The 70,823-nt window shown below is 54.2% G+C and overlaps 3 protein-coding genes and 1 pseudogene across 8 annotated transcripts in view; 2 read left to right on the plus strand and 2 right to left on the minus strand.

Annotated features, from left to right (window-relative positions):
- LOC119108708 (troponin I) overlaps positions 1-6,167 on the plus strand; it is a 19,150-nt gene extending 12,983 nt beyond the window's left edge. For 2 of the 6 annotated variants that reach the window (XM_037232337.1, XM_037232338.1), the window contains 6 exons: positions 1-69; positions 460-583; positions 1,344-1,444; positions 3,307-3,350; positions 3,693-3,834; positions 5,691-6,162. The exon at positions 1-69 is cut by the window's left edge and continues 60 nt beyond it. In XM_037232337.1, the coding sequence (XP_037088232.1) occupies positions 1-69; positions 460-583; positions 1,344-1,444; positions 3,307-3,350; positions 3,693-3,834; positions 5,691-5,750 (540 nt within the window). In that variant the 3' untranslated portion in view covers positions 5,751-6,162. Of the gene's footprint in view, positions 70-459; positions 584-1,343; positions 1,445-1,724; positions 1,826-3,306; positions 3,351-3,692; positions 3,835-4,465; positions 4,960-5,690 lie in introns of those variants that run through there. The other 4 variants (XM_037232334.1, XM_037232332.1, XM_037232335.1 and 1 more) reach the window with 4 other exon arrangements.
- A 14,983-nt stretch (positions 6,168-21,150) lies between these two features.
- On the minus strand, positions 21,151-47,928 carry LOC119108275 (epidermal growth factor receptor substrate 15-like 1). The gene is made up of 20 exons (XM_037231854.1): positions 47,845-47,928; positions 46,280-46,324; positions 45,891-45,980; positions 44,603-44,746; positions 44,175-44,318; positions 43,937-44,047; positions 43,187-43,327; positions 42,525-42,700; positions 41,676-41,856; positions 33,901-34,050; positions 30,656-30,745; positions 29,385-29,447; positions 27,325-27,522; positions 26,343-26,579; positions 25,859-25,993; positions 25,745-25,768; positions 24,417-24,542; positions 21,948-22,084; positions 21,755-21,866; positions 21,151-21,171 (listed from the first exon to the last, which is right to left on the minus strand). The coding sequence occupies exons 1-20, from the start codon at positions 47,857-47,859 to the stop codon at positions 21,151-21,153; spliced, it is 2,340 nt and encodes a 779-aa protein (XP_037087749.1). The 5' UTR covers positions 47,860-47,928.
- Positions 47,929-49,945: 2,017 nt separating this feature from the next.
- Positions 49,946-51,641, minus strand: LOC119108504 (46 kDa FK506-binding nuclear protein-like). Its single transcript, XM_037232077.1, has one exon. It carries the CDS (start codon positions 51,566-51,568, stop codon positions 50,270-50,272), a length of 1,299 nt encoding a protein of 432 aa, XP_037087972.1. The 5' UTR covers positions 51,569-51,641; the 3' UTR covers positions 49,946-50,269.
- A 3,589-nt stretch (positions 51,642-55,230) lies between these two features.
- LOC119108276 (oxysterol-binding protein-related protein 8-like) overlaps positions 55,231-70,823 on the plus strand; it is a 39,339-nt pseudogene continuing 23,746 nt past the window's right edge.

A 70,823-nucleotide genomic window follows, 5' to 3' on the forward strand; every position in this document is an offset into this window, starting at 1 on the left:
GAGGAGAGCTCCGCCGCCAAGAAGGCCAAGAAGGGCTTCATGACACCGGAGAGGAAGAAGAAGCTCAGGGTGAGTACTGCCTAACCAGGGGAACGTTCTGAGGAATATTTGCATCTGCTCGCGCCCAGATGCTTATGTGGGCTGCAAAGTTCAGATTTACCTGCACCTTGTTTACCACAATGTGTCCAATTCACCAGTTTTTTGTGGTCAGCGTGTTTCAGGGTCAGTGCAGGTCATTGGTCGTGACGGTGTGATGCGGACAGTTTTCTGTGCTGGTGTGCAGCATCGGATGTTTGTTTCGCTCTGCAAACCTGGTCTGAATATCATGCAGTCCTTCACTTGGAGACATTCTTCACACTAAAGTCAACTGCTCGCTAGCGTTCTCCCGACTCTAAAAAGGAAGATAAACGACCGCCATTGAATCACGTCCATCGTATTTAAAACTGCTCCCGTCTCCAGCTACTGCTGAGAAAGAAGGCGGCTGAGGAACTGAAGAAGGAACAGGAGAGGAAGTCCGAGGAGAGGAGGCGAATCATCGCCCAGAGGTGCGGCCAGAAGAAGAACACAGAAGGCGCCAATGAAGGTAGATATTACCTCAGCCAGCGGCGGCCATCCTCACCCCTTCGAAATGTTTATTACCTGCTTTGCGAGTGCTGCACTTAAATCACTAGGCAATGTCGTGTTGGATGAAGTGCGCTTGATTGCCACTGAATCATATAGTAGTCTGTGTTTATGTACAATAAATGTAGCATTTCATTTGGATGTGTACCGCGGTCACTTGTAACGATAATTGCTTCAACCCGAGATGTCTGGTAACTCATGTCGATATGTGGGAATAGACCTACTGTGATGCTCTCCATGCGCAGATGGTAGTCCACACGCAGGTTGGTAAACCCTCAAACATTTCTCACTTTGGTCGTCGTAACGTGGCAGTTCCTTCGCCGTACATGTATTCGTACACACCATTTGTACGGAGCGTATATACTAACACGTGCATCAGACGCGGGCTTTTGTCGCAGGGACGTCGAGTGTCTTTGAAAATGGTCGTTAGTTGTCTCGTAGCATGGGCCAGTGCAAACCTGGCTGGCGATGGCAGCTGTCTTACATCCGTGCTGTAAAAACGTTGAACATTCCAAATGCTGCCTCATTGAAAACTAGAAAAAAAGCATCCGTTGTAGCAAAGTTTGCTGTTGACAGCTATGAATCCCAGCAAGGTTTGTTACCGGGTCTGCTAGACTAGGAAATGTGCGTGGTAAACATTTTTGCACCTGACCAGGACCTCCTGTGGGACTGCAGCACGACCTGTGTTCAGTTTGGTGGCAGCACTGTGTCCCTGTTTCTAGCCGAGACCACCCAGGTTTGCCAGTCGTACCAGCAGCGGATCGAAGAGCTCGAGGGTCAAAAGTGGGACTTGGAGCAGGAGGTTGAGGTTAAGGATGCCCAGGTGTGTAGGAAGAGCGTCATAACCAGGCCTGCCCCGGCACGGGGACAGATTTCCAACGTCGGCGGCATCCTCCGTGGTCCTCTCCCACTGACGTCACAAGATCTCTGTGCTTCGCATGTCATGCTGACCACTGACCATGCCAGACGTGTACCGACCTTCTCCCTCCGTGCCGACTACATGCCTTCCTGGACGGACATCCCAGACAGCTGATGCTGTCTGGTCCTGTGCATTGTCGCGTCTTGTGCATATCGCTAACGATGTTTTTCTTCTTCCATGATAGCCGAACTACAAACAATTTGTAGGGAGTACCATGAACACATTGCACAGCTGGAAAGTGACAAATATGACGCGGATTTGGGTGTAAAAATAAAAGACTACCAGGTAATCAATCACTCTTAACCACTTAGCTGAGTAGACATCCGTATCATCGTAGACAGTGTTCTGCTGTAGCAGAGCTGTTCTCTGCTTTTTAGTTAGAATGAGCTAGTGATTGGCCGCATTTCTGAGGCGGGCAGCGCAGCCAATCACTGCGCCGTAGCGAAGGCGAGCGCAGCTTCCCGCTACAGTACGCTCAGCGAACTGTAGTACGCTGTAGGTGTGTAGAAGAGCACGGTTCGTAGAGAACGATGCGGCTTAGGCGTATGCAGCACGGCATGAAATCCCGGGCTACGACTCGTTGTTTAGTGCAGAACGGTCACATCTGGCGTTGTGTGGCGGTGCGTGGCGAGGAGACAAGGCCCGCGTGCCGCACCACTCGGCATCACTCGTCACCAGGCAAAGCTGGTGGTGCGACTCGGCACCAGTCAGGGCGTCACTGGCGGTCAAGTTTGTTTTTCAATCAAACCTGGGCCCACCGCAGTGCGACTGGTCTGTACGGTACTCCGCTTCGAAGTCGCGCACATGAGCGGGCTGGCTTAGCGCATTCACTAATGGCACTACACCCATCGCCTTCCCATCTTGGATTGGTGCTGGCCTCGCGCGTCGCTCAGAGGCAGAGGCAGACGCAGCTCGGCGTCCCCCAGCGCTCAGGCGCCGCTGTGCCTGCAGTCCGTCGCAAATGCTGATTGGTCATTCGCGGGCGACAGGGAAGCAAGTGATTGGCTACTGAGCTCGGCCTTTGCCCCCGAACATGTGCACTGCCGCTGGTAGCCGAAGAGTTGAAGAGAAAGTCGCGCGGCGCAGCCAGCTCTGGTCTGCAGATCTGTGGCGCACTCTGTCGCCACCAGGGTGATGCGGTCCGGCCCGCTTGCTTTTCTTGCGTTTGTCTGCACGATGCGCTGACCCAGGCAACGTCACAGCACGCACAGCCCCGAGCGCCTCATCTTCGTCCCCTGGAAACATGCACACGTACATTATACAACAATTGTTGGCAGACATGCACAATATACGTACGCTGGAACGTGATCTCCGACCCACCTAATTGAATGTGTCACGACTGCACCGAGCGTGTCTGTGCGTTGAAAGCTTCATTCTGGAATAAGTGTATTTGCATCGAGGCCGTAGAGCAGTGCATGCCAAATAGGCGTTTCGGGTTGTGGCGATTGGTGTATGTTGATCCAGTTGAATCATGCGGCGTATGTCGGTCATAGTTCCGAGCACCGACAGCCAGAATCGAGTGGACATCTGAGCCGTGCGAGCCGATGCAATCGTCTTCGTTGATCTGTGAATATGTTTCTAGCAGTATCAACTGGTTTTGCTGTTACAGTGCGCTACCTTTCCGTTGGAGGCAGATTTCTGTTAAAAAAGAAAACATGGAGATGACATACATCCTTTCTGCATTTTGGTTCATATTTTCGACGTACTTTTAACCAAGCTAACCGCTTCCAAAATCAGTCTCATAACCCTTGCCACTATGTTTTCAGATCAACGAGCTCAACATTTCCGTGAACGACCTGCGCGGAAAGTTGTAAGTAGCAACGATGTGGTCTCATTCGAATATGGAAATATTATTCTATCCATGCTTACTTTGCAAAATACCATCTGAAACCAGTGCAATGTGTAAGATTATATTGGAACCCTCAACACACTTGGGTGTCCTAACTGTTTCAGAATAAAGTCGCCAAACGATCAATCTCAATTCTTTACCCACTATTGATCCGACAGTTTTGACCATGAGTCAGAGATTGTAATGTCAATCAGTGCACAATGGGCATGATAACATGTGCAGCCACATCTGAAGTCATCGTACCTCTGTTCAGATTGTGTCTCTGGTCAGACTGTCCGCTATTATTCCACTCCATTCCGACAGCATCAAGCCTACCCTGAAGAAGATCTCCAAATACGAAAACAAGTTTGCCAAGCTTCAAAAGAAGGCGGCAGAGTTCAACTTCAGGAACCAGCTCAAGCAGGTCAAGAAGAAGGAGTTCACGATGGACGACGACGACAAGGATGTGAGTCGATGCTGGCCTCTTCCAGAGCCCGTTCGCTTTCTGAGTGACTCGCTCCTCTGCGGTGTTGGAGTGACTTGCCTATCAATTTGTGGATTGACCCGGTTGCTAAATGTGTATGCTTCTGTGAAAGTAATCGCTGATGCCGGATACGGGATGTGATTGGTAAATGCACGCCTTGCGTATGACGGAGAGACACGTGATAAGTCTAGATCGTGTTTAGAAAGTTGTCTTGCCAAAAAAGAGATGTAGCGAGCTGCATGCTTTCGGAAAGCCTTGGTATTTCCATGTAAATACGTTGCACTCGGGCACATCTGCCACAGTCGTTGCATGGACCGGTAGCAGTACGGCTCAGCTAGATGCCAGTGTATCCGAAGCGACCGCGAGCGACCCAGTTCGCTCTGGCGGCGCCTCGCTAGCTGACGGCGTGCCGTCGAGAGGCCGCAGCTGGGGCCGGGGCGTGACGTGGCGTTTGTGTTTGGCCGTCGCGCCGCTTGCTTGGGCACTCGCCGCACAGCTGGCGGGCCGCAAATAGCTCTGGCGGGGCCCGCGGCTGGCGTGCGTCACGAGGCGCTGCCGCCGCCGCCGCCCGCCGCCGCGCGCCGCCTGACCCCCGACGCTCCTCTCCTTACAGGTCAAAGAGAAGGCGGAGTGGCAGCAGAAGAAGGCCGTCTAGTGTGTGTGCCCGCCTCTGTCTGTGTCCCAATCGCCTGCCTGTGCTTCTCTGGGCTGTCATGTGATCTGTCGGTACTGATCATAAATTGGGGGGCGACTCCGGGTGCTCACCGGTCGGCGGCGCGTCCGAGGTGGCCGGCCGCGACACACCGTGCCCGCCCGCCGCTCGGTGGGGTCGCTATGTTGGACCGCCGGTCGGCCAGCGGTCCGCCGTGCCGAACCCCCGGTCGGCCAGCGGTCCGCTGCGCCGAACCCTCGGTCGGCCAGCGGTCCGCTGCGCCGAACCCTCGGTCGACGGATGGCCAGGGCGTGCATCCCGTTACTGAGCTGGCGAGCGGACAGTCCTGTCAGCTTTGCTCCATCGCTCGTGTATATCACTGTTACTATTCTGGCACGTTTCTGCCCCGGAAGCGAAATGTCACCAAACAGTAATAAACCAAAAGTAACATCGCGGGTAGTAGTAGTCGCTCCATTCTACTTTATACCAAACTAGACGAGGTGTGGCTTTCGAGCCAGGCGAGGGGTTACTCAGCAAATGAGGTGAGATTGCTATGACTAACTTCCGTTTACCAAACATTCCAACACTCTGCGGGCATGCTTTCTACAACGAGATGTCTGATGAACGCACTTCCACCGTTCGACGCATAACTCGCATTGTGCACGGCAGGACGGCGTTGACCACTTCATCTTTTCTCAGTTGGAGCCCTGATGTCTTTTTTGCCATGATTTGAAATGTGTTTCATTTTCCCCCGGTCAATGTTACCACATAAAAATGGATTGGCAAAAAGGCCCCCTCTGCATTGTTCTGGTTTGGAGCTAGTTACGCCCTCTGCTAAAGCTTCCTCAAAAGTTCTTCGTTGAACTTATTAGGGATGAGCATGCAACAGTGTTACCTTCCGCACAGCTTCTCATATGATTCGGGATGAGCCCGCATTTTTCATGCCTTTTTTTGTTACTGTGATTATTCACTTACCAACGTAGAACTCGTTATCGTCCTCGTCACAGCTTTCAGTGCATTTTGCATCATGTTATTTTATTTTCGAAACAAATAGATGCGGAGGCTTACATGTCTGGACGAGAAAGAAAGCGCCTGTACCCCGGCACTGCTTGCACTTTTTGTAATAATTTGGTGTCGCGAGTATTTTTACAGTACCAGAGCACTGACACAAGGCTTTCGTTTCTAGGCCGGCAAACCCGAGTGGGCGCCAAAGCACGACGAGGAGAAGAAGGTAGCGGCAGCGTAGTGGAGATGTGTACCTGGAACCTCCGCTAAAATTGCCACTCCGTTCGGAATGTCCGCCTTTGTCTAAACCGCTCTGACTCTTAGTGGTCCAGAGCCCGAATCCGTCTCCTAAAGATACGTTTGGCCAGGCGAGGCCTCGTCCCGTACATGTATTGTTTGTTCGCAAGATTCGGCTCGACCACGGCCCAGTGTGGCCGCCTGCAGCTGTCGTAGCCTGCGCGTCTAGCGCGTCAGCTCCTGTCTTAGCAGCCATCGTAGTTCTTCACCTGGTCTCCTTGCCGCGCTCGCGTCCGCGGCAGCTAACGGAACACTAGATTCGCGGTAGCTCTGTAGGCGGCCGAGCCCGCGCGCGCGGCCGCGCCGGCGCTGTCCTGGTGCCGGCCGGGCGCCGCCTGCCCCCGGCGGCGTGCGGCGCCGACCCGCCCCGGCAGCTGCGACGTCGCGGCCGCTCGCGCCGCCGCAGAGTGTGACTAGCGTAGCCGCCGCCGGCCGAGCGAGAGCCGGCCGCGGACGGTGCGAGCAGCCAGAGCGCCGCCCGGACGGCGAGCATGCTCCGCGCCGCTGCCCGCCGACTGCTGCGCACGCACTGCATTCGGTCGAAATTACACGGAGAGCTGGCGGCCTGTAGTGTAGCGTGTGCCTGCTGGAGACTGACGCGACCCGGAAGCTGCCCGAGAGCCGGACAGCGGCCAGGTGTAGACGGTAGACCACTTCCAGGTATGTATGTGTGTAGCCCGCCGGGCTGACGGCTCCGGTTAGATATCTGTCCTGAGTTAGACTGATGTAGGTGCTGTGCATGCATGCCATCGCAACGCTTGCTAACCGTCATTGTAGGAATACTTAGCTATCTCGTATTACCGCAAGGTGACTCAAAATTCCACAAACGTGGGTGGTAAATGTCGGAGGCCGGCATTGCAAAAGGACATATCGTAGCTGATAACTCGTTTTGTTTGAATTGTATTAATTTTCTGTTTTTGACTTCTTAGAAATTTATGCCTGTGGGAAGCAGTCTTCAAATATTTTGTGTTGTGCCTGAGTTGTTCTGCTAGTTTATGACAAAAACGGAAGAGAAATACCGTTGAAGACGGAATTTCGCATTATACGAATCTACGCCCTGCTGTCGTTCACGTTTGCAGCTTAATCGTGGTAATCATGCGTTGCTTTTATGAGCTGAGTCTTTCAGTGTCGTTTCCTAAGCCGTTCTCGTCTTAGTAACGTACATTTGCAGCTCTGTCTGACTAGAGATAACGTCCACCTGTCTCATGCCAGTTGACATAACATTTCGTACGTGTTGGCGTGCGTGCGCACATGCGTCTGGCTTCGGCCCTGTCGGGAGCTCCTTGCGCATTGCCAGAAGCGAGGGGAATCCCGCTCCGCACTGGTGGAATGGACGGGAATGTTGACTATCATAGCGTAACCGAATAACGGAGCGAATACCACATAGCAAACCAGCTCCTCAACATCGTTGCCGTCACGAGAGGATTGATCGTTAGGCTTGGCGACTGGCAATAAGTGAGCAGCTGCGCCCTGTCACCCCCCCGTAAGCCGCTGCCGTGTTCTGCAGGAGATGAAGCGGAGGCGGCGCAGGAGGGTGCCGACCGCCGCGCCGGCCGAAGGTCAGTCCGCTGGTCCAGTGACGTCACAGAAGCTCAAACGTGCCGACTCGGAGCACGGTGCTGGATCGTTCCTGCCGCGCGCCGCCGTGCCGTGGCGTGCTGTCCATAGCTGAGTCTGCGGCCCATCTGTGTGTGTGTGCTCCGACCCCTTCCCCCCCCCCCGTGCCACTCTGGCGGGGGTCTTTTTGAATGCACTGGGTAGTGGGCGTGTATGACAGCAGTAGGGCACCAAGGATTTATTTATACTCAGACTTAATTTACCAGCCGCCATAGTTAGTATAATGGTTAGGTGCGTGAATGCATGGTTTTAGTAGAAGCGGTGTATCTACGTACAAGACAATGTGAACCGTTTTTAGCCCTTTCCTAAGCGAGGAAAGCAAAACTCAACAAGTTATTCCGGGCGTGCGAAGCTGCGACCCTCGTGTGAGCGTGCGCACGCTGAAAGTTGTGGGTCATTGCGAGCAAACTGCTTCACAAAACACGGCTCGTCAGAAACGGATGACTCACTTCTCTGTTCTCCTGTGTAAAAACAGTTAAGACTTCCTTATCGTATTAGTCGAGGACGCACATCATTGACTAACCACTGAAAATTACTGGATTTTGGTTTCCTTTTCTTTTTTAAGTCTCTATATCTGGCTTCCAGATTTGTCATGTCATTGTCCAAGCGCCGGCTTCGGCGCTTGAACTGTTAAAGGATTGCATTTACGTCGGAATCACTGTGCATTTATAATGCGCCAATAAAACCAAATCGTTTTCGCACATCGCCTTCGGCTGGAAGTGTTGCTCGGTGCGCCACCTTGTCAAGTGCGTCGAGTTCGCACCCAAAATGAGTAGATTTGAGCATGCACTTGGGTCCTCTTTTTCATCCAGTCGTGTCCAATGTGTCCCAGGTGGCGCCAGCCAAATGAAAGGTTTCTTAAACACTATTGACAGTTCCATAATCGGCGCTCTTTTCCACTGAAGTACTGGGGATAAGCGTAAGTTTTACGAGCCGATTATGCGGTACGTTGCGAGCAATTTGTCCTTTTCCGGACCTAAGCACCCTGCCAGCTGTCGCACATACGACGTTGGCTGTCAGGCAGGTGATGGCCAGAGACTGCTCGCGCATGCGCATGCTCCGGCGGGACTCTGACCGACTCCGTACCGCCCCAGCCGGCGACGAGGTCCCAGCCGACGGTGACGAGGCCCCAGCCGCCGAGGAGGCCCCAGCCGCCGAGGAGGCCCCGGCCGGCGCCGAGGAGGCGGCGCCGCCGGCCGGCGAGGCGGTCGAGGCGGCAGCCGAGTGACCCGGTGCCACCCTCTCTCCGAGTCCCGCGCCACAGCGAGCGGGCGCCCGGCCGGCGGCGGCCGCCACCCGGCGCCGCCGGCCGCCTCCAGCCATCGTTCACACTGCCCCCACTGCCGCGGGGCGTGGCGCGCGCCGGCCGCCGGCGCCTCCTGGCGCGGCCGCCGGCGCCGGCGGGGCTGCCGTCGGTCGCGACGGCCGACCGGCACCCGCTCATCGGGCCGGTGACGCCGCGGTGAGCACTGACACCCGCGCCGGTCCGGGCTCATTGGAACGGGATTATGCTCGCCTGTTGGTAAGTTTTCCATGCGGGGGTTACACGGCGTGCCACCAAGATGGGCACGTGTCTGCATACACTGTGAATAGGGGCGTTGTTTATTTTGCCGCGCAGGCAAACACGTAATAAAAGGAATCCTGTTTATAATTGCTGTTTTAATGGGAGGCTGACCAGCTGAGATTGATCACAAGATACTGAAAGAAGCCAAGGAGCGCTGAGCCAGCCATGATCGTGCGACCCAAACACAGCGAGGATATGCTCGATTGCGAATGGATGTGAAAGATCGTGAACTTGCATGACGAGATACCCTGCACCGCTACACGGCTCTGGCAGCACGCAGTCCTGTTGCTTGGTCTCCCTACCTTGTGGTTAACACCAACGAGGCTCATGGTATCACCTTCAGATTTCGAGTTGTTGAAGCTTAAAATGTGTTCAATCGTATTCCTTCCCAAGCGTCATAAAACTCAAAAGTAACCTGAATGATATATGTTGCGAGGATATGTTACAGATTTATGCAACCCGTCAAAATGTACGGTAATTCATCTCAGTTCATGCATTTCATCACCCGATTTATTATAGTAAAGGTAGCTCAGCACAGGATCGACCCGATGGTCTCGAAACGATGCTGTTAACGGGATGAAGCGTTGCGTGGCTTTATTCACATGAAGCAGCGCTGTGACGTAGTGCCATTGACCAAAACGTATGAATAATATATTATCTTTGTCACCAAATAAATCGGTCATCTTTCACCACTCAACCACCGGCAGTAGAGAAGGGTTGGTGTAGATGTAAAGCTGGGTTTTAATATTTTGGAATTGAGGCAGCACCGTGGGGTTAACTTTTTCAGAAGTTCTAGCGATGGCTGCCCTACTCATTAATTAGCCCCCTATGGTCTAGGCAGTAACTAGGCAATAAGCAATTGGAGCGCCACCGACGATTCTGCGAGCAGATATACCTGGCTCGCCCAATGCGTATAGTTGCACTTGACCATCAAACTGCTTTTGTTCTGGCCATGAGCTTGTAGTTTCCAGAATTGATGATACATACCCAAAAATATGAATTCCGGGGGTTGCTGTCTGGCCTCATGTCACAGCTCAACACACTGCCAAGCTCCCAAAATTCAACGAAATAGCTAGATGAAGACAATGACCATTACAATGGTCATATCACTGTTGAATCCACTGCTTTTGACAACATTGTAGGAGGTATATACAAGCCGATATTGCATAGGAAGTATATAAAAGTCAATATCGCATAGGAAGTATGTACAGGCCGATATTGCACTGCAAAACGCAGCCCGAAGTCTCGCGCACAGTACTCCATACACCTTCGAGTCTGAATATAAATACTTATTGATGTTCCCTATCGATGGATCTGAAATGTTCACAACATACACGGTATGACACCTTAGTGGAGCCTCTGAGACTTTTCTGTGGTATCTCCGTCCATTTGACCCCCAAGGGTCTAAAGGGTTCTAGGGATCATATCCAACCGACCAGATCGTGCTCAATACCTACCGTGAGTAAAAATTGGGTTTGAGGGGAACTGAAACGCCAACATGTTCTCAAAACACCAAGGAAGATGCGTGGCTGACAAATGACTCCTAAATGACACCCGTCGTCCTCGAATCAGCAAAAACGTCATGACTAGGTCCATACGGTATCCCCTGGTGGCCTGAATAACTTCGACGCAATGCGACGCAAAACAAAAGAAAAAACGCTACTTGATTCGCGGCAGACTAAGACAGCGCACAGTTAACGGAACGATGCAGGGCCAGCAACCCCTGACCTCAGGCCACAAAATATTACTACATATTTTACACTCGGGCCACAATGTGTTACTACGGGGCCGCAAGACCGCAATTGCTGTATTTGTTTCGCGCACCGAGCGATGTCTGATAAAAGGGATGCTTTCCACGCAAAAAGAGAATAAAAAAGTTCAGATACCATGCGGTGCAAAGGACGGAGGATAGCCATGTTGTCTTAAGCCATGTACCAACATGTCTTGCAATGTCCTTAAATCTGACGGTAGGAATATTTTTTAGAGACAGTCGGCCTTTGAATCGTCGTGCGATTTTTTAATTAACTACCGTAGTAGGCAAAGGAAAGCAATGTTTAGAAGCCCAAGAGCCAAATTGCAACACCACAAATACACCGTTCTGTGCGCACGCTACCTTAAAAGCATTCGGATCTCATTGGGACTTGTGAGCAGATTTCCGAGAGCCTTCCTGCGGCAAATTAATCCATTTCACAACCTGCAGCCAACTAGGTTGCAATGATCAAATGCAATGCCGTCGATAATTTTGGAAAATGCAGCTTTCAAGGAAATTCGAGGACCAGCACATCCAGCACAATACCAAATATCATCCATAACTAACAGAACGGTATAAATGTGTCGTTTATACCCACTGTACGTACGTGAGATCAGGAAAGGATTGCTAATGTATGTGCATGAGCATCTTATAGCCCATCCGTCAAACAAATTTGCTTTGCCGTCTGTACACAAATGTATTGAGATTTCGAATGAAGAGTCGAATGAGTTGGTGTTTTGCTTCTTTGTCCATGAGTTGGCTGCTCCATGTAGTATCTGACTTGCTTGTCGTGGTTATTTGTATACCATGACCGGGGCAATTCCTCGCGCACATTCCCCATACGTACCAGCGGAAGTTGCAAGCGTCGGGGTATTGAGGCCCTCGTGATATGCTGGACGTCTCACAATGGTCATGGTACCGGCTTCTCAAAGCCAGTGGTTGTTCCTTATGTCCATTAATTTAGATTGATGGTGACATAAACCCTGCTCAATACCTACGGCAAAGATTTCTTAATGTTTTGACCTACATCAGCTCGTTGCAATTAACCTCCAGCCTCGCAAAACTTTGTGGACTTGGCGGGTCACGTGTGCCGACGGGCCAAGAGGCTGTGTGTATTACAGATTTCAGAAATTATCCCTGAGGTCAGGTCCCTGAGACCTGGATAGTAGATCTGTCAGGATCCAGGGTTCATTTTGAAATTAATTTGAATGGTCTTTTGGATTCCTGGATGCATTTTCAAACTTCGACTAAGAATCTTTCAGTGCCTTGGATCTTTTCTGGAGTTTCGTCGAATAATATTTCGGGATGGGGCGTTTTCGCCTAATATTGTCAAACGATCCTTGCGGGTCACAAGGATGTTTGTATGCGGTCACGAGGCATGCTGTGATGCTATCAAACTGATCAAATAACGCACTGACGCCATTCAAGCTTTATAAACCATTTCAAATCAGAAACTGTATGACGTTATTCATGTTACCTCATGATACGTGATGTATTGTAATGTTTTACGTCTTCAAAAACGCGTTGAGAGGTCCACATCATACGACCTCTCCACAATGTCGGACGCCGTGACTTCTGAATTGTCGCTTTGACGGACCGAAGATTGAGTAAAACGCTTTTGCAGCCCCAGATAATCCCATTCATCTCTTTCGGTCTAGTACATGTGACACCGTCAAAGAGGCATTCTTCGGAATCCATCCAGGATTAGTGTGGAGTGCCGTCGTGCGGTGGTAATGCACGCACGGAAGGAGATCCAGTAGATAATTTTGTCTCGGAAAGCCGACAGACTGACACCGCGCGAAGATGGCTGAATACTAACGTATCCACTTTGGCTTTCCTCAAGTGAACTTAAATGGTATTTGTGGGTTTGACGCCATCCCGTCTTCCTGGAGTTGGGGCAAAGGAGGATATCGAAGTCTTCGTGACAGAACTTGCTGCTGATAAGCTCGCGAAGCTCCCGTACGGCTGCTCGATGGAAGACGACACCACAATAGCCGCTGTCACACGCACAAGAGTGTAAAATCTCTTCTTGTGCCGTGTCCAGTAGCTGAAGTGGAGCCGAACGTTGGTTGCTTGCGCTGTTCAGCCACGCCGCGGCACCAGACGTTGCATCGTGTTGTGCTCATAATGAGCTGTCCAAAGACGGCCGGTCTCTGGTCGGGTGACCGTAAAACGCTAACACGGGTGCACATATTTGCTATGTCGATATCCTTCTCTTCAACCTATCAATATGCTCTATTCTCAACAACTCTCCCGGCAGTGCTGAAGACCGGTTACATTCATCTGGAGAACACCGAAAGTAAAGAATAATCCAAGCTTGGGGTCGGTTTCATTTAACCTCGTCAGAGTCCTTGCATGTTTATGGAGGTAATAGAAGAGCTTCAAGCAGGTCTTGATCAGGATTGGAGATTATTGACGCTGCACAACTGCTTAAGGTTAACTAACTGTGTGTAAGGATTTTCTTGTGAGGCGTCGTAAATATACCGACCTATCTCATGCGTCAGGCATGGCCATGGGTCAGACATATAACATGCGCCATGTAATTCAATGAGATATATGTACAGGTGAGTGAAAGCTATCGGCACGCGTTAGGACCTATTTTAGAAGGTGATAATTCCGGTACAACGTCCATGCTCCTTACTGCATGGGTCCCATCCCCATTATACCTGTAATACCCGATTTTACGAATGCATCTGACTATACCTTTTGGAATACCCTAACATGTCTTAATGCGCTGAGATGATCTCGAACTACTCAGAACATATGAATGCAGGTTTTCATTTTTGACATTATTTGAACATTCCGCGCAGTAAGCGCACGTGAAAGCGGCGAATTTATTATGCTTCTTTAGGTCACATGGCTGTTGCCGTTGAATACCAAAAACGGAAGTGGCTTTTGATTTCAGAACGGCCTTTTACATTTTTTAATTGTTTATGCCTTTGTGACTAGGCACCGTGGCCTGTGATCCTTAAGTGGATGAAACAATAGCTTGCATAGGTCTGGTATCATGCATGCAAGGATATCTTACATGCATAAATCAAATGTATGTTGCAAGGTGGAACGCCACTCGTATATAATTATTTGAATAAATGCATCGAAAATTGGAAGGCCATTCGCGTTGCGACATTATTCGAACCACGAAAAAAGAACCAGCGTTTGCACTTAAGCACGTTGCACCCATGCAGTGCATAGCTACATGTGTGTGTGTATGTGTGTGTAGTATGCATAGTATGCACATCGCAATCAGCATCTGCACACTGCAATCGGTCAATCACTGAATGAAGCCATACCGGTAGAAGAGTTCCCAACAAGCCGTCACCCTTCCACAACGTCACCGTCTCCACCCCTGTGAAGCATCCCTTACCTGACCTCCGCCGCCAAGTGTGCACCAGTCGAGTCCAGGTGCCACTGTCCAGTCCAGTGCTACACAGGCCGGCTTCCACACGTCTGGACACGGCCGGGCCGTATTTATCAGCTTTGTAGCGGGAACTAACAGGATCGGGCTATCTAGTTTTGAAGACCGGCAAAAGGAAGCCGTAGCCATGTCCCCCGCCCGGGGCACGGGAAGCCGTATGTCGGGTCGGCCCGGCCCAGCCCGGCCCGGCCCGGCCGGCCCCGCCGCGTGCTGCGCCGGAAGCCCGGTGGGGAGGGGTTCGCCCGAGCGCCCGCGGGCCGGGGAAGTCCGACAGGCGACGGGCGACGGCGCGCCTCGGAGCGCGTCAGCTGCGGGCCGGCCGCTGAGCCGCCTCGCAGCTCTGGTCGGCTGGGCATGCTCGGCCAGTGTTGCCCGCGCGAGCATCACGCGCCCACATGCACGCCTTTGGGTCGATGGGACTAACTGACCCCATTGGTTATCATTTTTCTTCTTGCAGATGACGCAATCAGCAATCAGCTCGTTTGACGCTAACATCATCGGATGGTGTACTTCCCCAAGTGATATCTGACCGACGACCGTTTGATGCTTCGTAGTTTTGTTGTTATTACTTGGCGTGGGATGTTGAAAACGATCTGAAGAGCTTTGGCCAAGCAACAAATATCTTGTGGGCTAGGTGCTTAGGTAACTACGGCATCTTCTGCTAATTCGTATGACGCCTTCTTCGTGAGAAAGCTTCTCTTTGCGCTGGGATAGTTGTGCAAGGTTGTGATAACACGGGCCCAGTGGTAGGTCAGAGTCATCTGAGGTCACTTCATTAGGGTGACGTTTTAGCCCATGGCGCCGAACACCGACTGACGAACGCCGGAAAATAAACTTTCTTTAGGCATGTAAAAATCGTAAAAATGTTGTCAACAGTACACTGGAAAGACGTAGTGGGGTAAACATAATGTGTAAGGGCGCGAGCGTAGTGCATCATAACAGCGATTCGCATGAAAGAACGAATTCAGGCACCCGCATAGAGCGCCATGTGATGCGCATGCGCTGTTTTTGTGCGGGCGGCGAGTGCATCTGTGTGGTGTTAGGGAGAACATTTGTTGTCTGGCTCATGCTTTTCAAACTACCCTACTCATTATGTCTAAAGACCGTTGCAAATGCTGCATGCAGTCAGAAACAAAAGCTTTGTGAAATGTACGGCTATGAAGCGTTATAGATGGATCCAGGTGTGATCAACAGGGGTTGAACGAAGAAGCTTTTAGTTCAGATTACCTACGTGCTCATAAAGACGACTGATAATCTGGTTTAAAACGCCGGATTGGATGTTACTTGTTGGATGCCGGATGAAATGACACATTGGTCTTTTATTTTTCCCGGCGGTAGCTGTAGATGTTCCAAAAAGGGGATCAATCTGATTGCCAACCGAGATCTGACGCCACAACTTCTGCGCCGATGCGCACAAATTAGTTAAAAGAGCGGAATCCATGCACCTCCTTTATATGATACCTGTCCCCATCCCCGCCACGATTTGTTTTGCGCGTGCAAAGTAATGTTGTAAATACTGTTGTTGCGCAGATCACCACAACAAGCACTAGAACAGGTGTAAGAACTTGGCATCGAAGCAATAAGTACAAAGCCATTTTACAGACATCGCCCCTGATCAGATCTAGGCATAACTCTTAAATACCATAGCTGTCAATGTATATGACGCCAGCGGTCAGAAAAGCAGAAGATCGTAGTCATACTGTAAGAGACTTACCTCAAAATTGTCGTCTCATTGTAGCTCCCAATATAATTGTCTGTCTCGTCTTTGTCATTGGAAGCCTCATGCCCTGTCGTTATTACTACAGACATTTGTTAACGTCTACTAGCACGATTACATTGTTTGCAAAGATCAGTCAGCCTAGATCATGTTGACAGCTGATTACCCAACATTGACATTTCCAGCACTGCCAAAGCATGACTAATTACCCAACATAGACATTTCCAGCACTGCCAAAGCATGACTAATTACCCAACATAGACATTTCCAGCACTGCCAAAGTATGACTAATTACCCAACATGGATATTTCCACCATTGCCAAAGCATGACTAATTACCCAACATGGACATTTCCAGCACTGCCAAAGCATGACTAATTACCCAACATAGACATTTCCAGCACTGCCAAAGCATGACTAATTACCCAACATGGACATTTCCAGCACTGCCAAAGCATGACTAATTACCCAACATGGACATTTCCACCACTGCCAAAGCATGACTCAGAACAAAGCACCGGATGGCTGTCCATGCGCAACATACATCTAGCCATGATGGGACGATGGGCTAAAGGCGTTAACTTGAGAGCTGTGCCGCCCCGTCCTCTCGCGTCACCTCCCAGCAAGCACCACGGCCAGGACAGGCGCGGCCAGGCCGCCAAGGCTTACATTTTCGCTGTTGGAGCAAGGCCCGCCCGGTCCTCTGCCTCGCTTGTAATGGCAGGAGGCATGGGAACCTGCCTCTGTGAATGCGCGGGAGTGCGTGGAGAATGGCTATGCCAAAAAGGGTGTTCGTGAGATGCACACCTTGAACTGCTGGTGGTGTTGTTCTGTTAAGTGTTAACGCTTGATATGGGTATGATTTTTGACCATCGTGCCAACTTCACTCTCCTACCTGGTTGTATCAAGCAACAAATGTATGTTTACACCGACGACATGGAATATTAGCCCACTATCCTTCAAATGGTCGGGCTTCTAAACGACATCGATGATTTGAAGGCAGCCTTTCCATCAAAGGCACGGTCTAAAGACACGCCCAAGGCCTTCTCATGGAGTTACAACGCTCGGAACTTTTGCTTTGTTTCTGGTACATTTTCCACTAGTGAACGGATCACATTACGAGTCCACGTTTCCGATTCGGGATGTTCCCCTTAGGAAGGCGCAAATCTACCCGAGAGAGGACTGTCGGAGTTCTGCTTTACCGTTATGCAGACTCGGGGAACTCATGCTTTTTTAGCAGTTGAAAGCCATCTAGAAACGCTATTTACATGCATGCAAACACCTATCTGATCTAACACATGCCACCAGGCAACATGTTTGAGGCGTTTTCAGTCACCGGAAATCATCGCTATGCCTCGACCTGGACGCTGCGATCAGCAACATTAAACATAGTGCGGCAGCATCCGGTTCCGCCTGAGGCAGTCTAGCCTGCCTCAGATCTACTAGGTCCAACAAGATGGGAAACCCACACCTGACGCGATTCCCACGCCGCATTCTTCATTGCGCATCACGTTCTGCGAGATGCCTGCTTGCCTTGCCTGTGGATGTCATCAGCACGTCTTCCCTTTGTTCCTATTGCGCGAGGTCGGGTCATTCAAACGCCTCCGCTACCGTCCATCGCCTTTTCGTTTTCTATTGAAATTACGTTAGCTATCCTCCTTGTCGTCTTCCACGCATGCAGTCGCTGGACAGGAAGTTCAGTACTGTCTGCTTACAAAATATGGTGGTGCTTAGCTATAAAAGCAAAATGTTCTCACTGGTATTAACAGTTTACTCTCGATCTGAGCATAATTCAGATGCTGTGAATGCACCGTGATCCACAGCTTGGTGCATTTCCTCACCCGATCCCAGCTTTAAGTCTAAATATGAACGCAGGTGCCACAGGCCACATAACACGACCACAAAATTAAACAGCGCGCGTCGTGTGTAACCACAGAGCCGAAACCCAACTGGAATCTAGGCTCGAACACCTCAGATTATGTGTGAGCAGATCAATCCGCGCCAGCTCCTTCTATGCAGCCCACCGTGCATAGAGTATCAAACCTGCAGGGAATCGAATAGCTCATTTATTATCGCTCTTTTTCTGCATCCAAGGTGGAACGTGGAACCGCAAACGGTGACGCCAACGAAGAAATGTCTGGTTTGTCGCCATGACCCCGCCCTCCCCTACATGTAGCATTTTGACATGTAACACCTCGCCGGTGAAGGCTCTCGTAGTTCCTACAGTGTTCAGTTCCACCATGCTCACTTCCATACGCATGCACGTAGGTAAAGATTTCCCGTGCCATCAGCTTATGGGACTTCACGTGAACGATGACGCCATGAGACCAGCTGATTGAAGCCGTACATGAAGGGTGAAAAGTCAGCTTCCGCTGAACATTCCAGGCTCCTCACGCCGCCAGCACGCGCAGCGGGAAGATGGGTCGCATTCCCCACGCTTCGGAGCCGTTCTCCGGTGTACATGCCGGCTGGGGAACCCGCCGACGCAGGATTACGTCGCCGCCAACGGATGTGACTGGATCACGGCGCCAGCTGGTGTCGCCGCGACTGCCCGCGGTTTGTTAGCGCCGTATTGCAAGCATGGGGTTTTCTAGGTTGAAATTTCTTATGTTGAGTTATCAACCTTCAGTATGCCAGGAGGTATGGTTAGACTACGTTGTAACGCCAAATAACGATTTTATTTACAGTTCTCAATATTTCGACTGTGTTCATCATTGAGAGTGACGGGGACTCAGAAAAACTTGGCAAGATATTACAACGAAAAATAAAGACTCGCGAATCCAGAAGATCTACGAAATCCCAATTTGCGCACACTCACTAAAAGATGTTAACCGGATGAATAATCCAAGTTCCCAGCACGCCACATACCGTTCAACATAAGGCTGCAGAAAAAAAAACACAAGCAGCCGAGTCGTAAGTTTGCAATATCCGACACAGAGTATCACGCAAGAACATTTCTTGCCGTTTATCAGCCACCATAAACATGGCCCGAACCTCAGGCATTTGCATAACCTTGAAGTGTTGTTTAAATCAGGCCAGCGGTGAGCTTGTACATTCAGCCTTGGGCGCACAGCTTTCAATGGCCAACAAATTCCTGCTGAGCTGTGTTGTTTTTCCAGCATTTAACGTTGAACTGAATGCGGAGCGTTGAGAGCTTGGATGCTTTCTGAATTTGGGGGCATCTTTTACGGGTAGTGCTTGCGTACATTGGGAGCGTTTTCTGGACCCAAGTGTCTTATCCTTCAAGTGTAAAATTTTGGTGAACCTTTCTGAGCCCTTGCCACTCTTGAGGGTGTGCGCAGATCGAAATGCTGAGTACTGCCAGTATAATCGATATCTAGCATTACAGCGTCGTTTAACCAGTACCTCTTGTATTAAAGTGGTGTTCTGACGAACGTTAACTTAACACAACTTTCAGCTCATAATGCTGAAAATTGGTACCTGAAGGCCCTTTTTCGGGTATGAGGTTTTCATCAGTCGGGCATGCTCTGCAAGTTTTCGAGAGTAGGCTGCTCAGCCTACTCCGCTCCTGGCTGCTGTCGCGACGCTTCTCTTGGGATCTCAGATATCACTTCCAGAAACATGATTTGCCATCTCCAGTCTGCGGCTTCCTCTGCAAACCAATTATCGCGGGTGTTCGCCCAAGACCCTGCTAGTTCCCTCCCCAGTCAGCGCATTTCACAAGCGTCGCAAAAGACCCTTCTCCGAAACGGAAAGCCTCGTTTCCTTCTGGGTGAGGAAGCACGGCCCACGGAGCGGTGCAGCTGTTCATGCGCAGACGTTCAGGTGGTATGGATTCCCAGGGAAAATCGATCGATCATATGTACTGCGACATCGGGCGCAATTCATTGTGTGGGCAACCGAGGGCGGCTAATTCTCCCGGCTGCGAGAAGTCCCTCGCAACCCCCCGCCCCCTTCCCTCCCTCCCGGTTGTTGCCATCAGTCCAGGCTCTGAAAATTGTCTAAGTACCGCTTTTAACATTTATGTTAAAAAAACGGGTCTGAGTCTTCTTAGTCCGTTTGTTCCAGGCAGCTGGGCGAGCTCAGTGTCCGTCCGGACAGACTGGACCGCAGACCGTTGCCACTGAAACGCGGACGCATTCCCGACACGTCCGCCACGTGCCTGCCTCGAGACCCGGCACGTGCCCGTGCGGTGGCCCCGACAGCAGAGCACGCGAACGGCCCATCCCCTACCGGCGATGCTCGTATCACCCCCCGCCTCTCGCCGTCCCCTTCAAAACCTCCCCACGGCCTCCGGCAACCACCAGCGTGAATCCCCGTCGTCGAGGCACGCGCCGAAGCAGAAGCGAGAGACGATGACTGATATATTTACACAGTACGTATAACCACTGACACCGTACGAGACAGGATATCACATCACTCGACCCATCTACACCGTGACTCTACCAGACGTCCGCTGGACAGCGGAGCCATCCACGCGATTGGAATGAGGCGGAGGCAGATATAGAGTAAAACGCGCGTCAGCCAGTAGATCCTCACCGTTGGCGGGGACCTCACTGGAACCGGGCTCTTCGGCAGCCTACCTGACTCTAGAGCTGCGGCTCGGGGGAGGGCTACTTCGCAGGCGTATACAGTGTTCGCGACCACATTCAGGCAAACTTGTTAACAACTAGCCAACAATCAGGTATGTATGTAGACATGCACAGGGCATTAGCCAGATCGCGACTCCAAATAAGTAAGCAGCTGACTTCCAAAGCCCTTTATACCGAACGACCGAGTTGCCATGCAGAGTAATTGCCCGTTTACATACAGTTCAGTGGTAATTACGCGTACACACAATTTTGCGCGGAAAGCAGTTCAGCGTCAGCCAGAGGGCGGGCGAGCCTTGCCGGCCTCTCCGCTCGGCCTCGCCCCAGTCCTGTGAACCACACAGACAGCGCGACGGTACGCTGCGAGCGCAGGCCGGCGGCTGCCCTGTCCAGCTGTTGGTGCCTGGTGGGTGTCCATAGGTCACCTCGGCGTCCAGGTGGCCCGCGACCGGGCAGCAGCGACTCCCGGCCTCTCCATGCCGCGGAAACAGCGAGATGTCTAGAGAATATACGAGCTAGGGGCATGCCTACGGGTGCCACAGAGAGAAGGGAGCACGGACGCATCGGTTCACTGCATACAAGACGCACACGTGGGGCGCGCCGCCGCCGCCGCCGCAGGCTGCTGCCGGGGCGGCCTGCCGGCGCTGCCGACTCACCGCTCGCTATACCACACCGACTACACGGTCCGACGGACCTCTCTCTCTCTCTCTCACACACACACGGGTGCGCCGTCTAGCCGCTGATAAGGATACCCTGCGGCCCGCGGGCGGTTCATGCACCCCCCCGCGGGCGTACCACGCGCACCATCACAACCCGTCCTGCCTCCGGCCGCCCCACACTCGTCATGGTGGCCAGCCATCTGCATACGTGCACCGTCCAGCTAAAAACGAAGGCCCCGAACGGAGCGCTGTCCAACTAGGGAAGCATGCGGCATGGTGGTCAAGCTAGTGAATGGCGTCTGTCCCATTTGATTCGACTTCGCCGGGGGACAGACGGATCGACGTATCGCTGCATTCGTGGAAAGTCAATGCGAGGCTGAAAATGGATGTCGCTCTGTCCGTAAATTATGACGAATCAATACAAATGGCGCCTACGGTTAGCATAAACTCAGCGTTGCGCTTCGGTGGAGGCCGGGGGAAGCGGGAGCAACCAATCGTCGGCGGGGTGGCGCCTCCACCCTCCGCCAGAGGGCGCTGGCCGGCTATAGCACCGTGCTGGGACTGCCGCCGCTGCGCTCCAGCTCGCCGGCCGGCGTGGCGCGCGCCGAGGCGGAGCGAGCCGCCAGCGGCAGGCCGGCCCCCACCACCGGCGACGGCGTGTAGGAGCGCGAGCGCGCCGACACCGGCTCGAACGGGTCACGACGGCCGGCTGCCGGCCGCTCGAACTCCATCGTCGACGACTGCGTCAGACAGCCGGAGTCCCGGCCGCCGGACGCCGCGAACGGGTCGCTGGCGCCGAACGGGTCGGCGCCCCAGAACGGGTCGGCGCCGGCGAACGGGTCGGCGCCGGCGCCGTCGAACAGGTCGGCGCCCGGGTCGGCGGCGCCGAACGGGTCGGCGCCGGCGAACGGGTCGTGCGCGGAGAACGGGTCAGAGATGGCGAAGGTCGGCGGCGGCGGCGCGGGCGACGTTGGCGCCGACCAGGCGTCGCCGGAGCCGCTGGTGAACTGCAACACGAGGCGCGGCACTCAGCGTCGGCGGCGGACCAGGCGGTTGACACCCCAGACACCGAACGGGCCCCGGTGGCGCGGTACCACCGCAGGGGGCGTCGCTCAGGCGAGCCCTGCATCCGGGCCACGCTGACAGCGACGGCTCGTCGGCCACTGTGACTAAACGGCAGGTCATTGGACGGGAACGCACGTCACGAGCTGGTCACGGATGTCGAATTGACAGAGGCCACCGACAAGGTCACGCCCGACCACTGCTCATCGCTCCCGCATTGTTGCCGCCGGCACACAAGTGCTGGTCGAGGTGTCACACAAAAAGGTACACTTCTTTACAAAACACAGTGTGTTTTGCGTCACGACTCCCACACGAAAGTGATGTAGCCTCCGTCCTAGCGAAGTTCCCCATCATGCATTCACCAAGTGCAGGCGACACGTGTTTGTAGGTAAAGCACATGCATATTGGTGCTGCAAACAGCACCCAGTGCAAAACATAAAGGCTACGATCAGCACAAAACCATTCCAAAAACAGAACTAACGATCTATGACGCGTTAGGAACTGAGCGGGGGACATCGCAGCGTGGGAACGCGACGTGCGGCGCGCCGGTCCTGGCAGTGCGCCGCGCGGCGCGCCACACGCGGCGCCACGCGTACGGGCTCGATTAGCGGCGCCAGTACACGCTGTGGTGCACTGACTGAGGCCGGCCCTCTAACCTCTACAAGCGATGAGTCACTACTCTTTACGAACTACCACTCCGCACAACACACGCAGCGTGCGTTGCCGCATGCTGCACGCGGGCTCAGTGAGAACGGCGGTGACTGGCGTGGCGCGCTCGGCGGTGACGAGAGCGACTCGCTTGGGGCGGGGGCGAGGTCATAGCCAGGGCACACGTGACCGCGCCGCCGCGCCGCCAGCCCGTCTGCTCCGCTGGTCACAACCAAACGTGCCGCCGCTGCAACCATGCACCGTGTACGTCGGGAGACGGTGCGAGCAAGGAACGGGGCTCACACGGCGGGAGACCGGCATGGCTCAGACGGCGGAAGACCGGCATGGCTCAGACAGAGGAACACCGGCATGGCTCAGACAGCGGAAGACCGGCATGGCTCAGACAGCGGGAGACCGGCATGGCTCAGACAGAGGAACACCGGCATGGCTCAGACAGCGGAAGACCGGCATGGCTCAGACAGCGGAAAGACCGGCATGGCTCAGACAGAGGAACGCCGGCATGGCTCAGACAGCGGGAGACCGGCATGGCTCAGACAGCGGAACGCCGGCATGGCTCAGGCGGCGGGAGACCGGCATGGCTCAGACAGCGGAACGCCGGCATGGCTCAGGCGGCGGGAGACCGGCAATGGCTCAGACGGCAAAGAGGCCGACAGGATTAAAACAACGGGACCAGCAGGATTGATACGGTTGGAGACCGGCAGGGTTCAGGCGGCAAGAGATGGCCAGAATTTAGACGACGGGAGACCGGCAGGTGAGGAGAAATAATAGCGAATGGAAAGAGGGAGTGAGAGGAAGATCAAACAAAAGGAAGATGAAGTTAGCCAAGAGACCGTGACAAAGAGCGGAAAAGAAAGGAGGGCGAACGGAGGGGACTGTTGTGCACAGCGTGAGCAAAAACTAGCGCAGATCTTCACGACACTCAAACGGCGGGTTAAAGCGAAGTACAATACCTGGAGCGACAGCTAGTCGCGTCCAAGGTGTGAGTAGCATGTCACTGGAAGGCAACACGGCTGTTAATGGGATCAGGCAGACGCAACAAACGCACCAACCACCTCTTCCACCACCACTACCGTACGCAGGCACTCGGTTTGCGCCGAACGGGTTAGTCTAGACTGGCTGCAGGGACACGTCTGGGTTAGTCCAGACTGGCTGGAGAGGGACACGTCAAGTGGGCCGCCGTCATCTCCACGCCCTGCTACAGGCAGGGGCGCCACTCCAGGGGCGCCAGTCCACGGCCGCAGGCATGGCTGGTTCCGCGCCCTGTTCAGCGGGGGATGGGAGTGGGGGAGGGGGGGGGCGGCATAAGCACAGCACTCACGTGCAGGCGGCCCGGGCGCCAGCTCGTGACTATTTACTGGGCATACCCGACGCCAGACGGGTGATGGAGATTCCACAAACGGATCCGGCTAATCTCGTCAGAGATTCTTGCGACATCCAGAGTCCAGCACTTTCCCTGAGCGGACGTCAGATTCGGGAAGATGTCTTCTCGGGGCTGTGTCGGCGCCCCGGGTGGCGGGGAATCCAGTCCAGCCCAGCTCGGACCCACCGCGCTCAGCGCCCCCCCCCCCCCACCACCACCACCTCTTCCTCACACCAAACCCCGCGCACCTGGTCGAAGTTGGCGAAGTCGGCGAACCCTCCGGCGGCCACGGCCGGTTCCGGTTTGGCCGCGAACGTGGGCGGCGGCGGCCGGGCCGGCACACTCTTGGGCGGCGCCGGGCGCGGCGGAGGCACCTGGTGGGCAACATACAAATCTGAGTCACGAATTGGCGCCGCCAGCTGGCGCGCGCAACGCCAATGTCGTTGGCAGGGTGCGGAGGAGCGCGAACCCACCGCATGGCCGTCCAACAAACGAGTGTAAATCGCGTGGCGCATCACGAAGCGGCCCCAATGCGTAATGAGGATGAATGAGCAGGCAGTGCATCTGGCGACTAGATCAAAACATGGTCAACGAATGATATCAGCAGGCAGCCGCCCCTAAACCATTAAATGCGATTAAATCAGGAAGACACCTTGTGTGGCCAAGAAAGCTGAACGCGATAACATACGTAACAGTCGTAAAGCAGATGATGAAAAAACTACGCTAGAGCCAGAAGGCAGACACTTTCGGGCACCAGCGACTTTCATCAATGCTCTAAAAAACCTTTCTCGAGAATTTCACGATTCAGAGTCCGCTGACTTGAACTTCACGCGCCAATTCACGGCTTAGTTGCTTGAGAAGTGGTTGGCTATGAATTCAGCCAGGCTGGGCGATTTTCGTTGCCATACTCAATGAATCGCATTGACCTACGGGTTTTACATTCGAGACCTCCGTACTACTGCCCGGGTACTGCGAAAAGCGTTATGCTTTGGCAGACGTTGATTAGATCAACCCAAAAAAATCAATGCACGACCATACCGGCTGCATGGTCCGTTCAATCTCGGTTCAGACAACATCTGGCACCGGAGATTGGTTTCGGAGAAGATAGCGCTGCCTGGTTTCCGGTCCACATTTGGCGATAAGTTGCAGCTATACAGATTCGCCCGCACCGTGCTGCTGGTTCCACGCGAGCATGTGCTCTGGTGCCCTCGATTTGACACCAGCCCTAAACTAACCGGTTTCGCACTAACCGGCAAATAGTCTAGTGCTGCTAATTATTTTCAGGTCTAAGCACGCTGTAATTACGTTTCGTCTACAAAGGATGAACTGCCTGCTAGGTCACGCAATCATCATTATGCTGGTTGCTAAGTAGCTTTCGCTGTTTGTTTAGAAGGCATGTGGTTTTCGCTCTCTGGCCGGAACGCCTGGCGATAACGTCACAGGAGCAATATTTCACAGCATTTCCACATGAACGCCAGACACACGCCTGGTCGGCACATTCCTCTCCTATCCGCAGGGCGCCCCGCCCCCGTCCCCGGCACACGTCAGCGTCTCGCCGGACGCGGCGTCGACCTACCTTGGCGGCCGTCTTCGGGGGCAGCTCGGGCGTGACGGAGGCGGGTCGTGGCGGCGCCGCAGCGGCGAACGGCTGCGCGCCGAACGGGTCGGCGCCGGCCGGCGTCGGCTCGGCCGCCGCCGGCGCCGCGTCCCACGCGCCGAACGGGTCGGCGCCCCAGGCCGAGCGGCCGCCCCCGCCCGACGACGGCCGAAACGGGTCGTTGAAGCCGTTGGCATGGAAGGTGGGCGCGGCCGGGCGCGGCGGCGGCTGTCGCACACGGAGCGAAACCACACTCAGGACGGTGCTGCCCGGGATGGCGCGGTGCGGTTCGCCTCTGAGACTTCCCACCGCGAGTCATCACCTCAGCTGCATCGTTCTGGGTACGCCCATGTCACTTAATAAACTGCCAACGACGTCACTTGTAGGCTGTGACATGAGTTGTGACTTAACATATATGTATATGACGCTGTGGTAATAGCAAAGCAAACAAAAACATACCCGGCCAGCGCACGTCGCAGATATTTTGACAATCTCCGTCAGAACTTCAGCCTAAACCTACCGGCACAACAAACAACAGGTGCAGGGTCGCCGCCTGGCCGCCGGCGGTGACGCTCACCTGGGAGCGCTGCTCCGGCTCCGGCTCCGGCTCCGGCGCGGGCGCCGGCTCCGGCTCCGGGCTGAGCATGCTGCGGATCTCAGTGAACTGCGGGTCGGCGAACGACGTGTCGGCCGGTTGCAGCGCCGAGTCGGGCACGGCCGCGGCGTCGCCGCCCTCCAGCGCCGCGTCCAGTTGGCCCAGCGCCTCCGACATCTGGCGCTGGCTTTCCTCAAGCTGCGTCACCTTCGACTTGGCCTGGGCACGGGCACAGCGGCACGGCAGGGCCGTTACCAAAGCGTAGCCACTTGTGACATCGTCACATCACTAACCGATACTAGCGCTCTGCTTGTCCCGGATGTAGGCAACAGTGGCACGAAGCCGCAAGTCAGCTACGACACCAGGCTGTTTGGGATACAGGAGCAGAGCCTAGCACAGGTGAGGTCTCATCCCCGACACTCTCCGACAGGTCTGGTCCTGCCCACGAGCGCACAGTCTCTCCACCACCGGGCGCTGGCAGCCCCGGCGGCGCCCCCGGCTGCGCGTTCAGTGGCCAGACCGCCCCTCGCTCCGATCCGGCGGCCCGACGCCGGCACGCCGTCAGCTGACCCGACGGCCCGACGCCGGCACGCCGTCAGCTGACCCGACGGCCCGACGCCGGCACGCAGTCAGCCGACTCGGCGGCCCGACGCCAGCACGCAGTCAGCCGACGCCGGCACGCAGTCAGCCGACCCGGCGGCCCGACGCCGGCACGCAGTCAGCCGACGCCGACGGCCCGACGCCGGCACGCAGTCAGCTGACCCGGCGGCCCGACGCCAACACGCGCTCAGCCGACGCCGGCGTTGGCTTCCTATCACAAGAGTACCTGCGTGAGGCCGGCCAACACGGCCACGCCCGTCCCGTGCCGTGACCCTCTGAACTGCGCTACGGCTAGCTCGCGGCCGCCGGGACCGCGCGCCGCGCTGATCCCCGCCGATTCTCCAGCCGTGCCTGGGGCCGGTACCTGGCTGATCTGGAGGGCCGCGTCCTCGAGCGTGCGGGCGATGCGCTCCTGGCGGCTGCTGTTCTCCTGCACCTGCCGCTCCAGCGACAGCTCCTCGTCGCGCAGCTCGCTCAGCTCGCGCCGCTTGTCGCCCAGCTCCTGCTCCTGCGCCACCAGCGACTCCTCCTGCTCCTTCACCTGCGCCTGCAGTCGGTCCACCTGCAGCCGGCGGAGACACGGCACGGCGCGCGTTACATGCTGCGTCCGCGTCCCCGCTGTGAGCTCAGCTCGACTCGCCGTGGCCGCAGCAGCTGTCGGCCACGGCGCTCCTCGCCACTTGGATGCCTGGCTGACGTAGAAGGATGACAAAGCGTGTTTGGGAGCATTGTTTCGTCACGTATTCTGCTCCTGCCGACCTTCTCATTTTCCCTTGACGAACCAATCACACCTCGAAGGAGAGGCGGCCGTAAGGAATTTCATGGTTGTTTTTGTCACAAAGTACATAACCTGATAAATGCTACGAAACTGCGGACGGCAAAAATGCAGGAAGTTTGGATGGTGACCGGCTGTCTTCGTGAACGCAACTAATCAAGAAAGCCCCATTATGAAGCCAATTATGAAGCCAGGTAAAACGCTCAGTTCCGTAACAAGTAAGGTGCCAACGTTGGCAGCTTGCGCAGACTAGCGGCCCAGTGTGCATGCATACCTTTGCAACGGGTTATGAGAGTGGACCCGGGCTGCCACGGGTTACGAGAGTGAACCCCGGCTGCTACGGGTTATGAGAGCGGACCCCGGCTGCTACGGGTTATGAGAGTGGACCCGGGCTGCTACGGGTTATGAGAGTGGACCCGGGCTGCCACGGGTTATGGGGGTGGACCCGGGCTGCTTCGGCCGGGCGTGAGTGCGGGGCGCTAACCTCAGCACCGCACCCGGTGACCCGTGGCAACTGCGCGCGCACCGCATGACTAGGCCCCATTCAACGTCCGCCAAATCAAGCAGATGCGCCAGAAGAAGCCAATGCTGAAGGAATGTACCCACCGGAAACGTCTGATCAACGTGTGAATTGAAGGGGTCCGGCCAGTCAGTTCCCAGCATATCAGCACACAGCCTGCAGCGCTCTACTCACGGAGTCGTGCAATGAAAATGCCAGACATTGCATAATGTTGCATGCATGCATGGCATATGGGGAAGTCGGTGCAGCACCATCACATTCGATGGGAAAAAGGCAGTTACATCACAGGATGAAGCGATGACCTCTGCCTGGCTCAGCACTCTTCTCTTGCCACGCGCACAAGAAGACCGCGGCATTCCCGTGCCGTCTAAACTGAGATGCCTTCATTACACTGCGCACGAAACTTGGCCAACTTTCAAGTCGTGGCACTTTGTTAAGCTGAACTTACCGCTGAATATTTAAGGCCTTCGCGATAATTTGATTACAACGTCCTTGCAATATTACCCGTTGCAGCGCATCTGACAGCTAACGAAAACCATGCGCCAAGATCCACTTTAACTTAATGCATCATCAGCATTTTCGCACGCATCACATGATGAACAGCAGGTACGAGCACCGCTTTCACCAGACTTTTCGTGTGTAACTACACATTTTACCGCGCACTCGGAAGTAAAAAGCCGACGTTCAGCATGTCGTGATTCGGCAAAGCAGCCGAGCTGCGTCGTCTCACACCACTCTTGTGCCGCGGATTAACGAGCAGAACAGCCAGAGCAGCATACGACACGGTACAGAGCTCGAGTGCGGACGCGACTCGGATCCGGCCCCACGGGCGGTCAACGCTCTGGTCAAGCGCCTGACTGCGCTAACTCACTCGGCACATTTTCAAACAGTGCGAACCGGCCGTACACCTTGCGTACGCCCGCCGCCCTCTGGACGCAGCCCGTTTGAGTCAGCGACGGAAGCAGGAGCGAATGAGCAGCAAAACACTGGAAGCGGCCCATTCCTGCGCCCGTGAGCAGCGAGCGCCGACCACCGAAGCCGCACGGGAGGCGCCCGCCTGGCGCCGATCGCCGGCGGCGCGCGCGCGCGCCCCGCATGTCAGCCCGGCCCGCCACCGCAGGGCACTCACCTTCTGCTGCTCGCGCGCCACCTCGTCTTTGGCGGCCAGCAGGTCGCGTTCCAGACCCTTGGTCTGTGCGGCACAACACGGGTCAGGTCCACGAGAGGCGGCCAGCCGGCCGGCGGCCCCCAGGGCGGGGCGGGGCGCGGCACCCCACACGCCAGCATGTGCGCGCCCGGCCGGCCGACCAACAGGCCAAGCAACAGCGCAGCCGGCCGCTACCGGGTTCGGCCAGCACACCAACCAAGCGAGCAGGTGTCCTCGCCCAGCCGGCCTCTCCACAACGGCTCGGTCTGACGTCACTCACAAGCGGGCCATCCGTCTGGAGGAACGGCCGGTGGAGCCTGACGACGAGATAGCTTCCATGCCACATTGGACTGCGTTCTCCGTTTACGGATGGGTGAATACTAAATGTCTGCCCTTATTATCCATGGCAAAATCCAACCGTTGTGAAGAGGCCGTCTGGTGAAACATAACCTTACAATACATACCAAACTGAAGGCAATCATTAAACGAAAGCAAATCCTGCTCTATAAAAAATAGTCCGTCAATGCACTACACATCCTTAAATGAAAGTGGCGACGTAAAATAACGGTGTCGTGTCCAAACGAGTTTCATATGCGGCACCTATAGCTCTAGTCAACAGCTCTAGTACAGGTTATTACATTTCCAGCCCACGTGGGTGTGAACACTGCACCGCACTAACACAGACCATCCACAGAGCATGCGCCTGCCACCCCGGAGGGCCCGCCTAGATCTCGCCGGTTGCCACCTGGTGTTGAAGCCAGCAGCCAAATGGTCAACGAGGGGAAAGCCATAAAGATTCTGACGATGACACTACGGGACAGCAGCCAAATGGTCAACGAGGGGAAAGCCATAAAGATCCTAACGATGACACTACGGGACATCTGTTTACCAAACATATTCGTGCAAGGAGATTGCAAAGCACGCAAGTTGGAATTGATAATGAAACCAGTCTATTTCCCAGAGACGAATTTCGAAAGGTTAGCGCGTTAACGAATGGGCTATGACATAAGTTACAGAAAGGCGAAGAAGACAACTCATTGCAGCAGAGCACCGCAAAAATTAAAGCTCGATCGAGTGCTGTCAACAGTGGCCCTGCCGTTATTCATGTCAGGCACACAGCACAGCAGATTTCACCCAAACTACCCCTGAGCAGGCCTGTTTGGCACCCGCCAGTCCTGTGCAGCTGTCCGCTATTTACACCATGCATGGTAGATACACTGCATGCTGGGGGGAGGGAGGGAGAGGGACAGCACCTGGCTGGCGAGGTCGTCCAGCTTGCCGGCGGCGGCGCCCTTCTGGCCCTCCAGCTGCTTCAGTGTGGCCGCCAGCGTCTCCAGCTCCCTCTGCAACGTCCCGGGACGGTGACCACGACTGGTCCAAGCAGCGACTCGCCCTCGGTGCCGCCACGATCGGCGCTCCGGCATCTGCGCTCCACTGGCATCGATAGTAATCGACCAGCCGACTCCCCGTGATGATGATAACGCTGCTTTGGGCTTAACGGCACGCCCACTAACCCTGGTCATATGGCGCCCATGTCGGCTCCTGTGTATCTGTGTACACACCACAGGAAGAATTGCAACTGGTGGAAATCTAGCCACTGTCCGGGCGCCTCAGCCCACAACATTCGTCCGGACTTCTGTCGCACGGCCGGATTAAATCTGCTCACAACAATGTCAGGAGGTAAACGGCCATCACATTTACCGGAGATAAAAAATGGTTTGCAAGGTCAACAAACCGCCTGACGTTATGCTGTAAGCCAGGAAAACCACATGCTTTAACACGCGCCCCGGTGGCCGGTTGTATACCCTTCGGTCGGGTGGGGCGGGAAAGTCAAGTTGACCCCGCACTGAGATCTCAAAAAAGCTAAAGGAGCTAGAGGCACCAAATTCACAAGGTGCGTTGGCCTCTATGTGAAAACACTTGTGTCGAAATTTGAGGCTCCTATGCCATGACCCTCGGGTCAAGTGTCAGACGGGATCAAACGTCAGATTGGCGTCCAAAACGCCAAGCCTCATGAAACCACCTTGTACCTGTCTGTCTGTCTGTCTGTCTGTCTGTCTGTCTGTCTGTCTGTCTGTCTGTCTGTCTGTCTGTCTGTCTGTCTGTCTGTCTGTCTGTCTGTCTGTCTGTCTGTCTGTCTGTCTGTCTGTCTGTCTGTCTGTCTGTCTGTCTGTCTGTCTGTCTGTCTGTCGTCTGTCTGTCTGTCTGCCTGCCTGCCTGCCTGCCTGCCTGCCTGCCTGCCTGCCTGCCTGCCTGCCTGCCTGCCTGCCTGCCTGCCTGCCTGCCTGCCTGCCTGCCTGCCTGCCTGCCTGCCTGCCTGCCTGCCTGCCTGCCTGCCTGCCTGCCTGCCTGCCTGCCTGCCTGCCTGCCTGCCTGCCTGCCTGCCTGCCTGCCTGCCTGCCTGCCTGCCTGCCTGCCTGCCTGCCTGCCTGCCTGCCCTGCCTGCCTGCCTGCCTGCCTGCCTGCCTGCCTGCCTGCCTGCCTGCCTGCCTGCCTGCCTGCCTGCCTGCCTGCCTGCCTGCCTGCCTGCCTGCCTGCCTGCCTGCCTGCCTGCCTGCCTGCCTGCCTGCCTGCCTGCCTGCCTGTGCCTGCCTGCCTGCCTGCCTGCCTGCCTGCCTGCCTGCCTGCCTGCCTGCCTGCCCTGCCTGCCTGCCTGCCTGCCTGCCTGCTGCCTGCCTGCCTGCCTGCCTGCCTGCCTGCCTGCCTGCCTGCCTGCCTGCCTGCCTGCCTGCCCTGCCTGCCTGCCTGCCTGCCTGCCTGCCTGCCTGCCTGCCTGCCTGCCTGCCTGCCTGCCTGCCTGCCTGCCTGTCTGTCTGTCTGTCTGTCTGTCCTGTCTGTCTGCTTCTGTCTGTCTGTCTGTCTGTCTGTCTGTCTGTCTGCTGTCTGTTATATACATATATATATATATATATATATATATATATATATATATATATATATATACCCGTTCTAAGCAAAATCCCTTTGCTTTTCTTTTCAAGTCGGTGACCCTTTTCAATTTTAAAACGTCATGGTAACCACAATCCTATCAATTGGTTTCAATTTGATATTTGAATAAGCACCAAGGATTACGATAGTTTGTACGGTTACGGTTGTGCTGATAAGGCGTGGCTACGCCGCTGCGTTCAAAAACCATTTTGGAAAAACCGTCGGGGAGGGTTATAATCCCCATCTGAGGGCGTATTAAACATTCGTTTCTTGAAATGCCCTCACAAATCACTTAAACAATATATAGAGTCATAGTGTGAGCAACTTTAGAATTAAACAAAGATGTCCGAAACGTTCAAATGAAAGGATGACAGAATTATGAGTAAAATGATGAAATGATGACAGCTGCAAATGAAAGATGTTCGAAGCCGTGTTCGCATCGCAGATGTCTGTATGTCAAAATCCGTGATTGTTGATGCGCATCACGCTGACGCTCCAAAATGCCGCTGATGGGACGTCCAAATGTCCATACACGGCAATGCTCCAATAAGCAAAAATTCGCGCCGCAGAAATTCGTCAACGTGTAGGTTTGTAGCCCAGACGGCCGTACACGCAATAGTCATATCCGTTAATGTTCGCGGCGCAGACGTCCATGGCCGATCATGTTCGAACTGCAGATGCTCATGTAGCATGTTCGTAGTCGCAATTGTCCGTAAGGTAAGCGCCCCAAAACGACACTTGAACGTGACGTGGATAGCGGTGAGACACAGTCGTGGGATCTGTCTCCTCGGAGCATGGGACAGTTTTTGCATCAAACGTCTGGTGTTTCGTCTGCGCAGGCCACCATAGCATCCGTGCGTCCTCAGGGTCCTGACCCCTCCCCTCCCCGTCACCCCGCGATTTCTGGTCGTGGCTCGGTGTGCAAAAGCTCGGTGTATAACCGGCACACACTGCGGGTACCGAAGCAGCCGAACGTCATGTGTGATCTGGTCCAGTTTAGGTAACGGTAACGGCGGCATCGGCACCACATAACCTCTACCCGTCCCAAACATCTGAAAATTGCATCGCGGAGCTGCAGTGAAAGCTTTTCATAAAGTAGAACGCGACAAGACATTGTGGCATTGTCTTTTGCGTTCATAGCCGCTTCCGCTGACGTGTTTTGTGTGATCCCCAGGACCCTGCTATTATCTGTCGGTCTCACGAGCATCTGTCATAACAACAATACCCCACGAACATCTGTTATGAGAACATCTCCATTAAGAAGCCGAGCGCTGACGATCAAGTGCAAGGACGAACATCTACGGTTACGAACATTTGCGACACGGACATCAGTGTATGCGAACATTAGAGCTCAACAGGACTTGTGTTCGAATGTTCGCTTACAAACCTCTGCGATGAGAGCATCTGATGATGATTGGGTCTTAAGGGCGCGCTGACTTCCGTGCAATCTATGGTCATTTTGCGCCAAGTGAGAACATCTGCCTGAGGAACACTCCTCCGGTCAGCCATGTCGGAGGGATGAGCAGGATATCATACAGCAAGCGACAGCGGGTCAACACCGGGCTGGCACCTGCAGTGTGGAAGCCTCCGAGTTTTTGCTCTTGATCTGGTCTTCCTTCTGCGATATGTCCACCTCCAGCTGGCCCTGCTCCGACATCAAGCCCTGGATCTCCTTATGCATCGCCTCCAGCTCCGGATTATCGTACGTTGGTCCGGTCTCCTGCAACGGCGGGGCATGTCAGAGCACCGAAAGATCGCGCAGCAACACTGCGGAACAGACGCAGTTCCACCCAACCACCCAGAGCTAGGCGCCGCGTGCCGTGGCTGTCGCCTCTCCCGACAGCCGGCCATCCCAGGCGACCCCGCTCACTGACCTCGCACAAGATGCCCGGGTCAAAGCTCTTGTAGCGCTTCCTCCTGAACTTGAACATGTCGGCGCGGCGCGGTCTGTGCGACTGCCGACCCCACTTCGGCCCGTCCTGTCCGGCCGGTGGGCGCTATCGCCGGACGCAGACGGGCGTTCGGCGCCGGAGCGTCCGGTCCGGCCAGATGTGGCCCCCCCCCCCCCCCCCCGCCCCTCCCCCGTGTGCCGATCTTAGGCACCCCTCTGCGACGCCGGCCGCACGGGCCGCGAGACGCGCCACAGGGCTGGGCAGCAAGCGGTGATACACGCGTGAAACGGACCAACCAGTCCACAACAGCAGCGATGCATTATTCCTTTCGCGCTTTCCGTTAAAGCATTAAAAATGTGCGCGTAATGACGACAGTGCACCTGAAGCATGGAACCCCAATAAAAAATAAGCTAAAACAAAACAAGCTCCCAATAACTGATCCACCATAGCTCCGTGGTAGACAAGATCCATAAGTGCGTGATTACTTTCATGAATCAGATTCTGCAAATCATAAAGATTACCGGTCATCTGTTTTGAAAGCACGAGCCCGTCTAAAAATTAACTGTTCTGGTAACGCGAAACCAACGAATAATAAAACGATCAATTCCAGCACGAATTCAGTAGCTTACACGGAAGCTTAGGTTGTCAAGCTTTCTGTCTCCCTGGAGTTACGGAGAACCCGCGCCCAGCGCGGCCTGATATTATTCTGAACACGGACACGGTGTTGACACACTGTGCCGACTGTAAGCGACGAGCTAGTCTCACGCCGCTCAGAGGATCGCGCGAGAGCTTGCCATCCTAATACCGTGCAGAGCTGCTTCGGTGAAGCCGCAGCGGCGCACCCGGGCATGGGCGTTTCAGCCGAGCTGACTGCGCCGCCCACGACGCCCCAGAAGCTGTCAGCGTTGGTAATGGGACTGCTCGTGCTCGTCACATCGGCAGGAGCCCATCCAATGCTCGACGCCATCACCAACTGGGTTGCCAAGGCTGGACAGACCAAACTCGGTACGAGCACCGTAGTCCACGCTGTGAATGTAGCTGAGGGTTCCGAATGTGCGAATATGATTGTGTCTGCAGCGATGGCTCGTCAAACGCTCGCCAGTCGCTCGCGTTGACGGCTACGGCCAGTCTCTGGCGGCAGGGCAAGGTGTGCTGGAGTCGTTCTTTTCCGGCGGACAGCTGAAGAGCGACGAGACTACCGAAGACCCCATGGAGTTCGACAAACAAATCTGGCTGCAAGAGACAGGTTAGCGAGATGGCACAAGTGTTTACGTACGTGAGCGCTTGCCTGCTCAAAGCGACTCGGAATCAACCCAGCAAACATTAGCGAATCTGTCCCAGATAATCCGAGATCAATTCGAACCGGGGAGGGGGACGCGACGGTATCGTTCCGCATACGCAGACGAAGTTTGCCAATCCAGTCCCGCGCGGCCGCCTCTGCGCTCTCCCCACCCGTCGCCCTGCACCCGCTCTGACCGGCGTGCGCGGCGCGCGCCAGGCCAGGTGAAGGCGCGTCGGTTCGTGTTGAACCAGCGCGAGCGGGGCGACTACATCCTCAAGTTCCGGCGGTACTACCGCTGCCTGTCCGAGAAGCGGAGCAGCCAGCAGGGGGTCCGGCCTGCCGCCCTCGTACTCAAGGCCGGCGCCTCAGCCAGGTCAGCGGGGGGAGGGGACGGGGGTGGGGGGTGGGGGTGGGGGCAGCACCCAGCAGGGGGTCCAGCATGCCGCCCTCGTACTCAAGGCCGGCGCCTCAGCCAGGTCAGCGGGGGGGGGGGGGAGGGGAAGGGGAGTAGTACCCAACAGGGGGTCCGACCTGCCGCCCTCGTTCTCGAGGCCGGCGCCTCGGTCCCGTCAGCGGGGGGGTGAGGGCTGGGACGGGGAGCGGAGTGCATCTCTCGGGCCCATGCCAGAGTCGCCTCCCACCACAGGTGTGCATGGGATCAAGGGGTGTGCCTATGAGCGACGCAGCGGCGACTCGGGGGAAAACGCACGCCCATGCAACGGATTAAATGAGGAAACGTCCCAGGTGAAATATTTTCCGGGGTCACCTGTTGCAAGTTATGCTTATTGCGAAGTGTGCGAACACAACGAGAGGAATAATGGCAGCTTAAATACGTACGGACCGAAGTCTGGTACCGGCGAAAAAAACGGAATTTTAAACAATGGTCTGAAAACGACGATGACTGCCTTCCCTTCTGTGATCAACACAGTGATCAGAGATCAACTTACGCCCGCCACCGAAGGCCCTCCCCCTGCCCCGTCCCCTCCCCAGCGGACCGCCACACCGGCGACAGTGCGTCACTAACCCGCCACACCGGCGACAGTGCGCCACTGACCACCACACCGGCGACAGTGCGTCACTAACCGCCACACCGACGGCAGTGCGTCACTGACCGCCACACCGGCGACAGTGCGTCACTGACCGTCACACCGGCGACAGTGTGTCACTGACCACCACACCGGCGACAGTGTGTCACTGGCCGTCACACCGGCGGCAGTGCGTCACTGACCGCCACACCGGCGACAGTGCGTCACTGACCGCCACACCGGCGACAGTGCGTCACTGACCGTCACTGACCACCAAACCGGCGACAGTGCGTCAATGACCGCCACACCGGCGACAGTGCGTCACTGACCGTCGCTGACCACCAAACCGGCGACAGTGCGTCAATGACCGCCACACCGGCGACAGTGCGTCACTGACCGTCACTGACCACCAAACCGGCGACAGTGCGTCACTGACCGTTCGCCCGCAGTGCCGAGTGCAAGGTGTGCCAGTACCCGAGCCGCGGCGACAGCAGCATCTGGCGGCGGGTCCGCTTCACCGAGACCGCCACCGAGGACGTACCCATCGACATGGACCACTTCATCGTGTCGCCCAGTATGAAGCTGACCATCCAGAGCGCCATCCCCTCGGACGCCGGCATCTACATCTGCCAGAACTTCTACACCATTCACGCCATTTACAACGTCGACGTCGTCAGCTTCTTCGGCGCCAAGACGGTGGGTCGAAGCCTCACTCGTTTACATGAGCCATTGGGTGTCATCCACTACGCTTGGATGGCATCCAATGGCTCACGCCTAGACCAACAACCGAAACGAATGATAAGAATCAGTGTTGTGGGCGAATTACCATACTTTCTCAGTTGGGTAGCGGAGCTGGTCTACCCTAGATAGCAAAAACTGTATTTAGTCATCTTTTAATACTGAATCATTTACGAGATGATTAAAATATTCAGTAAGTTTACGAGGTTAACGGAACTACAAGCAAATGTGTTTGATTTCTTTTCCATAATTATTGTTTCGCTCACTTCTCCAAAAACTTTGACTTTCCCTTATTAATGGTGGAATTTTAAATCAATATATGCATAAAAGCTCGATCCTTCTTCATTAAATCTCCAACCGCATCCACCCCGGGAACGTGGCCAGGGGGGGGGGGGGGAGTGAAAGGATCATGCACCGCCCTCTCCCGAACCAAAAGGTTGTCACTAGCACTGGCCGATAACGTAGGATTTGGTCCAAACTCCTACGACTCCAGAGCAAGTTTTACATTCCCCTCCCCTTATGGAAAGTTTGGCTACGTGTCTCCATCCAACCGCTGACTTTATCCACCGGATCACAACTAACTGACAAACGGGTGCCAGCTCCAAACGTTCCTTGGGTCGGTTTCCAAGTGGGCCGCGACAACAGCCCCAGACGGCCGGCGTTTTCTCCGGCCCAGCCACCAGCACACCCTCCCACGGTGGGCCAACCGCGTCGCCCGCTATTGGCGGCGCGAGCGCGCGTCTGCGTGCGTCGGGCGCTGAAGCGGCACGCCACGCCGCCAGGTGCACGCGCGCAACGCGCCGGCCGAGCCCAAGGCGACGCCTCCGGTCAATCTGGTCGGCCACAACCTGCGCGTCTACACGGAGTGGAGCCAGTGGTCGTCCTGCAGCCGCTGCGACCGGGTCAGCGCACCAGCTGGCGCCGGACCGCCGGGCCGCCGGCTGCTGCGCCCGGCCGCGCGCCCCACCAGCCCCCGACCTCGGGACGGAAGGCAGCTCCCCCACTGCGGTGTGGAGGGCTGTTTGTGGTGCTCGCACCCCTCCACCTCACATCCGTCTCATGCGGCCGCGTGACGTTCAGCCACCACGCCACTTTGCTTGGCAGCTGAAGAACACGCGTGACCCGTTTGGAAAACTGCCATGGGAGGCATCTGATGACGTCATAACAGGCCCATGTCATCGCCACAGTGCTCGATAGTCAGCACGTCAACAAGCGCACGACCAAAGTTGCGACCAACAGCTGATCAGTGACTGCCTGTAACCGTCGCCGCCGCGCCAGTCAGTCACCCTCACAGCATCCCGTCCGTCTGTCGGCAGGTGGGCAAACGCTTTCGATCGGGCATGTGCTTCGTGCGGCCTTTTGACCCCGCGCAGCCCATCCGACTGCACCCCGGCCAGGAGAGCAAGGTCACCAGTGAGTGGATCCTCCCGCCCCTGGCGGGCACGCCGAACTGGCACACGCCGGTCCGGTCCCTTCCGGCCATTCAAAAACGCTCGGTTGGCTACACCCAGTGCGTAATGCGCCACAAGGGGGCTAGATGTGGCTTGCAGTGCTAGCTTAACCACCAATTCCACAACATGTCACTCCCAGCCCTGCCAGCAGGTCCCCTCTGTTGTGGCGCGCACCGATCGGCGCGGAGATGAGCAGCTCTGAGGGATCACGCCACCGGGGGGACCACATCCCCCCCCCCTCCCCCTCTGGCGTGGCGCACACCGATCGGAGCGGAGATGAGCTGCTCTGAGGGATCACGCCACTGGGAGGACCACACTAATCTCCGTCGCGCGCGTGTGACGTCACCGGCCGGCGCCGTTGCAGTGTCGGCGTTCGAGCGGTTCCCGGACGGCCTGCCGTGTCGGACTCGGCTGCTGCCGGACGACCTCCGCGACCTGCACGACGTCGGCGGCCGCGCGCCCGAGCGCGAGGTCCGCTACTGCAAGGTGCTCACGCGGCCGGCGCCTGGCTCGGCGCGCGGCGGCGCTCTAATGCGCGATCTGCCGCACGTCCTTCAGCAAGGGTTACGCTCTCCCATTAGGGTCAGGATGCGTGTTAGCAATGCCGCAACCCGTGCGCAGTCTGTCAGGACCCACAAGACCCAAGCGCAATACGCAAGAGCCGTTATCATGTGGAGCAACACGCTGACATCCAAACTCTCACTCGCAGGTGCCGTGCCCAAATACCCGCATTTGGATTGTACGGGATTCATTCGGAAATGTTCGCGAATTATGGAAGAAGAACAATAAGACAGCGGTGGAAGCCCTAGAGGCGCCGCTCACCAGCTACGTCCGCCGCAGTACCGTTTACACGAAGACTGGCAAGAAGATTCGTATCGTGTGCAAGGGGTGAGTGCGGTATGAGTGTGCAATGCATGCTGCCATCACCACTCCACGCAAACCAGGACAGCGACAGGGCGCTTTCGCCGCCGACGTGAGCATCATACACGATAATAAGCTTAACGTTCTGCGCGAACTGTTGGTAACGCTGCGCCGCCTTTTGCCTCGGAACTGCTTCGACACGGGACACGTGGCAGGCGACGCTGGTTCAGACAAAGCCCTGTACTCCCATAGTATTAAGACGGCGGCCGCAGCTTGGTTGACACTTTCCAAAACATGGGAAATCCTTATGGTAATTTGTGCTTTCTGGGGTTTTTCTTCCTAAGCATCGCCATGAGAGGGGGCGATAGAATACGCCCAAAAGCATGAAGGGTGACATGCCTGCTCCAACGCTCTGTGTAATCCTCACGAGTCGGCCTTTCGCCGCATATAAAGCCATTAGATTCCAACGGAGCCAGAGCCCTCCCTGCCATCACGCGGCGACAAGTCAACCCGCACACTTCGTCAGAAAGACTGACGGAAGACACAACTTCTCCCACCGAGATGCAGCCGTCACCGTCTATGCGACCCAACGTCAACGGGTCAGTCAGCGATAGTCCGTCGCCTCCTTCCCCGAATGTGTAGACTGCCGTGCCCCCTCCCCCACCGTCACGTGTCGGGGCAGCCCCGTGTGCCACCTGTACGTCTGTGTGCGCGCCAGAGCCGACCTGAGCAAGGTGGTGCAGTGGCAGCGTGCCGGCCGCCTCCTCGACCCGGTCGCCCTATCGGCGCGAGACCAAGGGGCGCGTCTTTATCGATATCAACAAGGTGGTGCACATCCGACGTGCCGCGCTCCAGGACTCGGCTCTGTACACGTGAGTGAGCCGGCGACGCGGCCAGAGTCGAGCAGCGCCGGGGCGCGGTCCGTACGCGTCAGGCCGCGCCTCTGACGCGGCCCGACAAAAGGGGCTTCTCGTCTGACCAATGCCAGGCGCTGCTCTACGCCAGAACTGTACGAATGTGGTGAGCTATGTAGACACGGAGCTTTGCGTTTCGTTCACATGCAGCCAAAACGTTGAACACGGACAAATAAATCCCCATCGTCCATTTCACGCACCAAAAGTGAAGGAGCCACTGGAAGTCTCCCAACCCCTTCCCGCCCGCGGTCCTTCCATGCGAGTCTTTTCTTATGTGCCCCAAATGCGCAGTTTTAACGGCCATCTTCCACCACATACTCGCACACCCAATGAGACCTCTATCGTCATCAGATTGCGCAATGCTCATACGCGTTCTCCACAAGTCCGCCGCATTTCGATGGGACTTGAGCAAACAGCGGTAGAGGATAACACATTTCGGCCAGGCCCGTGCACATCCGAGCCACGGGTTCAGCAATCTGGATGTGCCGTTCCCAAACCCCGGCTTCCAGGTCTCGTGTGATAACCCCCCGGCTCTATCCCCCCAGGTGCTGGCAAAAGGACAACATGGTGGCGTCCGTCAACTTAGTGGTGGAGTACAACGTGTTCTTCAAGTACAAGGAGTACATCGTTGTTGTTGGCATCAGTTGTCTGGCGCTCGGGATTGGTGGTGCACTTTTGTACATGTGTGTGAAGGGCTGCGTTAAAAAGTGTGGAGGTGGAAAGAAGAAGCCAAAAATGATTATAGGAAAAACGTAGCGTCAAGTGGAACCGAATTTTGGGCGTTGTAACCAATAAATGAATACCAAAAGCTCTTGCCATAGCGATGGATGATAAAAATCGGTCGCCGAGGCTGTGGAGCTATTGAGTCCATTCAGTCGTGAGCAAATGGCCAATCGGCTACGTCCAAACGACGTGCCGCTGAAAACATGCCACTTTAGGGCACAGGAGCATTGATCCGGTACAATAGCTTCAGCAGTTTTTAAATAACGAGAATCGGTCTGCACAGACCAGCGATAATGCTCTATCGACAGCTCATACCCCGCCCGTGCTCGTGCGATTCTAACACATCCGCATTAAACCCCAGCTCGGGGTCACCCGCCTCGCCCTACTACCACCAGTTCCCTCCCGTCCAGCGGCCTCCAGCCCCTCCCAGCCCAGCCAGCGGCGGTGGCGGTCACTGACCAGCGGCGGCGGCGGCGCCGGCGGCTCCTGGCCGGGCTTGGGTCGCAGCGTGGGCGGCACCATGGCCGGAGTGAGCGCCGCTGGCGGCTCCACGCCCTGCAGCTTCTGCTGGATCAGGTGCAGCGCCAGCGCGAACTGCTCCCGGTTCAGCTTGCCCGTCTGCTTCATGTCGCAGAGGTTCCTGGCAGGGCGACGCACCCAGTCAGTCACTCAGCGAGGACAGAGGACGGAGGTCTCATGAGACTGCTGACACACACGGATGGCTGGGCAGGGGTGGCTCTGGCGGCTCAGACGGCTCTGGCGGCTCAGGCGGGCGACGCCCGACGCTGGGTTTGACAGGGGTGGTCTGGCGGCCCTGGCTACTCAGGCGGGCGACACCCGGTGCTGGGTTTGACAGGAGTGGTCTGGCGGCCCTGGCTACTCAGGCGGGCGACACCCCGGTGCTGGGTTCAACAGGAGTGGTCTGGCGACTCTGGCGGCTCAGGCGGGCGACGCCCGGTGCTGGGTTCAACAGGAGTGGTCTGGCGGCTCTGGGCGGCTTGGGCGGACGGCGCCCGGTGCTGGGTTTAACACGAGTGGTCTGGCGGCTCTGGCGGCTCGGGTGGGCGACGCCCGACGCTGGCGCTCGGCCACAGCCATAACAAGGGGGACCGCAAAGCAATGATGGACGCCCCCTGCCTGCAGAACGCGACACAGAAACAGGGTACGTGACAGAATACATCAATTAACGGCAGAGTAGTTACACAGCCGGTCGGGAACAACTAGCGCGGAGCCGCCCCAGCTGGCTGACGGACACCGTCTGGCTGGCGGCTCGCGCCCGCTCACACAGTCTGCGGCGGCCAGACTAACCAGATGTGCGCCAGGCAGAGCTGGGGCACGCCCGACTTGAGGAAGATGTCGCGGATCTCGGCGCCGGAGACGAAGCCGTCCTGGTCGAGGTCGGCAGCGCGGAACATGACGTCCGAGCGCGCCTTGTCGCTGGCCGAGACCACCCACTGCTGCTGCGCCACCGGCCGCGCCAGCGGCTGCCCGCACACCAGCCACCCGTCAGCACGTGCAGCAGACGTAACTCGAGGGACGCGCGCTGGGCCGGCGACAGGCCGCGCGCGCGTTTACGTCCACCTGCCTCTTCGAAAACGGCGTAACAACACCCCCAAGAGCCCATCGATAGGCTTCGCCGAAACCGGCCCCAAGTTACAATTATATGTCTATTGTTGATAAATGGGGAGCGCCTTTCCGCACGATAACCTGAAGCACCCAAAGCATATACGTGCACAACATTCCTCGGCGGATTTCGAGGGTTTTGAGAGCTCCAACCACCAGGCATGCAGCCTGGCATCAGAAATACAGCACGCTACCCGTCCACACATTCACACACAGTGCCCTGCACCTGGCCGGCGGACAGGGCCGTCCGCGGCCAGACGCCGAGCCCGTAGCCAGACGCCTGGCGGGTGCCGGCTCACGGCTACACCTCGGGCTGCGGAGCGCGTGCAGCACTGCCAGATCGTCACCTTGATGAGTCCGTCCGAGGTGGGCAACAGGTCCGGCATAGTGCCCAGCGAGGAGCCCCGCTTGGCGGCCGGCAGCAGCTCGGCGGGCAGCGCGGCCGGCACAGCACACTTGGCCAGAGCCTTGTACACCAGGTGCATCGCCTGCCGGGGCACAGCACAGCGCACCGTCAGCCCTGCATGAGCCTGGCATCTCTCGCACTTTATCAACGGTGAAGGTATGTACCATGGGTGGAGGCACGGATACATCAGCAGGGAATATGGTTCGTGAACATTTCGGGGTTTATGCGCGGCACTGCCAGAGGAAACGTTGTGCGTTGTCCTGCTGAGAAGACGTTACGCGTGGTATGGCTGAGAAGGCGTTATATGTGGTATGGCTGAGTGGAGACACTGTGTGTGGTATGGCTGAGAGTAGAAGTTATGCATGGTATGGCTGAGAGAAGACAGTATGTGTGGTATGGCTGACAGGAGGCGTTATGCATAGCATGGCTGAGAGAAGACGGTATGCATGGTATGGCTGGGAGGCATCATCATTTGTGGCATTACTCAGAGACATTCCTCACAAAAAATCCTCACGACATGACCGACATCAAGGTATGCGATTTTTACACACTAAAACATCGATTACTAACCCAAATTCGAATACACAGCCAGCGGGCATCACTCATGAATCTGGATTGTCATGTAAGCCATCACACAGTGCGTGATATACGTCGATGACACCGCAGTTATACCTGCCCGACGGCTACTCACGATTGTGAACTCGTCTCGGTCGAGGAAGCCGTCCTTGTCAATGTCTGACAGGTCCCATATCCGTCCCAGAGTGTCCATCGGCAGCTTCGAATTCAGCAGCACCTCCCGCACCTGAACATTGTACCGAGTTATGGAAGTGAGCATCCAGTCATGATAGCATGTGATCAAACGTGACAATACCCGTCACCCCATGACGTCTATCAACACCAGCTGGTTGAGATCAGATCTCTGGAGTCACCTTATTGCCAGGTAGTCGTTCGTTGATTGGTCCGAGGGAGTTGAAGATCTGGTCGTAGCGCTGCTTATCCTCCGGCTTCACGGTCCAAACAGTGCTCCCGTTGCTGATGGCCGGCGAAAACGAGCCGGCAGGTGGTGGCTCACCCTGAAACCACATATAAGCATCTCATGTTTATACTTCTCTTAACAACTGCTGTCACTGCCGGATGATTGCTTACACTTGAAGTCAGGAACTCCCACTGTTGGTGTTGGTTTTAGCTCAATCAAAATATCACTGCCTTCATTGTTTTCAATGAAATATGGCTGGAAGATGGCCACAAAACACTGCATGAAAAAACATGGCTGCTCGCTATATAAACTCGGCTGACATCTGAGGCTTTTAGGCTCCTGATGAGCCATACACATTGTTTATTCCCACAACACACTCACCATATTTGGAGGAGGGACATTGCTGCGAACATTAGACAAATCCACGTGTTTGGCATTCTGGGCCAGCGCTATCATCTTTAAGGCCACAAAGAACCCAGTTTTATCCAACTGGCCCATACATCTTGAATCTGCTATGTCCCAAATCTGAAACAAAACAAGCTTTTAAGAGCACCCACTGACCAAGCAATGACAAGGACCTGCTGATAGATGCCTTCATATATATATATATATAATATATATATATATATATATATATATATTACATGCTGGGTTTTCTTGGCATTAGCTCAGAAGAGCTGTTTTCTGAAGGCCTACACTGTCCAGCCTACATAATTTTTGCACTGAGTTTGTGCTCAGGAGGCCTATTTCCTAATCTCTTATGTTCACAAGATCTGCCTGCACAAATGCTATCAGGTCAGAATCTGGGAGCACCAAGGCTTCTCAATGCATCCTTCTCATGCAATGCCACAAGCATTACATTAAAAGATCTGGAAACTTGGAGGAGACATTCTCATTCCAACTGACATCCTCATGCCAACTGTGGTGGAGCCAGAACAACTAAGCCTTCAGAACACAGGGTTGTGTCAGTGACGACTATGAAAATGAGCCTTGTGCACCCAGATTTGCTGTAAATATGGTTTTGGAGGCAGCCATTTTAACAGAGCATTATGCAAATGGACCCTCTGAACACTGCCATTCAGAACATAAGCCCTCTGAATGTGGCCTCCAAAACAGAGGCCTTTTGAAAACACATGTTCTGCAAATGAGCCATGTGAATGCAAATGTATTCAACTGGAAAAGCATCATGGAAGAAAATACACTTTCTGAATACAGGCCTTTTGCAATCATCTGTTCAAGTGCAGGCTTTCTGTCAACTGACCCTTAAAAGGTCATTCTGAAATTGTCATTCTAAATTTGGCCATCTCTGCATGGGTGTTTTGAACAGGCTTTCTGAATGCAGGTTGCCTGAGCACAGGCCTTCTGGTAATAAACTGCTGTAACATACACCTTCTCCAATCTGGCTACATGAGGCACGACAGCTTTCTTCACAGCTGGTCCACAGTGATATGATGCCGTTGGCTTCCACTGGCCTCAACACACCACACATGTCAGCAATCTTGCCCTTGCCAGTAAATGAGACCAGTGCTATAATATTGCAAAAGTGAATTTCACTATAAAATAATAACACATAGCACTCTCCACAGTGTTCAAGGTCAACCTGCCATTAGATTTTCAGTTTTTAATTTCAAATAACTTGGAGGCATAACACTAGCCATGTGACTTTTACCTGTCCCAGCACATTATCTTGAAGTCCTGACTTCTTCAGAAACTTGGCTGCATCCAAGGCACCAATAACATTTGTGTGATTTTTATCAATCTGGAAGACGGATTGTGACACATAATGAACAGATCTATGATAGTCACGTAATACAAAACATCACACAATATGGCATATCACAAATGCCATCTCATATGTATTCCACCAAGTCAAGGGCTGAGCCAACTTTGTAAAAGTGGACTGTTGTATTGCACCCTACAGAATAGGCAAGTTCTATCCTCAACACACCAACAGCCATACTCCAATACCATCCTGGTGCATGATGGGCACCTGAAAGAAAGCATGCACTTCTCGCATTTCACACAAAAACAGATGCATCAGCAGGACTGTAGACATACCTGGTTGTACCAGGCTTCATATATGCTAGCATGAGATCCTGCTATCTGAAAAAGAAATGGAAAATTGGTTAAGCAGGATACAAACACTTTTACAAGCCTGTTCTCACGCAGTTTTTGAACAGCAAATGCTATTGGAATATAAATATTCTTACAGGGATCCAATGCCTTAACAAAACATGAATAGGCTAAATTCTTCTGGATTTCACCAAGCTTAAGACTTGGCAGCAAAGCTGCAGGAGTGACATACATTGATATTGGGAGCCCAAAGACAGGGGAAATGCCTTATCACATATTTAGCACACAAATTATCTCAGATTTCAATCACTTTAATACTCTGATCAGTTGGGTAAATTCAAGGGCAGTGGCACGCAATCTGGATGGGTCACAAATATTTGTTTGTGAAGACAGCTTTACAGGAATAGAGACCAAGTGTAGCTGGGGACCACATACCCTACTATTTTAACTGATTTGGGCACAACACCACAAAATGCTTCAACATGAGAAATGGGGTGGCAACCAGATCACCTTCATTTAGCATCAACTCCATTGCTGGTAAAAGTATCTGCCTGACATATTATAATAGTATTTATAACCTTATGGATAAGAAATTCAACCATTTTAAACTTGGTATCATGAAATGATAAGGCCAAAGAACTTGTAATTTATGTTTTACACATATATGTCTATCATTTATATATATATATATATATATATGTATATATATACATATATATATATATATATATATGTGTGTGTGTTTTATAAGTTTTCCCATCTAACATTATAATTTCTTGTTCCAGGTACCTAACACAGCACAGATTAAGATTTCATCCAGAGAAGAAATCCCCTAGCTCTATGTTGCTGCATCTATCTGCAATCAACGTCTCAAGTGGAAGCACCGAAAGCACTCAAGGTTTATGCTTGGTTCCATATTACATGTGATGCACTTAGTCCCACTGAATGAGTGACACAACAAAATTTGCTCTACTGCTTTGCACTCCTCAGTGTGAAACTGCCCTTTTGAACTCCTACTTACTCCATGCAACATAGTTAATGTTCTGGTAGTCAGCTTGAGCACTAGAAAAACAAAATTGATCCAGTAAACTCCATGATCTATCATGGAGCTCTAAATTGACCCCCATAGAATTGAAGCAAATTTCACCTTGATAGCTGGGTGATTTGGGCCTGTATTCTCCAGGCCCTACCATGTCTGTGCCAGTGCTCAGTGGACATCATTAGTATTAAGCATTGAGATCATGGCCATTGATAACAAAATGTAATTATTAGTACCAATTCCAACATACATAGAGGTTGACAGGAAAGGCCAATTAGGGGGAAACACACACCTATCTTCTGCAAGCTCCTACGTCAATTCCATGTGGTGAATGAAACATGCCAAAATTATACTTAGCCCATTCACTATATAAGCATCCCAAAAAACGGTGGCAATTTCAACCGCTTATTAATCCACGCTTCCAGCTTGCACAGCACGCCCCCGCTACACAAAGTTAGGAACACTTCCAAGTTCATTTCGCACAATACAACCGCCTTTGGATTCGAAATACCTCATCCGGTGTCATGCCTGCGCTCCCAGCTCGAACATCCCACACCACACGCAACTATCTCAACGAACGAGGCCTGTGTGATGCATAGGAGGCGTGGCTTAGGAATCGATCATGGGTCGAGTGAACGAGGCAGGCAAATTCTCCAGACCAAAACATAAAAGCGACGCGAGTGGTAATTCGAATTGCTCACGAAATTTGGGTAAGAGACCCGTATTCCTTAGGGTCTTAGTTATTTTCAAACAGGGTTGTAGCCTTTAGAAATGAGGGTCGTGTGCTGAACAATGAAAAGTGGCAAAACCTTCTTCCAAGTTAGTGGCTAGTGGCTAGTGAACTGATTTTGCCCTGGATTTGATCCATTTTTCTCAAAATGAGTGTGGGGGGGGGGGGACTCAAGCAAGTGACGGAGTCCCCTCTTGAAATGAATAGGAGACTACACTTCGAATTCGAAACTGCAATTTGAATGCATTGTAATTCGGCAGCACCACGAATAGTGGTTGCTGAGAAAGTTGATGAAGCTTCAGGCTAGGCGCAGAGGAAATATCCTTGCGTGTGCATGGACGTAACCAAAACTTAAATGTTGCTGTGGCCTGGTTCTGTTCTGGTACCATTTTATGTCATCAAAGCACGAAACTAGTTAAATCTGCCGCTCGCTTACTATGGTTCGAACCCCAGTAAACGCAGTGTTGGTTAACCGACTTTGCTGGTCAACCCACTGTTGGTTACAACCAGCACTTGGCGTAATTATGCCCACGGGTGAATGTGACCTTTTCAATACCGTTGCGCATGCTGGGCAGTCAAGGATATATGTCCCCATTATTTTTCGAAAATGAGACCTTGCCCCGCCATCCGATACACATTGCCCGTACAACGCCTTTTGCACCTTTGAGATTAAGGGACACCAATTTAAGGTAAACCTTTCTGCAGGATTTTGTTCACCTGGAATTCCTGCTTTCTCCGCTCACCACCCCCAATCCACATCACTGCATCCATGTCCTGTACCACTCACCAGTCAATATCTGTCCTGATCCAGTTCATCGGATAATTCTACCCGTCTTTCTGGTCAGAAAACTGCATATCGTATAATGCAGAGAATAGACCACCTCGGGCCAGGCCAGCCACACTTAGGCCAGTTGCTACCTGATATATAGGGGTGCGCAAGACGGGAGGCCAAACGATGCGCGTTTCTCCCCAGTCCTTACACCCATCGCCGCCGGACTGTAAGTCAACGTTTTTATCTAGACTGCGAAGGCGGTCCTTGATGCTTTGTAGGACATGATAAAACATCTGTAGGATGCAGGATGACATCTGTACTTTGAAGGCAGTTGATGCACGCGCCGCCATACCGCATGCTGTACTAACGGCCAGCACTAACCCGCCGGAGCAATAAAGCTCTTTTATTCAATCATCGAGATCAATTACGCAAACTAACCAGTACGTGAACTGATGCCTTCGCCACCCAACAAGGGAAATGTGCGAAACTATTTAGCGACACGGGAGGAATATTACTAAACGTATGTACAAAGCTGGCGTCAATTTCCACGGGATGTAAAATGAATGGCTCTGCCGCGAGAGGTCCCAAGAACAGCGCGTGCGACAGGGTGGGCTATTTAAATCACGCCTCCAAACCTCCAGCAAGACTATCGCGAAGCATCCACATACGCGCGGCTATCCTCCGATGTATGCAGAGATGACGAGGGGACGTCGGAAATGAGCACGGCAAACGGGGTTGGCGCGCTTCTACCAACGTTCCTACGCTTGCCATCAACACTACGACAGGCTCAGCATCACCAGCCTGTCTTATGAAAACGACTCTCCCACAGCAACGGGGAGCTTCCAGTGAGCAGGAGCATCAAGACTGTCAGCGAACTTCGGAGAGGGTCGTCGGCACCTTGGCGCGTGGCGGCTACCGTGTAGTGTGTGCACGATCAAGGTCAGCGTGTAGTTGAATTGGGAGCTCTCGGAAACGATCACAGTCTACTTTTAAGATCCCATGAGCTCCAACACTAAGCTTCCCTCTAACGAACGCCTATCAAGGCAGTGCCTCCCTGTCTTCGTAGTTTACATGCGTATTTACCAGCGGTGGCACGAACGGACGAAGCACTTGATCACTCATTGTATTGTTTGAAACTTAAAACCCAAAACGCAATAGGTACTCGACACAACTGCGCGGCCAACGCCGTCGGGTCACTTCAGCGACAACGCCCAATGGTACACTTGCACCCAACATCATACAGCACTTGACATTGCCACTCGCGACCCAACCTTTGCCAACACCGCACAAGGCGCCCTCCCAGTGAAAAACGTGACATCAAATGAGACGCACTCGCATCGCATGATCATGAAACGTTCGTGGCTCACTCCCCACTCTCGCGCCTCATCACGTGGAATAGCTTTGCACAGCTTCAAGAATGAGTGCTCAAAAAGTTCAGTGGACATTCTTCAGCGTAACTTCAAACACGAGGGCACTGTTAGGTGGGATGACTGGGGGGCTGCCTCTGGAGCCGTAGGCCATGTGCGGAGGGCACGTGATCCTCCGCTTTCCGCCCACCTTCATGCCCTCCACTCCCACATCCCAGCCCTTGATCACCTCCTTCGCACCCAGTCGGAACTTGAATCCGGGACCGCCAACGGTCTGATCAAATTGCTTGTTATTCTGCTTGAGTCGGCCCACGTAGTACACCGAAACAGGCCGGCCCCTTTTGGCGACAGCGCCACTTCCAACGATGAGATCCTCAATCATTACACCACCCCCGATCGTCTTCTTTGCGGACTTGGGGGTCACTGGCTCCTTCTTCATCTGCTGATTGGGGGTCACTGGCTCCTTCTTTTTCTGCTGAACAGGCGTTTTTTGTGCCTCGGCCGAATTCTGGTCCGTATTCTTTTTCTTCTTTGGGCTTTCAGATACACTCACAGACCCATTTTCCTTTCGGCTCTTCTCCACAGACGCTGACAGTTTATCCTTCTTAAGTGCTACTGGTTGAGTCCTCTTCAGGGGAATTTCAGGTTCGCCATCGGATTCATCATCGTCATCGTCATCTTCATCGTCCTCGTCCTCGTCGTCCTCCTCGTCATCATCTTCTTCGTCGCTAAAACCCTCCTCTTCCTCTTCAGCCTCCACTTCATCATCGTCCTCATCGTCGTCTTCGTCTTCATCATCTTCGTCTGCATCCTCATCGTCGTCATCGTCACTATCATCGTCTACAGCATCTTGCACCTTTGCCTTCTTAGGAACAATTTCTTTCACTGGCGATCCCTTCCTCTTGGAACCATTCTCAGCGACATCTCCCATTGCCCCTATGCTTTTACCTTTGCTCTTCTTTAAAGACGCTGCTTTCGTGACCGGAACCAGGTCTGGAGCTTCTTCTTCATCAGACATGTCACTCATTGTCATATCTTCCATATCATCATCATCAATCTCATTGTAGAAGCCAGTGAGGTGTACTGGCACCGGTGTCTGCCCATCAACATACAGGGCCAAGGAATCTCCGCCCTGGAAATTGAGATCCAGCGTTTGCTGCGGGTTGCGATTTTTGTTTAGGTGGCAGAGAATAAACTCCTGACCATCGACGTTGATCATGACTTGGGTATTCGGATTGGCATTTGCGCTGACGCTGGCTACGTCCAATGCAGCCATCGACACGTGGAACGACTTCTCCACGATCTGCTCATACCGTTTTCCTGGTTGGAGAATCAGACCCCAAAACGTATTGTTCTTGACGTCCATTTCACAGCGGGATATAACTGTGCTTGAGGACTTCAACTGTACCAAACCTGTACACACCGTATCTGTAGATGTTGTTCCTGAAAAATAAACTCATATTAGCAACACAAATAACAGGCGGAATCTTGCAATGTCTGCCTCTAGGGCGTCCAAATGTTCCGCGAAATCCCATATACCGGAGGTTGGAAAAATAATACAGTGCAGAGACAAGGCAAAATCGCTGCGTTACCGACGATCCGCAAAATCAACAAGAGCACGGCAAAACCTACACGCCTGATCCCACAATGGCATTGGGATGTCTCTGTCATGGATATCTCATCTCCCAATGGCCCAGCTATGGATGACTCATCCAGCAGAGTTGAAATGTGACATTTTGGCAGGAGGGTGAATGCCCACCACTTCCACAAATGTACTACAGCTGATGCGTTCAGCATTACTACATCCGGTACATTTTTGCTTAAACTCGCTTTGCGCCGTGATCATTTCCTTAAATCCCGTCGACTACGGTAGCTTAGTTGGCTGGATTAGCCTGCCTTCCATTCACTCCACCGCAGTAGGGTGAGGTCGAATCGGTTTCAGCGCTCCCTACTTGACCTTCACTGGGATGGCATGCGGTGGGTGGCAACGGCCGCATGAGAGTTAGATGACATAAGAGGCAGGAAGAACAGTGCCAAGAATTGCGGCGTGTTAGGCTTTCGCCGCAAAGTCCTGCCGTTCGCTGGTAATTTCACAATCCCCTGGTGGAGTCTTCATTCTAGCATAAAAACCTGTGTTGTACATTTGTACCCAGTTTTGAACTGAAATAGCCACCTCAAAAATCCCTCAGCGCAGTTCACAGCTATGCCCTTCCAGTTTCTGAGCTACACACCCACAAAAATGTGTGAACTATTTTGAAGAGTATTTTAAGGTTGCCCAGGCATCCACAATGCCATAATAACATCAGTCAAATCCTGTCATTTCATTTGCCTTGCTGAAATCAAAGCAAAAAAAAAAAATTGTTGAGTTGCTCAAATATGATGTTCATCAGCTTGGTTTTCCAACATGACTGTCAATTGTGTCTCAATCAATGTGTGCAAGGACATCACCAAACAATGATGTATTGAGGAGCATAATTACTAGACAAAGAAATTGTGTTGTTTAGAGCAGTTTTTCTACTTAATAGTATACCAATGGCTAGAAGTGAACTAATTTCATCACATCAGATGCATGCTTCAATATATACAAGCATGAAACATTCCCTTCAAGTGCTGCTTAATGTGGGTGCAAATCTTATAAACCCATTCAATCAAAAAGCTCAGTCTAAGATAAAACAAGAAATTGCCAGAAAGTTGTGTACCATGGTATGGCAAGAGCAATGCAATACCAGATGCGAATGTTATCAGCATGCAGAGGGTGCCACAACAAAAGCCATTTGCATCTGCCACCTTCAACACTTCATGCTGCATAGGTCTTGCCTGTGCATTGAACGTCACTCAGATCAGAGGCTAGATGTCAGAGATGCACTGATGTGCGGATTGGATGCAAATCTACATGTCCCTTTAAATTCAACTATCACAGAACCTGGTATTTTAAATTGGTGAGATCCATGAATTATGTATGATTTTGGTTATGTATGTTATGACCCCAAGTTGTGTATGATTTTTTACATAGTATAGCTAGCTGAGAATACATTCAAACATATTGCAATCAAAATAAAACCCACGCCTGTAAAAACCAATATATTCCAGACATCATGCGCATGTTGCCCAGTAAAAACAGATGAATACCAAAAGCCGACTGCTGATGCACACAACAGTAAGACCATCAAAACGTTTTTCATATCCCAGTATTCAGAGGGATGGCTTTCCATCCCTTGTACCATTTTGCAGTCAGAACGTGTAATGGAGGGCTTTCATAATTGGTAATAGGTGCTATTTGTAGTAAATGTATGCAGTATGAGTAAATGCAATGGCGGGCTTATTTTGGACACTTTAGGTCATTACGTCAAAAAGGTAACAAATTACTATGCAGACACCACACATTAGACACCGACCCCCCCAACCTCAACACACGTGCCACGCCACACCGCGAAATGCTAACCGCCAAGCGCCAATGTGCCGCAGCGCAACGTGCGACGAAGGATCTTGGGAAATAACTGATGGCGCCTGATGACGTCACCATAGTAACAAAGCTGCCGATGACAGCAGCAGCTCAGCTAAGCGGGCCAATTACCGCAATCCCATCCGCCCATGAGCCAAAGCGTTTGCATTAAATGCTGGACTATGCAAACGAATTTAACCAAAATTCGCAAAATTATTGGAAAATTGGCATTTGACATTTACCCATGGTCGGAGTCAGAATTTGCAAGGGGGGGGGGGGGAAGGAAGGGCTATCATGATTTGCGGGTAGCAGAGACACATTCTTTGAGTAAGCGAGTCCCAACTACATTTCCATTATCAACGCATTGCGAGCGGACTAATAGACCCACACAAGCTAATTAGTATTGCATCTAACGTCTCATGAGGTATCAATGCTAATTTGCCCTGATGGTGTAGCCAGCAATTTCCAGTGACAGTCGCGCGGCCCGAACCGGAGAGAGTCCGTACCAGGGACAGGGTTCCCGTACGCGGCCAGCACTGGTGATTGCAACATCTAATCGCATATGGGCCCGAATCAAAGCCCGTCGGTGTTTTCTACGGAGCCCGCCTGTCTGTCATGGGAAAAAAACGCAGACTGTTTGTGCGCACAGCCCACTTAAGCGTGGCGGGTACCAGGGCCTGGCACGCCGCCGCCGCGGCTCGCACCGGACGGGAGAGAGGACACCTGTGTGAAACCGTTCGGTTGCTCGCATCGTCGAATTAGAAGGATCACGCGTGACGCATGCAGGTTTTCTTGCGTCTTGCATCGGCGAGCACCAGTGTGGTATACGATGCGTTCCTGTGCGACCCCAGCTTGGTAGTATGAACGAACGCAGCTGAGTCTCGGTCAGGGGCGGATCTAGCCTAGAGTTGCTTTTTTGGCGGGCGGGGGGGGGGGGGGAGCTGCCGTTCGTCGCCAGCTGGCTGGTGTGGGATCTGAGGTCCAGTGCATGGTGCCTCTCGCGAGTACCTGTAGGGACACCATTCAAAACAAAAAAAGCTCCGAAATGCGTTTGAATTTTAAACAAAAGTTAAAACAAAACAGCTAAAACAGTTAAAGTTAAAACAGACGGTAAGTAGACGGAACTTTTATGAAGTTATTGGAATGCTTTGGGGGTCCAAAACATACTCTCATAGGTTTTGGGGGGCCATGACTCCGTGCCCCGCCCCCTCTCCCACAGGATCCGCGTATGGTCTCGGTGCTCACATGCGATGCAATCACAGCACCGGCGCCTTTCATTGAACAATACCACAAACTTGAATAACGGACACAAGTATTTCGTCGTGCCTGCTTAAAAGGATTTAACGCTTCATCACGCAGCATGTCTTTACTTTTCGTAAGTAATGTTTGCAATAGACGACAGCGCCGGTGTTCTTGTGTCCTAATTGTCTTTTTGGTCGCGCTCCGTACTTCATCGTCCAGAGGAAGATCAGTAGTGCTGCCATATTTATTTTCCAAAAAGCTGTATATTTGATGGAAATTTGGCGCAGTGTCGTCAATTGTCGGCCGGTGGCACCAAACAGGTGCAGTGATATTGATTTTCAGCTCTCTAGTGCTTGGGAGTCGGCATCCTGAATCCGAAATTCTGCGTTCACAGCGGTGGGCAGCTGTGACCTTCAGGTGTGGTTTCATACAGTATGTGATTTTTTTTGCGGACGCTTGTTTCCTAGCGTGCCGAGTTAGGACATGTTCTCCATCTTTTGCATTATAGTTTCTGGTAGGCGGTGAGTGTTTACATTTCAGGTAGAAAGGACGTTAAAACTGGACTAGAATTATTTATTGATGTGTGGTGCATCAAGTGATGAGTACCGTTATTGTGTGGCTGTAACACTGAATTGAGATCTCTTAATGTCACTGCACCATTGTCGGCCAGTGACATTCATAGCCATAGGCTACAATAGTTCTAAGTTTTTGTGGGGGAGGGGGGCAATGGTTCATTGTAATTTGGCTCAAGTCAATGCTGAGGGGGCTGCTGATCTTTTTTGTGAAATTTGGATGGAGGCAAGCATGCTAAAAATCCATCCACAGCACCAAACCATAACATAATGATGATGCTGAACCTAGAGCATGCATGTTTGGATCTGAAGCTGGGTTAAATGAAGTTGACTTTTTGAAGGACTGTTATGGGTGCTTTTTTGTTAAAGCTTATCTCAGCAACAAAATAATTTTGTGAAACAGTGATTCCATATGATTTGAGGTTGGTGGTGACCTATGCCAAAGTTGAGCTTGTGAAGTATATCCCGTGCATCTGCTGACATTGTTGCTGGAATATCACTGTTATGCAGGGTGTGTTCTCAGCACTCATCATGACTGTCACATGCTTTTTTCAGTCTCTTGGGGGATAATTGTGCCTCCTGCCTCCCCCAGATGCCAGACTGTAAATCATCATGTTACACTGAACATGTCCAGCATAGCAGAAGCAGTAGCAACAATCCAGTGCATGCATACTCTTAATCTAAATGCTCGAAGGTTTACTGCATGCTTGACACCAATTCGGGCTCATTGACGTAATAACTCAAGGCATGTTGCTGCAAAGGTATGTCAGGCAGAAATACTCCTAAAACATTTTTCAACACCTCAACAACAATTTGACCAAAATTTTCAAGCGAAGTAATTAACAAATTAGCACAAGCTGGCCCAGCCTGAATTTGGCACACAGTTAAATGCACCTATTTTTGCACAGGCATCTAATACAGTATATGGACTTTTGGGCAGACCAGCTCAGATGTGGCAACACTCCCCATACTTGGGCATGCACCTGTCCCCCATGGAAGTTAGCTGCCTTCATTGGCATTGAATGAAGTCTGTTTTTTTTAAATAAGTGAAAAACAGAATGGCAAACATAAAAGACAGCAGAGACATGCCACCCTATGTCAGAAAATAAAATGATACAACCTCACCCATTCAAAGCCCCATGCTTGCATAGCAGTTAGCCAGCAATGGGTCATTGCTGTGGAACATTGAAACAATAGGACAATTTTGAACAATGGAACATTGCTGGATGGCTGGAACCTACCTACCCTGTCATGAGCAAACTGGTGTGAGGACAGGGCAGACATGCAAATCAATTGAGATGAGTGTGTGGGGGGGGGGGGGAGGCAGATAACATATTTCAGCAGTCTTAGAAAATTGAACCTTATGTGAGTGGGGTCAAGCAAATTTGTCTGCCAGGAGGTAATGGTGTTTTTCAAGTTTGACATGAGAATCTTTTACCTCAAGGAACAGCTTTTAGTTCAACAAGATTGTAAACTTATAGGCTTATTGATGTTGAGTGAGTAGTGTATGGTAGAGTGAACAGCAGATTCAATGTTGCCATGGCTTTCCATGTTATTTTTTCTTATGCATAGCTGCAAGTCTAGGGAGCACAAGTTATAGTATTTTAATCTATAAATCCTAGTTTCTCAGGGTGAAACAATAGCCAGTGTTGTAATGTTCAGTAGTCTGCCCTTGTCATGTCATTTGCAACCATGAGTTGTGTCACCTCCCTCTGGTCCTAGCTCTACACCCAGCGATCTTTTTCAGTTTTGAAAATCAAGTCAGAAGATAGAAGGAGGATTTCTCTTTAGATGGGGGAAATCAGTCCCGATTTCGCTGCAGGGGACGTGTACTTTCAAGATGAAGATTCAAAAATGGGTAAGTAAAAGCCTTTAGTGCATGGTTGTTTGTGTGACTTTCAGCCCTAGCGAGAGGGTGTTCATGGGGAAAAGGTGGGGATAAATTTGGGGGTTCATTGCGTTGTCCAGAGACCTTATGCTGTTGCTCAGGGCCTAGTTGTACACCTGCCGGGTCAATGTGATCGCTAGGGAGCTTACCATGTTGCCCTTGATATCTTTGCATTTTGTCGTAGCAGCCCACGCTGCTGTTGGTACACTATCTGCGTACATGCCTGGGCAATCTTGATCGATTAGGTTTCCCTCCACGGATTCTTGTCATTCGCTGGAAATGCTCTATACGCTTTTCCGGACCCCACATGCCACGGTACACTCAGTTGCTCAGGGGCGCTTCACATTAGTTTCGGGTTCTTTTCACTTGCTCGGAGGGCCTTATGCTGTTGATGGGGCTCTTCAGAGGTAAGGCACCGAGACACTCCATGCTCAGGGGCCCTCTACTTTGATCGGGGGCTCTTTCCTTTTCATATCATTTTTGGATGATTGTTCGCTCCTATCGGGGCCCTTTCTGTTAGCCTGCGCGGACACTCTTGATCGCACAGGGGATGAATTATGGTCTCGGGTATTTTCCCCTTGCTGAAAGGGTCGTGTGCTCTGGCCGGGGCCTCATGTCATCCTTGAGAACCTTATGCTTGTTGACGTGAGCCTCTCTGTTGGCCTGACGCGGCACCCATCCTTGGTGCCCTAGCCTGAGAACAGCAGTCAGATATGCCCTGATGAATTTTTATATGCAACTGTCAAAAGTAATTTTACGTGCCGCCATGCCGCCGTGCTGTATTTGTCATTTCCCTTGGCTGTTGAATGCGTGACAATTATTCTATTTTTGCGTCACGTTCTTAATAGATTTAGAATGCTAGGATATTTTGCACTCCTATATAACAAAAAAACAACTACACTAGCCATGAGCCATCAGCTGATCGCCTGGACCAGCCGGTCAGCCGTTAATAAGCTAGAAATCAAGCTCGTGCTTAATTTTAATGGTGTTTAGCTGTCAATTTCAGTTTATTTTGGCCGTTTGTCCCGAAATCCTTAGCCGCTCAATGGAAGGATTTACCATGATTTGGATAAAATGAATAAGGTCCACGCGTGTGCATTCGAAGCACGCCTAGCCTTCTAGGGCTGCGCGCAGTAAGATGGATTCCCGCATTGGCTAATATATATATATATATATATATATATATATATATATATATATATATATATACACTATTTATGCTACAAGTTAGGGGCCCGAATGCGAGGATTTTTTGGAGGTGGTCCCAAACTCCAAGGGGGCTCCACCTTACCCTTGTGGGACCAACAGTAGTATTCCGTCACTTTAGCTCGTGATTTTGCCGTAAGAGTCATCCGCCATCCCTTAACTTATACATTTATTTTTCGGACGTAGCTGACCTGGAAAGACGCCTGGATGGATGTCAGACACTTTGCATGCAGTTGCACAACCCTGACACGAATAGGCGGCGTCGGGATTAACCACTTGCTCTCTTTGTGCCAATCAACATACGACCCTGACGTAATTTAAGGCTTCTTGCACTGACAGTTTGCATTGTTGCTGCAGCAGAAAGACGCGTTCATTCGGGCTGTGGAGCAGACTCTGTCCAGGGCGGCATGCGCACCATGCGTCAGTCTCACGCCTGCCTCCTAGCATTCGCGTGAATGAATAGAAACTGTTGAATGAAACCGTTGGCAAGCAGCGCGTGGCGTAACGTCCCGCCTGCGGTGGCCTGGCCGGCTGAAAAATCCGGACCAACAGGATCAACATAGCTGAATGATCATGCCACTTTTGAAGGCTTTCAAAAGAGAACTTTGATCTTTGGAGTCTATTGAAGCACCGTGAGAATTAACACCCGAGTTAAATTACCTGTGGGAATTATTTTACTTGAAATTCTTGCTTCTCTGCTAACGTAAGTTACAGCGGGAGCAATATTATGTGGTTTGTTTTGTGTGACCAGTTCTTGAGCCTGACTGAGACATTGGTGTAGTATGTGTGGCGGTCCAGTGGCTGGTTTGTCAGATACTAGTTACAAATTATTTTTAGATGACATTTTAGGTGCCTAAAAGGAATTTAAACACGGGCGGCGCCCGTATCGTCGCGGAGTATTTTGATGATGACGATCAGTGTGCCGTAGCGCACCGGCTGCTGGCGCGATTTTGCGCAAAATTATCGCTAAGTCCAGGGCACCGTAGCTATCAGTGTAAACCCTGAAGTTGTCGGCATTGACTTAAACGAACCTTTTCTGTAACGTCTGAGTGTGTTGAATGTGGGCAGTCTAGAATCTCGAAGCATCATTGCATTCTGTCGGAGACCGGTCCGCTCGCGTGCCCAAACACGTTCAGTTTGACTTGTAGATTGGTTGCAGCTGTCACGGGATAGGCCGGACGCCCCTCTCGCTACGATAGGGGGGGGGGGGAGGGAGAAGGGTAGAAGAGGGGGCCTTATCCCCCCTCTGTTAGGTCTGTCCGGAATAATTTTAGAACGGTGTTGAGCACACTGCTGTAATTTTGGTCGACTGAGTTTACATCAGTTTGACACCCGATGTGAAAATTTGAAGTTTCTGGCCATGACGGTTCATGTTTGTGACCTCTTTTGCGCGGTCATATCAGTGACATTTTCATCAAGAGCGAAAAACAACCCGCATTTCTCGCAGGAAGTGCACGCCAAAGTGGTTTCCTAGACCACCGTCTTTTCGTCACTGTACTGCTCTGAAGTGCATTACTACATAAATGTCGCTCTGGTGACTAAGTCGAATTTTTGCAGGCGACGAGGTCAGGTCATCCAAGGTCAAGCTAGGCCGAGATTTGATTTTGGTCACCAGATTTGGCTACTGAAAGCTCCCACGAATTAAGCGTTAATGACGCATCTGTAAGTCCTCTACAGTATACCTAACTTTTGCAGATTTGAACATCATTGCATTCTGCACCACAGACAGTTGCACTGTCAGGGTTGCAGGATGCACGCACCGACTGCGCTGCCTCGAAAGCTTGTGCTTAAATAACCCGAACGGTTTGATCAATATTTACGTACCTACTCCCGATTGTCCGCTTCTTTGAAGCAGTACAAAACCAAAACCAAAATCCAATGATAGGTTTTTGCAACAAAAACCTGTCATTGGAGTATCCGAACGCTATGCTCACAAAATGCAGGTCATGAAAGGGTCATGCGCTCAAACCTCCAGTTGTCAGTGCATGCTGAGATCGGGCCAGCCGTCCTCAGGACCGCAAACCCACCACAGCGGTGCGCCGCTCGGGCTGGCGCACTGCTGTGGTGGGTTTACGTGGCGGCTAGCAAGTGCTGTCACAGCGGGCTGGGACTGTGCTTGGCTCGCAGCCATGTCATCAAATGTGGAAGCCCGACCACACGTGAGCGGGCTAGATGTTGAGACTGCACGCTATATGTTGTCGGCGTAGGTAGGCTGAGCCGATGTTTGCCGCTTGGCGGCCTGTTGAACTGATGACGACGACCTGGTGACCGGCTGGCGGCGGCCCGTCGAGCTGCTGGTGATCACCTGATGACCTGGCGGGCTGGTGTGTGTCGGCTGCCGCGCTGGTGCTGATGACCTGGCGCTCTGTCCGGTCCGGCGAGCTGGAGCGCCTGATGAGCCGCCGCCGATCGCCCCCGGGCGTGATGGCCTGACCAGCTGACGCGAGTGCCCTGTCGCCCCAGTGTCGGGCGTAATGCTCCGGGCGCCGCGGAGGCTGCCCCGCCCCCCGTCACCGGCGCCCGGTGGGCTGGCCAACGGCGCCGTTTAACTAGTGATGGCGAGCTCTAAAGGTAACGAGCGGCTGGCGCAGCGCGTGCCGCCCCGCCGCCGGCCGTGCTGCCCGTTGCCACCCGCTGCCCAGACGCGCCCCTCGGGCGGGTGCTGCGAGGCATGACGTAGCAGGGCAAGGCGGGCCGGCAGCTCTGTGCGCAAGGTCGCTGCTGCGCTCAGGTTTTGTTCTGCTGTGGTGTCGATAGTCAGGTTTTGTTGCGTTGCAGCATTGGTAGTCGGGTTTTGTTGCGTTGCAGCATTGGTAGTCAGGTTTTGATGCGTTGCAGCGTTGGTATTCAGGATTTGATGCGTTGCAGCGTTGGTAGTCAGTTTTTTATGCGTTGCAGCGATAGTAGTCCCTGACGTCCACCGGCGTATGCTATTTTTTTTCGCTGCTTCCGTTATGTGAAAAAGCCAAGAAGCAGACATCACAAACTCGTTAGGCTTCCATCCTCTTGGCGGGCATGTGAGGCTCGCGCCGGTGCATGGTACGCTGTAGCTTGCTTGATCGCTGCGATTTTGTACTCCGTCTCCATTTATCAACCCCTGTTTGTGATCTCCAGCGTACTGTGAACCAAATACCGCGAGCTTCCCTGCTCGCGCTGGACGCAGCCACTCCTGTTCCATCGACCTGCGGCCATGGTGCCCATGGTCCATGGATTCATGGACCACAGTTCAGGGTGTTTGCATGTCGCCTCTCGGGAAGTGTAGAGCGGACTCGCGTGGCTTCCTCCACCCGTTGCGAGTGGTGGCTCCAACATGGTACCACCAAACTGTGTAACCTGATGGCCCCAGCATGGTTCCACCTGAGGCTGTGTTCGCGTTGGTTCCAGCATGGTTCCACGGCCCGTCCAGCATGGTTCCACCTGGCCGTGTGCCCGCGTTGTCGTCGGCTTGGTTGGGCACACCCGTGTGCCCACGGCTGGTGGCCTCAGTGGCAGTGCTGCTGCGTCCCGCCCTTTTGGCTGACCTGCTCAGGGGTGGGTTCGGTCGGACGCGGGGGCAGGTCTCCCGTCGGTCCCGCTGCCGGGCTGGGGCGGGGCCGCACCATCACGCGGGTGTCCCGGCCTCCCGCCCCGGCACACCAGGGGATGTGGACATGCGCCACGAGGTCTGCTGGAGCCAAACCGCTGAGACGCTGCGCCCGTGTGGAGTACGACTGGTGCATTGCATTCGTATTGGTCGTCGTTATACACTCGCGTGTGTTGCCGTTTTGACATTCGTTGTGTTGACGTCTTCGGTTGCGGCAGTAGGAGGCGCTGCGTTTGTCCGTATACCCTTCCATAAGTATATGACGGTGTCGTCAAAAAATTACCATGTGTACGTATTTGAGGCGATCTATACGGACCGGTCAGATATTGTGTTTATATAGTCTACAATCATAAGGTATATGGTGTGTGGACATGCGATTTAGGAAAATATAGTTTTATGCACAGTATGTAACAGCAATAGTTTCATTCTGGCATCTACCTCCAAATTTGGAATGAGTGGCTTTGTTCCTGATCACGACACATGCAGCTTATGTTTGTATTCCGTGTACAGAAATCTTGCGTTTACGCTGCTCCTAGCGACGGGCAGTAAATGATTCACCGCATGACCGAAGGGGTGGGATGCGTGGAAAACAGTCAGATAAGACAGGAGACTTGATGCGCTGGCCTGTGGTCGCGCGATAGGCGACACTAATGCTTGCACCTGGCCTGTTCTGTGGTCCCAAACCTGAGCAGTGGATCTCGTGGTGTTAAGTATATTTCTTCTTTTCTCAACGTCAAGCGGTTTTTCGCCGTGCACTGAACAGTTGTTATGACTTGTGATTAACCCGCAAACCTATGGATGTAAGGCCGTCTTGATCTCATCAAACCTGTTTACTGGATGTCACTTAGGAATGGAACTCAATGGATGTGAAAAAGCAGGCTTTACGTGAGAGCTCGTGACCAGCGACCTTGGCATCTGCCCAGCACGCTGGGCTGTCGTGTCTGTGCGGTAGCAGTGACTTCAATGTGGTGTTCAAAGCACACTGAACAACTTAGGAAGGACGCAATTGCTGTGCGTCGATTGACAATCAAGTATTGGCCTTTTCAGTTGTTTTAGGTCCCATGAACTTCAACAACATGGTATAGTGTCATTTTCAGTTGATTATCTTCCTTTGAGGTGCATGCTTCGGGTCGCTTTAACGGCTGGCCTTTCTCCTGATGTGTCCTTGTCGGCCTGTGGCACGCGCAGGTGTACGGAGGTCTCCGTAAAGATCCGCCCCTTGTTTTGGAAGGGGAGGGGGGACGCCGTCGGCCAGCGGTTATCTCTGTGGAGACTGACGAACGTCTGAGTGACTCCAGAACCACCCGCAGACCTGTGCCAGTTTCTTAGGATATCTGTGCTATACTTAACTAAGCGCGCGACGTAACGAGACCACTTCAAGGCACGAATCCGTCGCCGTCCCAAAGACTGACATCGTGCCGCTGGGGCCGTGCTGAGGAGCGCCGCCGCCCCACCGGCCCCGTCCCCGAGTGTGACCGGCGGGGACCGGCGCTCCGCCGCTGCCCGGCCCCAGCCTCGTCGCTCGTGCGCCGCCCACCGGACCTGTCCCGAGTGTGGCTTGGCGGGGACCGGCGCTCCGCCGTTCGTGCGCCGCCCCACCGGCCCTGTCCCGAGTGTGGCCGGCCGGGACCCGCGCTCCGTCGCTCGTGCGCCGCCCCACCAGCCCTGTCCCGAGTGTGGCCGGCCGGGACCCGCGCTCCGTCGCTCGTGCGCCGCCCCACCGGCCCTGTCCCAAGTGTGGCCGGCCGGGACCGGCGCTCCGCCTCTCGTGGGCCGTCCCACCGGCCCTGTCCCAAGTGTGACCGGCCGGGACCGGCGCTCCGCCGCTCGTGCGCCGCCCCACTGGCCCTGTCCCAAGTGTGACCGGCGGGGACCGGCGCTCCGCCGCTCGTGCGCCGCCCGTCCGGCTGACCTTGCCTTCCGACGGCGCCGGACGACCGTCGGCGATAGGCCACGGCCGGTGTCGCCGCCCAGCTGATTGCCACAGCTGTTTGGCGTCGGCTCCCGGCCGCGCGTGCCGTGACCACCGGCTCACAGTCACGGTGGCCGGCGCGGCCGGTGGCGGGCACGTGACGCCGGCGGCGCCCGTTTACCACCACCACACACACTGGCGACGCACCGTACGCACAGGGGGCCGCGCGTGCCAACACTGTTAACGGCGGGACGGCCGAGCCGAAATGTGTAGAAATGGTCGCGTAGCAGGACGATGAAATGCCGACATTGTCTGAGCTACGTCGCCGGAATCTTCGTCATCGCGCAACACACCTCGCATGCTTTCAGTCGATGTGTGTAAGCATTGGCCTGTTTCGTTGCTAGCATATGTAGGACGAACTAGTGAGCTTTCGGCATCAACTATTCGTATACAGTTTCCAGCCATGCGGTGCTAGATAGATTGCATCACTTTGGGCGTCTCTGTCAGTAGCTTTATATCCGCTCCTTATGCATGCCTGATCATAATCACGTGCATTGAAGCGGACATTGTCTACGCAGCAACGGTGCAGCCTTTGTCAGGTCTGCAGTGAGTGACCGCGCCTATCGTGGCTGATAGCAGCTGTCCCATTACGGACAGATATGTTTTGTCAGCTCTGGGCAGGCGTTCGGCGAGAAGTCAGCTCCGCGTATTTGGCCGGGAGGCCCCTCGATAGCGGCAGTCTCGGCGCTGTCGTGGCTGGGCTGTGCGGGGGCGACGCGTCGGTCCACGGCTCTCTCGGACCGGCGACGGAGCGGCGCTGGACGGGGCGGGCGCCGTGTTGGTGTGGCAGCGGTGTTCGCCGGACGGCCGTCAACATTGAGCGGCGTCCCTGGGCCGGCGGCCGGCGGACGTGGGTGGTGCCTCCCTGGCGCGGGCGGGCGGCCACCCCCTGGTCGGCACCACTCAGTAACCCTGCCCGGTGCGGGGACGTGCGGTATTCCCGGCCAAGCGCCGCCTCGCTGCGACCGTCCTGTCCCGGCGGCGTGCCCTGCGCTGGTGCCCGCTGACCGGGGCCGCCGCGCCGCCTCTCGCGCCACGCCGGAGCGCTGGGCGGTCCCCGCTGACTAGGCGTCGTGCCGCGCAGACCTGCTGCGTGTGGGCCGCCGGCTGCAGCGCGGCTCACTCAGCCAGAGCAGCACCGACTCCGCCTGCCCGCCGGGCCCAGGTCAGGCGCCGCCGCCGCCGCCGCTCCCCCGGCCGCCCTCGGCGCGGCGCCAGGCGGCCGCTGCGCCGCGTGCCGTGCGCCGCTTTTGCTTGGCTTGTGCTCTGCGTCTGACATTCTCGCTGCGCTTGTTCGTTCGCTCTTTTCTCTCTTTCTGTACGTGGATGTCTGTCGCTTGGGTGCTGTGTTGTACTGCCCTGGTGTTTCTGGATGCCTCGGTTCGCGTGACTTTGACGTCGTCTTGTCGCCAATTCCCGTTCAAGTTCTTCTGTGTCCAATGTCAAGGCGCAACGTGCGTCCTTTTCTATTTGCGTGGCATGTACGCTTCGATTTTATACCGTGCGTTTTGGCGTACGCACCAGTGACTTAGACATCAGGATATGAAATAAAATTGTATCATTCCCAGCGCATATGCTTACACAGTGCTGTTTGAGAATTGCATGACTTGCAGTTTCTCTAGGAAACTCACTACTTGGGTGTACATTTCTCTGGCGTCTGCAGCGTTGACTGTTACCACGCACATGATGGCAGTGGTGCCGGGGTAGTTTTGGCTCGATGATGTCATTAATCCACGGCCAAAAAATCATAGTGAATGAAGGTACGGTTAAGGGCCCGTTGTTGACGTCCATGGAGTCCTGGCAGCCTACTGTAGCTCGTACACTTCACATTCAAACGGCCCCCAGCATGCCCACGCACCATCCCGGCGGTAAAGCGCGGCCGGACGAGCGCCGTCCGGCGGTAAATCGCGGCCGGACGAGCCCCGTCCGGCGGTAAAGCGCGGCCGGACGAGCGCCGTCCGGCGGTAAAGCGCGGCTGGACGAACCTGTCCGGCGGTAAAGCGCGGCCGGACGATCCCGTCCGGCGGTAAAACGCGGCCGGACGAGCGCCGTCCGGCAGGCAGCCAGTCCGGGCGCAGTGATCGTGAGCCCCTCAGAAGGTGGTTGGCTCTCACCGTAAGACACTCAGGATGTCACCACGTGTGCTCGCGTCTGCGAGGCGTGTGGTGCAACTCGGACGACTCGCCACCGTATAGGCTGGACAAGCCTTGTAGCTCGACACGGCCCATTGGCGTGATGGTGGGCTGGTAGCGACGAGGATGATCTCGAGGACACTCCAGGGTTCGAGGCGTGATCGTTTTTGTATTTCAGCGGTCTCCCTTGCGGTCGGGCTCCGCAGCCACTATGTATGATGAACTGTTTTCCTAGGGAGACGTAGCGAGCACGTGTGTGGTTACCCTCACCGAGTAGCCCTGCTATGTGGCGTGGTTTTGCTGCGTTTGCCTATGATTTTTTTTTTTTTTGCTGCATTTACCCTGACCAAGTTTGATGGTTGCTGCACCACTAAGTCATGCTGCGCACTACTTCGTGTAATTCGCTCTGAATTGTGAAGAGCATCATTTGTAACTCCTGTTGTAATTCTTGCTTCCGGACGATCGCTACCCCTTCGTTTCTCCTGCGCATGCCTGACTCCCTGCGGGGCTCTTTTCCAATGGCGCCTTGCAATGTCATGTGAATTGCATATTTCGTCTTAACGCAAACGACTGTTAAGGTATTGCATCAATGTATCTTCGATCTTCTCTTGCGTTTTCGAAGTGCACGATATTGTGTACTTGCGTTTTCGAAGTACACCATGTTCTGTACCGCTCGTTAAATGTGGGTTTTCCCTAGACTGCTGACTTAGAGACAATTTTCCTAAGCGGTGAAGCGAGCGGTACGTGCCCAAACTGACCCATGACAGGTCCGAGAACTAGTACTGCTGTCGCTGCGGATGGCACCTACTTCGTACGGAAGGAAGTGGCTGACCACAGAGCGAGGAGAAGAGCACGGAAGATTGGTGCGGGCGCCGCAGTTACCCCGCTTCAAAAATTATGCATATGACCCTGCAGCATGTGACTGTTTGCTTTTCGGAAACGGCGATGGCGGACTTCGCGGCGATCATTCCTGCGATGTCATGCTGCACGTATTTGCGCTATCGACAGCCGCGGCGGTGGCTGCCGATACTGAACCGTCGTGGTGCACCGTGACGTTGGATGATTCATGACGCGGTGCACGCCCCAGGCTGTTGGTCCAATATCTCACGCCGTAGGCGCGCAACGGTCAACTTATGCCCATTCCGTGCGAGGAATGCGAACAGTTGATGCATCTAAGTTCCACGTTACATGTTCTGGTGCGATGCGGCCGGGGGGGGGGGGGGGGGGGGGGGGGGCGTGGACTGCGGTCGCATGAGTCATCAGCGCGCCGCCAGTAAGTGCTAGGGCGTGGTAGGCTTGCCTGATGATGGCGGTGATGTCTCACGCCCAAAGACCGTCGCGGCAGGTCGCGGCTGCTTGGCCGCGTACACGGCTGCTGACTAGATTCAGTTGTGAAGGGTGTCCACGTGTTTTGCAAGTGGGCACTAGCCCACGTTGCTGCAGATGAATTATTTAGATGTCTCTGAGTGGGTCCTTCATTTTGCAAGTGCTGGTGGCATTTGTGCCGAGAGAACAATTCCAAGGTAATGGTGTGGCAGAGCCGGCCATTTGTTTCTATAAGTGGGACCTCCGTCAGAGCACGTTTAATACCTCGCTGCTTTCATCCGGAGCCAGCTGGTTTCCAGACCAGCCAGCCAGAAGCCAGTGGACGGAACGTTGCAATGCACAACGCTATGTCGTTGAAGAAGGGCTGGCCTCTCGAGCTCTGCGAGCGCTCGTTCTTTTGCCGCTCGTACCGGGCGCTGTTCCCGTATAATACGGCCTCGCTGCTCCCCAGGTAACGACACGGCGGCCAACGACTCGAGCGGCAGCGGCAAGGTCGGCGACCTCTCCACCAGCGCCTCCGGCACGCTGGTGCGTACTGCGCCCTTGTCCTTGTACACCGGCGTCCCGGCACGCTGGCACGCACCGTGCTCGGGTCTTCCAGCCATTTCCGACCGGGTTCCAGTGTTATCCTACAAGTGAGCCGCAACACCCTGGCGCATGCAGGCCAACCCCACTGATGGCGTGCAGTCGCGGGGCAGCCGGATGCCATTTGAAAACAGCTGACGGCGCTGCCAATGTTGACACTCGACGCCAACGACTGTTTCTTGACGCTGGCGGCTCAAATGGCTCGGCACGCCACGTCGCCCCGCCATCTGTCTCCCGGCGGGGCTCGGCACGACCGGCAGTCGTTCGGGGCTTTACGTCGCTCGGGGGTGCCGCCCGGTCCGAACGGCCGCCGGAACGACGCGCTCGGCCGACGGGAGGCCGGTCGGTCTAATGTTGTCGGCGCTGCCGGACCGCCCGCCACACAGAGACACCAGGGAGCCAGTAACACATCGTGGGCGACAACCCTCCCGTTCGGAGCGCCGGAAGGAGGGCTCAGCCGAGGAGGAGGAGGACATGGGGGGGGGGACGGGCGCGCCGTTGGTGGGATTTTTGGAACTCATGGCTCTCACTTCTCAAGCGGTACCACTGCTCAGTTACTCCCTGGAGGTTCCTGAGGCTCATTCTGGCCGGGATGCTATATCCTGGAGTGTGTCACTCGTTACAAATGGCTGGAAAACCCCGCGACTTCCCGCAGCTACCCCCCCCCCCCCCCTGCCCCCGGCGTCGCCGTCGTCCCTTGTTCTACGTCCGACCCTTCCCTGGTCGGCGGCCTCTGATCCGATGCCACGCTCGTCGGTGCCCGTTCAGGTGTTAGTCCCTGGACTCGTGCACCGCTGGTCGTTCTGGTTGGCCACCGGCCGCTCGATTTTGGAGCAAGCTGTCACGACGTCCTGTGGCGCTCCTTACATCGTACCTTCACCTTTCCACCTCTGGGGGATGCGGGGATTTGTTTACGTATCGCGCACGTGTTTTTGCGACGAAGAAACTTGTCTTCCTGTCTTTCTTCCGGGTGCTGGGGTCCGTGAGACGCAGGTGAAGATAGAGGCAGCACCTCCGCGAGGTCGTGTGTCGAATAGAATGCGATTTATGTGTGCACGCGATTCGTGTGTGTACAACTTGCAGCGCGCTGCACACGCGGCAGTATTCAGTTTATTGACTGCATACTTGGGCAGCATTCAGTCCAGCGTTCTGCCGCAGCGAAGGTTACATCCTCACTCAAACACAAACCTCAGCCGCACAACCGCAGAGCCTGCTCACAGCGTCTGTGCGGCCAGCCGTCGCCGCTGTAGGCCTCCCCGCCTCCCCGTGGAGCGTGCTGACAGCGCCCGAGCGGCCGGCCGACGCCGCTGAAGACCTCCCCCGCCTCCCCGCGGAGCCTGCTGATAGCGCCCGAGCGGCCGGCCGACGCCGCCGAAGGCTTCCCCCTCCCCGTGGAGCCTGCTGATGGCGCGCGAGCGGCCGACCGACGTCGCTGAAGGCCTCCCCGCCTCCCCGCGGAGCATGCTGACAGCGCCCGAGCGGCCGGCCGACGCCGCCTGAAGGCTTCCCCCTCCCCGCGGAACCTGCTGATAGCGCCCGAGCGGCCGGCCGACGCCGCTGAAGACCCCCCCCGCCTCCCGCGTAGTGTCAACCAAGCACACGGGCCGCTGACGGGGTCAGCTGTCGGCCCGGCGCGCTGTTGGTGCCCGCTGGTCCCATGGCCGGCTGTGTGCTCGCGCCGTGCGGCGGCGATAGCCGGCCCAGCCGCCGCGCGCGCCTCGCCGTCGCCGTCGGCGGCGGCGGCGGCGGCGCGTGCCGGGCGCCGCCGCCGACGCCACTGCGTGGCCCGGTGCCGGCGGCCGCAGGTGTGGCCGCCGGCTGTCGGCGCGCCGTCGGTGCGATCGTCCGTTGAGCCGGGCCGGGCCGCGACGCCGGCATGAGTCTCTGCAAGATCAAGAGCCGCTCCTATGGGGGCTCGTCGCTGTTCACCAAGGTCTGTGCCGTGCACCGCGCCGTGCCTGCCGGCGCTGTGGCGCGCTGGCTTGCAGGACTTCTTGGACTAGGGATCGCGGTCATGGCTGACTGCCCGGTTGTCTCGTTGGACCACTGGCGCTGCAAAGTTTGAGAGTTATTCTGCTCATCATCTGTTGGCGTTTGCGGAAACGCAACCTTGCCGAACTGGAGGATATTAGAGAACCCTCTTAGACTGGGATATGGGATCGTCGTGGGCCATTCAACGTACAGCGCGAAGTTTCGACAAACCGGATGTAAGCCTTTTACAGCTGTGAATATTTGAAGACCATGTGTTCTGTGGGTCACGAGTGACGACTGTTTCTCATTGAAATGATGTGAAATTGTGAAATAGGGAATCTCGTTAGGTGGAGTCATGCAACGTAGCTTTGTCGTGGAAAATGTGTGTTAAGGACTTGACGGAACTGATGTTTTTTTTTATTATCACACTTCCTGAAGACACTCTGTAACATACCGATTCGGTCAGCCCATGCAAGAAAGTGCTTTATCAAATGCGTCAAATCTGAATCAAATCTCAACGGGAATGTTTTATCTCTCCTGCCGCGAAGTTCAACGCGCTACATGTCACGCTAAGCAGTATCTGAGGCGTTTTGACAAGCGCCGCGCCGTGTTGTTGTTTTGTTGCCGCATCGTTCTAAGCACGGTCTTGAATCCTCGGGCTTGCAGAGTGGCGATTATGCCCGCAGGGCTCATCTCGTATAG

Source organism: Pollicipes pollicipes, unplaced genomic scaffold, assembly GCF_011947565.3.
Source record: "Pollicipes pollicipes isolate AB1234 unplaced genomic scaffold, Ppol_2.1 Scaffold_6686;HRSCAF=7923_pilon_pilon_pilon, whole genome shotgun sequence".
NCBI classification, from domain to species: domain Eukaryota; kingdom Metazoa; phylum Arthropoda; class Thecostraca; order Pollicipedomorpha; family Pollicipedidae; genus Pollicipes; species Pollicipes pollicipes.

What these genes read in the sequence shown, in the direction of transcription:
- LOC119108275 (XM_037231854.1), bottom strand. An exon ending in ACCGAGACGAGTTCACAATC is followed by an intron (nt 43,328 to 43,936) that starts GTGAGTAGCCGT and finishes GTGCCCCGGCAG; the next exon opens with GCGATGCACCTGGTGTACAA. An exon ending in TGGACGACCTCGCCAGCCAG is followed by an intron (nt 29,448 to 30,655) that starts GTGCTGTCCCTC and finishes TGTGCCGCACAG; the next exon opens with ACCAAGGGTCTGGAACGCGA.
- LOC119108504 (XM_037232077.1), bottom strand. Translation starts at nt 51,568, where the DNA reads ATGGACGTCAAGAACAATACGTTTTGGGGTCTGATTCTCCAACCAGGA.